The 60,948-nt window shown below is 42.8% G+C and overlaps 3 protein-coding genes and 1 long non-coding RNA gene across 4 annotated transcripts in view; 2 read left to right on the top strand and 2 right to left on the bottom strand.

The window, feature by feature from the left end:
• Positions 1-6,768, bottom strand: part of LOC115168219 (von Willebrand factor A domain-containing protein 1) — a 10,958-nt gene extending 4,190 nt beyond the window's left edge. The window contains exons 1-3 of the mRNA XM_029723276.1: positions 6,309-6,768; positions 3,446-4,003; positions 2,226-2,558 (exon numbers count right to left, since the gene is read on the bottom strand). Of these exons, the coding sequence (XP_029579136.1) occupies positions 2,226-2,558; positions 3,446-4,003; positions 6,309-6,393 (976 nt within the window). The 5' untranslated portion in view covers positions 6,394-6,768. The remainder of the gene's footprint in view (positions 1-2,225; positions 2,559-3,445; positions 4,004-6,308) is intronic.
• A 6,790-nt stretch (positions 6,769-13,558) lies between these two features.
• On the top strand, positions 13,559-14,827 carry LOC115168827 (uncharacterized). The gene is made up of 3 exons (XR_003870756.1): positions 13,559-13,900; positions 13,994-14,105; positions 14,437-14,827. It is a non-coding gene; the product is annotated as an uncharacterized LOC115168827 (long non-coding RNA).
• Positions 14,828-43,007: 28,180 nt separating this feature from the next.
• On the bottom strand, positions 43,008-50,711 carry LOC115168876 (5-hydroxytryptamine receptor 6-like). The gene is made up of 4 exons (XM_029724403.1): positions 50,146-50,711; positions 49,752-50,055; positions 45,622-45,756; positions 43,008-43,654 (listed from the first exon to the last, which is right to left on the bottom strand). The coding sequence occupies exons 1-4, from the start codon at positions 50,709-50,711 to the stop codon at positions 43,301-43,303; spliced, it is 1,359 nt and encodes a 452-aa protein (XP_029580263.1). The 3' UTR covers positions 43,008-43,300.
• A 5,995-nt stretch (positions 50,712-56,706) lies between these two features.
• Positions 56,707-58,815, top strand: LOC115168220 (MICOS complex subunit MIC10). Its single transcript, XM_029723277.1, has 4 exons — positions 56,707-56,858; positions 57,489-57,536; positions 58,322-58,428; positions 58,595-58,815. Exons 1-4 carry the CDS (start codon positions 56,795-56,797, stop codon positions 58,601-58,603), a joined length of 228 nt encoding a protein of 75 aa, XP_029579137.1. The 5' UTR covers positions 56,707-56,794; the 3' UTR covers positions 58,604-58,815.
• The last annotated feature ends 2,133 nt before the right edge of the window (positions 58,816-60,948 follow it).

A 60,948-nucleotide genomic window follows, 5' to 3' on the forward strand; every position in this document is an offset into this window, starting at 1 on the left:
CCCACTGGAATTGTGATACAGTGAATTATAAGTGAAATAATCTGTCTGTAAACAATTGTTGGAAAAATGACGTGTGTCATGCACAAAGTAGATGTCCTAATGGACTTGACAAAACTATAGTTTGTTGACAAGAAATTTGTGGAGTGGTTGAAAAACTACACTGCTCAAAAAAATAAAGGGAACACTTAAACAACACAATGTAACTCCAAGTCAATCACACTTCTGTGAAATCAAACTGTCCACTTAGGAAGCAACACTGATTGACAATAAATTTCACATGCTGTTGTGCAAATGGAATAGACAACAGGTGGAAATTATAGGCAATTAGCAAGACACCCCCAATAAAGGAGTGGTTCTGCAGGTGGTGACCACAGACCACTTCTCAGTTCCTATGCTTCCTGGCTGATGTTTTGGTCACTTTTGAATGCTGGCGGTGCTTTCACTCTAGTGGTAGCATGAGACGGAGTCTACAACCCACACAAGTGGCTCAGGTAGTGCAGCTCATCCAGGATGGCACATCAATGCGAGCTGTGGCAAGAAGGTTTGCTGTGTCTGTCAGCGTAGTGTCCAGAGCATGGAGGCGCTACCAGGAGACAGGCCAGTACATCAGGAGACGTGGAGGAGGCCGTAGGAGGGCAACAACCCAGCAGCAGGACCGCTACCTCCGCCTTTGTGCAAGGAGGAGCAGAAGGAGCACTGCCAGAGCCCTGCAAAATGACCTCCAGCAGGCCACAAATGTGCATGTGTCTGCTCAAACGGTCAGAAACAGACTCCATGAGGGTGGTATGAGGGCCCGACGTCCACAGGTGGGGGTTGTGCTTACAGCCCAACACCATGCAGGACGTTTGGCATTTGCCAGAGAACACCAAGATTGGCAAATTCGCCACTGGCGCCCTGTGCTCTTCACAGATGAAAGCAGGTTCACACTGAGCACATGTGACAGACGTGACAGAGTCTGGAGACGCCATGGAGAACGTTCTGCTGCCTGCAACATCCTCCAACATGACCGGTTTGGCGGTGGGTCAGTGGTGTGGGGTGGCATTTCTTTGGGGGGGCCGCACAGCCCTCCATGTGCTCGCCAGAGGTAGCCTGACTGCCATTAGGTACCGAGATGAGATCCTCAGACCCCTTGTGAGACCATATGCTGGTGCGGTTGGCCCTGGGTTCCTCCTAATGCAAGACAATGCTAGACCTCATGTGGCTGGAGTGTGTCAGCAGTTCCTGCAAGAGGAAGGCATTGATACTATGGACTGGCCCGCCCGTTCCCCAGACCTGAATCCAATTGAGCACATCTGGGACATCATGTCTCGCTCCATCCACCAACGCCACGTTGCACCACAGACTGTCCAGGAGTTGGCGGATGCTTTAGTCCAGGTCTGGGAGGAGATCCCTCAGGAGACCATCTGCCACCTCATCAGAAGCATGCCCAGGCATTGGAGGGAGGTCATACAGGCACGTGGAGGCCACACACACTACTGAGCCTAATTTTGACTTGTTTTAAGGACATTACATCAAAGTTGGATCAGCCTGTAGTGTGGTTTTCCACTTTAATTTTGAATGTGACGCGAAATCCAGACCTCTATGGGTTGATAAATTGGATTTCCATTGATTATTTTTGTGTGATTTTGTTGTCAGCACATTCAACTATGTAAAGAAAAAAGTATTTAATAAGATTATTTCTTTCATTCAGATCTAGGATGTGTTGTTTAAGTGTTCCCTTTTTTTTGAGCAGTATAGTTTTAATGACTCCAACCTAAGTGCATGTAAACTTCCGACTTCAACTGTATATAATAATATAATATTAAAATATATATAATATGGTGATTTACAATGTGATTTTATTCTAAAGTGGAAGTGAAAGCTGGAATCCTTAACGGTGGAACTGCCACATCCGTTTCTGATATTACAACAACAAAGAAGATACTATAAACGAACAGTTTTTTTCCGTCTGACATCATTGCAAGTGCGATAGAACAGCAGCACATGTACTAATTTTACCACGAGGCACAAGCTTCCCCAGCTCGACTTTGTCAACAAAACAAAAACAATAACAACGGTCGTGCGTCGGACAGTGGTGCCGTTCCCCTACTGCGGATTCCATCTTCAAGAATTTTCGATATACAGTGTCAGGCCCATGCTGGACACAACCCTGAAGACATCACACTCCAAGTCAACATTGTTAATTGTAACAATGTAAATGTTGTAAATGTGCCACCTCCTCTTACCTGGCTTAGTGGTGAAGGTGACAGAGAGGGGGTTGAGCACCTGTAGGTTGGACTTCGGAGTCAGTGTGGCCATGTATGTGGTGTCTGGTTTCAGGCCCATCAGCCTGGCCGTGCTGGAGTCCCCTGGCCGGGTCAGTCGTTGGTACTGACTACCACTGGTACTGGAGCTGGTACCAGGCCCCCCTGCTACTCTTTCGCTCACTCCTAGACTGGGAGCCGGTCCAAACCGGATCTCATAGTAACCGGTCAAACCGGCCAGAACCGGTCGCCACTGCAGCATGGCGCTGTCTGTGGACACGTCTCGCACCTGGAGCCGTTCAGCCCGGAGGATCTCTGTTAGAGAAGAGACAGACTGAGACCAAAGGACTGAACCACTGGTGCAATATACACCTCCAGTGGAGACTCGTTTCACTTTAAATCAGAGGATGTGCTCATTGTAATGGCTGGAATGGAATGAATGGAAATGTATATTGGAACGATGGTGGTACCATACCATATTATCACAGTGTGCAGATTCCTTTCTCTCACTGGTAAACATTCATACTTGGATAACCAGAACAAGATGGCAAAAAAGAGAGGGAGGAAAGGGATAAGGAATGGAGGACACGCCAGTAAGAGAGAGGAGCTCAGACAGACAGACAGACAAACTGTGGGTTCTCCAATGCATTCACAACTTGTGCCATAAAAACCCACGAAATAGACAAACCAGTTCTGGAGGATACCACTGTAACAAATAGCAAACCAGTATTCAGGTTTCAGTATCAGCGGACAGGAACCTCAGGCACTTGCTAAAGGGACCCTGGATTCTCCTTCTGTGTCGTAAACAAACTGTATTTACACTCTGCGTCCGCCCATCACTATGCATCATGTCTTAGAGCTACATATGTTTACTGGAAGTGCCTATGTGTCGATATGACTGTTACCCTATCTGACCAGAAAAATACCGTCTTGTCTATATATATATCTGTCTGGCACCGTAGGGGGGCACGGTAGAGGGGGCTGGGTTGAATAATGTCTTTATTAATAGTCCCCCCTCTCTCATTACAGTCTAAAAAACACTGTCTCTAGGAGTGGGTATGTGATAAAGGAGTAGCACAGAGACATGGACTTGTACAGCAGCGCAGTTTATAGTTGAGCTCAAAAGAAGGTGTCAGGTCCATGTTAGTTGCAGTCAATTGTGGAATCAAATTGGACACACACAGAACCCCACACGCACTCACCAATAATGGCATCCCTCAGGTCCTCAGTGATGATACTCATATCGTCGATGTCCACAAAGTACAGGTGTGACTCCACAGGAGGGGTGACCACCTGCCGCAGCACCTGGTAGTTCCCGTGGCCCGTGGAGATCACCAGAACGGCCACGCCCTCCTCTCTCAGCTTCTCCATTGGTCCAATCACATCACCCGGCTTTACCCCATCCGTCAGCCACACTAGAACTCTGGGGAGTTCTTCCCTGGCCCCCGCACTACCCCCGGGCTTCAGCACCCAGTCCTTGGCCATCCTGAGGGCCTCCTCTGTGTTGGTGTCGCCCCTCAGAGGCTTGGTGTTCCCCAGCGCCCCCTGTAGGCCAGTTTGGCTATTGTAGCTGTCAAAACCAAACTCAAGGCGGGGTTGGGTGCCCACCTGCAGAAGGCTCACTCTCACCTGGTCCTCGCCCAATGAGAAGGGAAGGAGGAGCTCGGACAGAAAGCCCAGCATGCGGGAGTAGTCATAGGATGAGACGCTGCCCGAGGAGTCCAATAGGAAGAGGACATCACCCTCACAGCAGTTCAACACTGAGAGGAGAGGAGGTTACAGGTGGTGGACACACATTCAGTAGATTTTTACAGCTATAGAAGAATATGGATATGCTATGGCTACAGATTATCATGCTAATAATATGTGAAAATGAATGAGAATTATATGCACCCAGAGTTTAAATGTAGCAATATTTACACCTTCTCAGTCTGTCTCTTCCCCCCACTTCATGGTGGGTGAATTTCTATAAGCATAGTGCTTATAATAAGTGTATGTGGGAAACAGGGAAACATAGTGCTATAGTTAGTTAACCCACAAACTTCCCATAGAGAAGTGGCAAACTCATAGCCACACACATTTACAGGGATATGTACAGTACAATCCTAGAGCAAACTGAGACGGTGTGGAGCATCTGTGGAAAAACCCACTACCAATTCCAACTTTCTCTCTCTTTTCTCTCTCCCTCTGATTCCTTCTCCCTCCCTTAACTTTTTCCAGTGGTCCCTCCCTGTTCAGTGTGAGTGTGCATGCATGCATGCATGCATACACACACACTCACAAATTAGTGGAGGAGTGAGAAACAAGTAATTACAGAAATTAGACCAGATCAAAACAAACAAAAAATAGGGATGAAGTGAGATAGATCAGAGTAGGGCGGATGAAGGACGGATGAAAGATGCTGTCACAACATTTAGGAAGACTAGGCAAAATATTCCAGATTTTGCCAATTTTCCATATTTCGTAACAGTAGCACGAAGCATGGCTTCTCATTTAAGGGAGCGGGGGTTAGGGGGAGAACAGTAGGAGCTACTGGGTATTGGTGGTATAAGGAGGGGTTAGGTTGGAGGTGGGGATAGAGAGAGAGAGAGAGAGAGAGAGAGAGACAGAAAGAAAGAAGAGAGAGTGGGTAAGGGGAGGTGTGTTTTTGCAGTTCCATTTGAGAGAAGAGGAAGAATGTGCAGTAGTAGCATATGTGCTCAGAGCAGAAAGAGTGAGGGAGAGAGAAAGAGAGAGAAAGAGAGAGAGAAAGAAAGAGATAGACATGCTAAGTTCGTTGTCCAGCTATGTGTACTTTTGAAATGCACGATTTTCTTTGGGCCCTTAAAAGTGAATTTCTTCAAGCTTTAATTTGACGCTCGATCTGTGGCGGTTGTACTGACAAGAGTGTAGTGTTGAAGGACAAATTGCAGTGAATGAAAACACTCTGCCTTTCTCTCTTTCACTCTTTTGCTTCCTAAAGAATTCTCTACATCGGTCTTCTTGTTTGGACTTTGTACTCCTCCAGCTGCCTTAGTGGCCTCCAGGTTAAAGCTCCTGTAAACTGTACTTATGTATGTATGTGTCTCTCTGGTCATGCCTATTTATTGTAAACAAAATATTTGCTTTGTACAGTATTAGCTTTATCGCAGTATTAGGTTTACAGTACACCATGAACAAGTTTGACTAATATATTAATGGTTACACACTGAATGTAATTATGAAGCCCCAGAACCTTGATGAGCATGGGAGTAACTGACTAACGCTTTAGACCTTTTTCACACATGCATGGAAGCTCTCACACACACACACACACACACAGGTGTGTACTTCAGATTGACAGCCCAGATGTGATAGAAAAGGCCTCATCCGCAGCTCTTCTTGATTCTAAAACATGATGTGGTTATATCACCAGGCTGTATCACAACCGGCCATGATTGGGAGTCCAATAGGGCGGCGCACAATTGGCCCAGCGTTGTCCGGGTTAGGGTTTGGCCGGGGTAGGCGGTCATTTTAAATACGAATTTGTTCTTAACTGACTTGTCTAGTTAAATAAAGGTTAAATAAATAAAAATGAAAAAACATCAGTATGTAGGATCAAAATAAATCATAACAGGAGATTAAACCTGAATAAAATGTGCTTCTCAGCCAGTCCTTAGAATTAAAAGCATTTCTATGTTTGAGTGCGATGCATAGAAAGTAATTAGACTATCTTAGTCAAAGCATGTCTATAAATGGAAGAGGGTGTGAGAAGTGTAATGTTCTGTACATTGTATCCTTACACTGAGTCATAAAAACAGACCACTGACAGATTGAATTGACTCACCACCAAGTTCAGTTTTCACCACTATGGTTATGAGCTCTAGCTAACACATGCATGGTTGTAACAATCATTCAGTAATTATTATGGTGTTATAATCGATTAGATGTTGTGTTATAATCGATCAAATTATTGTGCCAATCTAATAACACCATTTGGAGATACTCTGACTGTACCTCTCCTCCCTAGTCTGTCAGTCATGTAGAACTAGGCTATAACATCCACCCACCACACCTCACCACCAGACCATCACCTGCAAAGCTCACCTGCTTCTGGTGCAGAGTTTTGACCGCTGGACGACCACAGGAACACGCAAACCAGCATGCAAGTAAATAAAATCCGACCTTTCATTGCAAGGGTTAATTGCGATCAATTCCAGTATAAAGAATTATGACGATATCGAAAGGGCTTCCTCCAAAAAAGTGTCCATTGCCTGGACCGTCGCTCCAAGTGAAATGGTAATCAGCCTTACATTCGAGCTACTAATAGACTATAAAAAGATTGGAACTTCACAAATCCTCACTTTCACTCAGACTTTTCCAGTTTGTTTCTGTTTTTCTGGAACATTTTATTCTCGTGAGTTTGTGAGGTAAAAGGCGCCTTGAGCGAACTAGGGCGTGAGTGTTCAAGTCGGTTCTTCGCCCTGACTCCAGTCCCGTGTCCAGGTCCTCCCTTTCCAGTGTTCAATCGTCTTTCTTTCCAGTCTTTCAAGAGACTTCGAATAGCAAGAAGCTCAAGAGAGCTCTCGCCAAACGTCATTGCTCTGGAAAGGTGCCCATTTTCTCATAAAGGTTATCTTTACATTTTATGGCGAGTAGTCAATCATGCAAAAAGTGAAGAGTCTTGAAAATGTAAAACAACATAAATAAGAATGTTATGTTACTTAAATAAGAATTGTAACTTTACGTTTTGAAATTAACCGACGGTTAATTATCTGGATTCTGTACACTTATCCTATTATAACTACGAATTTCAGTTATGACCCGTTGTAATTATGGATACTTTTATTACCAAAGGGCCACTGACTTTCAGCACCAAAATCATTTTAATGAGAGTGCCTCCTCAAGATGACAGGCCTACATCTAGGCTATATTCTATTTAATGTGTATGTGCATGCTTAGTTAAATATGATACTATAAGATCATGTAAAATATTTTCTAAATATAGAATTACAGTATGCTGACAAACTGTTCACTGACTGGTGGACAAAAATAATGGGGTCAAGCTCTTGGACTTTAGCATAAACTTTAAATAAATTCCATGAAATATTATTTTTAATTGAATTGCATCAGCCTATATTGCCTCAGGGGAGACTTGGAGAATGTAATATTGGGATGGGGTCTATATGAGAGTGAAAAGCAGGCAGCTTTTGTATGGAGAGAGGTGAGGAGGAGTAGGAATAGGATAGAAGACGAAAGTGGGAATTAAGAGAAGGAACAACCCACTTGGCAAAAACTTGTTGAATCAACATTGTTTCCACGTCATTTCAACAAAATAACTTAATGTGAAGAAGTTGAATCAACGTGAAAAACTGATTGGATTTGCTAAAAGTTATCAACATAAGGGAATTTTGTATTTATTAATTGCTATATTGTAATTACTTCGCCACCATGGCCTATTCATTGCCTTAACTCCCTTATCTTACCTCATTTGCACTCACTGTATATAGACTTTTTGTTTTCTTTTGTTCTACTGTATTATTGACTGTATGTTTTGTTTATTCCATGTGTAAATCTGTGTTGTTGTGTGTCGAATTGCTACGCTTTATCTTGGCCAGGTCGCAGTTGCAAATGAGAACTTGTTCTCAACTAGCCTACCTGGTTAAATAGGTGAAATTAAATTAAATTAAAATAAAAAAAATGTAACCACATTTTTACCTTAATCCAGTGACATGATGAAATGTTTTGTTGATTTCGCATTGAATTCACATTAGTTGACAACTCAACCAGGTGTCAACTGAAATCAAAACTAGAGGTTGAAATTACTTCTGTGCCCAGTGGGAAAGGTCTGATGTCTAGAGACCTCGGTGACACCACATTACCCAAGCTTATTTCGATTGTTCCATTGTAACAGAACACTCCACCACACACCTAGTAACTAAACACTGAGTCTGTTCAAAACAGTAAAAGATAGGGGCTGCTCTATGAATGATAAGGAGTTTACCCTTTCCAAAAAGAATACTGTTTTGTTTGACCAGCCTGGTCTCAGACTAAACGTAACATAGTAAATGTAAATCTGGGACACTGAAATTAGTATGAAATGTTACTTTTGATATGGTTACAGAAGACAGATGGTTACTTAATGCAAAAAAACGAAAGGGGGGTGGTCGGTTGGGGTGGATGGATGGGCATAGAGCGCGAATGTCTAGAAACCCAAAGGTTGCGAATTTGAATCTCATCATGGACAACTTTAGTATTTTAGCTAATTAGCTACTTTTTAACTACTTACTACTTTTTAACAACTTAGCATGTTAGCTAACCCTTCCCCTTAACCCTAACCCGTTTAGCTAACCTTTCCCCTAACCTTAAACTAACTCCTAAACTTAACCCTAACCCCTAGCCTAGCTAACGTTAGCCAGCTAGTTAACGTTAGCAACCTAGCCACCTAGCTAGAATTTGTAATATATCATACGTTTTGCAAATTCAAAACATAACATGCACTCACTGCTATTTCAGTTTGTCCCAAGTCATTGACTTCCAGTAATAGGTTCCCACTTCAAAATGGACACGGATAATTCATTTATCTTATATTGAGTGGATGTTTTGAATAGTCTTTCCCACAGACCAAACTTGCTGTAGCATGCAGTGTTGTGGAGTAGTGAACTACATGTAGTTCAACAAGCAGTTTAACTATTTTTGCAGTAGCTTGGTGGTAGTCAAACTTTTTTTCAGTAGTTAATTGCTTTTTTTGCCATGTAGTGGTGTAGATAACTACTGGAACTTAACAACTGTTTTGCAAAAAAAAGTAGGCAATATTTACCTTTCTTGTTTTGGCATCAGACCTGCCTAATTCTCACTTGAAACATATTTTTTTGTGTTTAATAGGCTAAATTACACTTTTTGTTAACATACAGTATGATCCTAAAGTGATATGTATTGCAATTTGTAGTCTATGATAATTTTTCACTTTTGGTAAACTACACTGAACAAAAATATAAATGCAACATGTAAAGTGTTGGTTCCATGTTTCATGTGCTGAAATAAAAGATCCCAGAAATGTTCCATATGCACAAAAAGCTTATTTCTCTCAAATTTTGTGCACAAATTTGTTTACATCCCTGCTGGTGAGCATTTCTCCTTTGCCAAAATAATCCATCCACCTGACAGGTGTGGCATATCAATACGCTGATTAAACAGCATGATCATTACACATGTGCACCTTGTGCCGAGGACAATAAAAAGCCACTCTAAAATGTGCAGTTTTGTCATACAACACAATGCCACAGATGCCTCAAGTTTTGAGTGAGTGTGCAATTGGCATGCTGACTGCAGGAATGTCCACCAGAGCTGTTGGCAGAGAAGTGAATGTTCATTTCTCTACCAACGTCGTTTTATAAAATTTGTCAGTACGTCCAACCGACCTTAAAACTGCAGACCATGTGTATGGCGTCGTGTGGATGAGCAGTTTGCTGATGTCAACATTGTGAACAGAGTCCCCATGGTGGCGGTGGGGTTATGGTATAGGCAGGCATGAGATGCATTTTATCGATTGTCAATTTGAATGCACAAAAATACAATGACTAGATCCTGAGGGCCATTGTGAGGCCCATTTTTTTTTAAGGTATCTGTAAACCAAAATATGCATATCTGTATTCCCCAACATGTGAAATCCATAGATTAGGGCCTAATGAATTGATTTCAACTGACTGATTTCCTCATATGAACTGTATCTCAGTAAAACCATTGAAATTGTTGCATGTTGCGTTTATATTTTATACCCCCCCCCCAGTGATCCACTGTTTATCTCTCTGCACTGTTTATCTCAGCAGCTCTTTGCACTGTCCAGTAAGCAGTAAATCAGTTAGAAATACCCACCTGGAATAACTTTGTATTGGTATGTGTTTACTGTATGTGTGTATATGTGTATGTGTGTGCGCGTGTGCGCATATGTGCATGCGTGTATCTATGGCATGCATGTTTTGACTAATGGATCAGGTGAGTGTCTGTGCTGTATGCAATTCACATCACATGTTGTTACAGGGGGACCAGAGTAAGGGAAATCATTTCAATCCCACACCAGTTCATGTTGACACATTTCTATCTTCTCTCAGTAAGCATAGGTTATGCAACCAAACTGGTTATCTGTTTTCACTTATTTGCACATACCCTAGCAATCTCTGTGGAAGAGTAGTTATGCTCCTCTGAGATTCACATGTCTTTCTGGAACAGTGTCATTGAAAGCGATTGGGCAAAGCTGCAAAGAGAGGTTAGTTGACAATTTTTGGCAGTGGACAAAGCAATAGGAATAAGGGAGGAAGGGAGGTGAAAGAGTAAAGGAGGTGGAGACGGACAAATGAATGACAAGTCTCATACTGTATGACACCGCCATCGCCCAACCCTCACAGTGTGACAACATGGAAACACAGACACACAGCATTTCGTGAGTGGAGGGACCTATTTTGTTCAATTCGGAACACTTGAAGTTTACACAACTACGCACCATTTGTAATTGGGGATTATACAATCTCTTAACACTTTGTCAGCGCTCCTGCTGTTATTTACCATTAAAACGTTGGCTCCAGTGCTTCTGGCATCACATCACAATGGAAACACAATTTCAGTAGCAAAGACAATTCTCCACGTCACTCCTTGCCAGTTTTTGCACCTTCCTTGGCGAGTTTGAGAAATTTTACGTTTATGTGTGTGCCATGTTTTGCAGAGTTGTAAAAATTAAGAGGTGGAGTGTTGACTTTCTCCAGACCTTTCTAGGTGAAACAAACGGCAGCGCAAAGATAGGAGACAGGCGATGAATGAGAGGAGAGATTGAGCACCTATCTGATCGGGAGGAGTAAGAGGGAAAGTGGGTCAAAAGGAGATAAAATATGAGAACGAAGAACAGGGCGATCTGATAGGCAACAAAATAGACCAATTATTAATCCCCCAATCTGCTTGATGTCAGAAGCCCAAAGCATTCACACTCACAGCCCATGCATGCCAGGCCTAGGACACTCATATGTAAGCTCATGCGCTATTTTTGATTTGGACACCAGACATAAATAAATGTATAAATAAGTTAGGAGGGGGAAGTCAGAGGGGTTTCCCATCACTGGGCTATGTTGAACTTAATTGACCAAATGTCCAGTGTCTTCCTGACACGCTGTGATCCTTACTCTCCTGCGTCACTGGAACTTCCTGCTCTTCATGGGGTGTGCATCCTGCCCATTGCTCATCATGCAAACTTTGTTACCACATAGACGACTGTTTTATGGGGGCTTCTAAATAAGCTTGGCTGACCAAGTGCAGGATTTTCTACCATGCTTTGAGAGCCAGACAGCCAAACTGCATCGAGCTCAAAAGGAAATTATTCATCATAAGACCTCCAAAACAAATGACAAGTTACATTAAACACAACATACACATTGCATGGTACTTTTGACTTAGATCATGGATATGTCAAACATCATGTATGTTGAACTTAGGGAGAAAAACATAGTGCACAGATGAGTGTAGTGTCTTCATGTGAATTAATGATTCAACTAGCAAGGATACACATCTGTTTTGCTCTTTTCCCAAATTCTAGGGGCCAACACCCTCTGTGTAACATTTAAAGTTTCCATAGTGAAATATTACAGTTTCCCATATTGCCAAGATCGACTCATGGAAGTTCTCTCTAAAGCTGTGCTGGCTTCTCCAGAGGACTGGTCTGAAAATAGCCTTATTGTGACAGGGAATGGTGGACTGTCATTAGAGTTGGTGTTCAATGGGGTCATCGTGATGAATGGCTTATTTGGAGAAAAAAACTTATTGGGGTAAGTTTTGCACAATTTACACTGTGCCTTTGGAAAGTATTCAGACCCCTTGACTTTTTCCACATTTTGTTACGTTACAGCCTTATTCTAAAACTAATTACATTTGTTTTTTCCTCATCAATCTACACACAACACCCCATAATTATAAAGCAAAAACAGGTTGAAAATGAGAATTCAGCCCCTTTAATCAGTACTTTGTTAAAGCACCTTTGGCAGTGATTACAGCCTTGAGTCTTCTTGGGTATGACGCTACAAGCTTGGCACACTTGTATTTGGGGAGTTTCTTCCATTCTTCTCTGCAGAGCCTCTCAAGCTCTGTCAGGTTGGATGGGGAGCTTCGCTGCACAGCTATTTTCAGGTCTCTCCTGAGATGTTCGATCGGGTTCAGGTCTGGGCTCTGGCTGGGCCACTCAAGGACACTCAGAGACTTGTCCCGATGCCACCTCTGCGTTGTCTTGTTGTCCTATTGGAAGGTGAACCTTTGCCACAGTCTGAGGTCCTGAGCAGGTTTTCGTCAAGGATCTCTCTGTACTTTGCTCCGTTCATCTTTCCCCCGATCCTGACTAGTCTCCCAGTCCCTGCCGCTAAAAACATCCCAACAGCATGATGCTGCCACCACCATCGTGCTTCACCGTAGGGATGGTGCCAGGTTTCCTCCAGACGTGACGCTTGGCATTCAGGCCATAGAGTTCAATCTTGGTTTCATCAGACCAATTAATCTTGTTTCTCATGGTCTGAGAGTCCTTTAGGTGCCTTTTGGCAAACACCATTTTGGAATAAGGCTGTAACATAACAAAATGTGGAAAAAGTCAAGGTGTCTTAATACGTTCCGAATGCACTGTATCTACTTTAAATAACCAGTTCAAGAGTTATGACAACTGCTTTGTAATACATTTTTCACAGATGTGATTACAATACTAATGCTATTCTATAATTTTATGTATAAACAGAAAATCGCAATGATTTCTGTACAACACTTTTAAAACTAACTTTCTTAATAACATTTAATAGGAAGTTCATCAGCCAAATGCCATTTTTTATTGTATAGTGACTTGAACTTCCATTCAGTAGTTTGTCCTTGGGTAAAATAAACAGTATTTTGTTCATTAAAATGTGGAATACTAAAGCCCAGTTATTCAGTAACCATGGACCAAGGTCAGTGTCATTTTTGTATTATTTATTTATTTAACCTTAAACTCTTGGAGATGTGGAGTTGTGGGTACATCCGCAGTGGAATCTGTTAGCGCAAGTTCAGAGAGGGAGTTGGAGAACTTGGCAACCAATCAAAGGTATCATAAAGCAAACCCACCCTTTCTTGCATCCGCTCAATCCAGAAACTCACAAACACATATAGTTTACCCCCCCCCCCCCCCAGCTACTGCACCTGAATCAGGAGAACACAATGGACAACTCAGACTACCTTAGCAGATCTTTGCTTAGGTGACTAGCGAGTACATAGGTCCCACGGATGTAATGGAAACTAAAATTTGCGCATATGTGAATTGTGTGTGTTTGGGTATTGATGAGTGTTACTCAGGGTGGAAGGCAGCTGTGAAACAAAGGGAGTGTGTGGGGTATGAAGAGTAAACTCATGATATCACAAAGGGAGGAAGGAATGGAGAATGCAGCTGCATTCGACCAAGGCCAAGACGTGCTGGGAAATACACTGAGAGAAAGAGAGAACAGGGTCACATAAAAAGACATAAAATAAGAGAAACTCACACAGTATGGTTGGAAGATGGTCCAAGAAAATGAAGAATTGAGAGAGTTAAGGGAAATGACCACAGTGGTGTTTGAGAAGAAAATAGAAAATGAAGGATAGAGGTGGGCCTAGGTGGAGGAAAAGAGAGTGGCCCCACGGCCAGCTCGAGATGAGGAATCCTTTTTAATGTAAACAGTGATATAAACACTTCTGCACCGAGATAAGGGGTTTGTGAGCGCTTGTGCTGTGTTACAATTTAATGTTGCATTCTTTTCCTCCAGATTGTATGATAGAACCTGGGAGTAAGGGCTTGGAGAACTCTGTCTCTGAAATTGGATGACTCGTTGGGCCAGTAACCAAAAGGTTGCTGGATCGAATCCCCGAGCTGACAAGGTAAAAATCTGTCGTGCCCCGGTAGGCCATTATTGTAAATAAGAATTTGTTCTTAACTGACTTGCCTAGTTTAATTAATGCAACAGTAGTGTGACCTCATTGACTGTGTGTGTGTGTGTTTGTGTTTCCCTCTTGTGGAGACATACAGCAGTGCAAACCTGTACTCATAGCTCTCACCATAAGTTAAAGCACTTCTTAATGACAGGGAGATGACAGTTGATGTGCCCAGTTCATCCTGCCTGTTAACAGTCACTTATTATTAATGTTTTCCTCTTATTCTACTCATTTATCTTCTCCCTTTTCTTTCTCCCTCCCTTCCTCTGTGCCGTAGGGTCAGTTGGTGAAGCTGCCTGCCTTATTTTCACTTGTCAATGAACCAGAGGGATGGGAAAAGAGTCATCACATAGTCTGTCAGTGATACGGTACCAGGGGGTTGTGTTTGAACTTGTCTGCATGAACACTGCTTTCTACCGGTCAATGCTTCATGTAGCTCAGACGCATGGGAGAATTGATGTTTTACCTGGGGGTATAGATAAAGGAGACAGAGTCAGTAGTGTTCCAAGGTTAAGGGGTTGTTTCCAACAAAATCAAGATGGGATCAGTGGGACGTACTGTGTGTCAAGGAATATAATTAATTGGCAAAAACTGTTATAGTATATAATGCTAAAGTTGTTTCGCAAACACAAACTTGATACATAGGCTACATATACTGTAACTGTCACGTCCTGACCAGTAATAAGATTATTTGCTATTGTAGTTTGGTCAGGACGTGGCAGAGGGTATTTTGTTTATGTGTTTCGGGGTGATGGTTAATGTAGTAGGGTGTTTGATTTATTATTTCCGGGTTTTTTGGTCACTGCTCTATGTTAGTCTATTTCTATGTTCTTTCTAGTTAGTCTGTTTCTTGTTTAGCTGTCTATGCCTGACAAGACTGTCTTTTCGTCGTTCATCATTGTTGTTATTTTTGTATACGTGTTTGTTTGGTTTGCCTTCTTTCGCCTATTAAAAGAAGATGAGTATACAACCCGTTGCGTTTTGGTCCTTTCCAGACGACAACCGTTACAGAACCTCCCACCACAAATGGACCAAGCAGCGGAGTAAGGAGCAAGGGGAATTCAATATGAACTGGCGGGAGAAATGGACGTGGGAGCAGATTCTGGCCGGAGAGGGCTCATGGAGGAAGTCTGGTGAGGACCGGGAACGCTACCGGGGAACACGACTGGCATTTAAGCCCGAGAGGCAGCCCCAATCATTTTTTGGGGGGGGGGCACGTGGGTAGTTTGGCTGGGCGAGGTTTGAGCCCCAGGCCAAATCCCCGTACCTTTTCTGGGCAACCAGTGAATGGACAGGTCCCGTGCTTCGGGGTAATGGGTACTGTGGCGAGGCCAAGTATTTTTAGGCCGGTACGCGCAATACCAGCGCCACGCATTTGCCAGGAGGAGGTGGGCATCCAGCCAGTTAGAGCGATGCCAGTTCTGCCCTCGAGACCGCCAGTACGCCTCTACGGTCCAGTGCGTCAGCCCAGTCCGACTCGTCCTGTTCCCACTCCCCGCACTAGCCCTGAGGTGCGTGTTCCCAGGCTGATACCTCCAGTACCAGCACCACGCATCAGGCTTCTAGTGTGTCAACCCAGTCCGACTCGGCCTGTTCCCGCTCCCCACACTAGCCCTGAGGTGCGTGTTCCCAGGCTGATACCTCCAGTACCAGCACCACGCATTAGGCTTCCAGTGCGTCAGCCCAGTCCGACTCGTCCTGTTCCCGCTCCCCGCACTAGCCCTGAGGTGCGTGTTCCCAGGCTGATACCTCCAGTACCAGCACCACGCATCAGGCTTCTAGTGCGTCAACCCAGTCCGACTCGGCCTGTTCCCGCTCCCCGCACTAGCCCTGAGGTGCGTGTCCCCAGACTGGCACATCCAGTACCAGTACCACGCATCAGGCTTCCAGTGCGTCAGCCCAGCCTCGAGAGTTCGGCAATAGTGTGCAGTCCAGAGTATCCGGCAACAGTATGCGGTCCAGAGTATCCGGCAACAGTGTGCGGTCCAGAGTATCCGGCAACAGTGTGCGGTCCAGAGTATCCGGCAACAGTGTGCAGTCCAGAGTATCCGGCAACAGTGTGCAGTCCAGAGTATCCGGCAACAGTGTGCAGTCCAGAGTATCCGGCAACAGTGTCTAGTCCGGAACCGAGGGAGACTGCCTGTGATCCGGAACCGAGGGAGTTTGCCTGCGACCCGGAACCGAGGGAGTCTGCCTGCGACCCGGAACCGAGGGAGTCTGCCTGCGACCCGGAACCGAGGGAGTTTGCCTGCGACCCGGAACCGAGGGAGCTTGCCTGCGACCCGGAACCGTGGGAGTCTGCCTGCGACCCGGAGCCGAGGGAGTCTGCCTGCGACCTAGAACCGAAGGGGTCTGCCTGTGACCCAGAACCGAGTGAGTCTGCCTGTGACCCGGAACCAAGGGAGTCTATCAGCAACCTGGAACTGAGTAAGTCTTACGATTCGGAACTAGATATGATTAACTGTATGAATGAGTCTGCCTTCAGTATGGAACGGAAGAGGTCTGCCGATGATCCGGAACGAGGGGAGTCTGCCTACGGCCCGAAACTGATCAAGTCTGTCTGCATTCTGGAGGACAGTAGGCCGGAGCCAGAATCACCTCCGGTATAGGTGGGTTGGGGAGGGGGGGTGTAGCACAGGTGCCGTCGTTGACGGCAGCCACCCTCGCTTCCCTCCCTTTAGTTTATGGGGAATTTTTCTTTTTGTTGTTGTTTTTAAAAAAAATAAAAAATTTATGAGGTGCATCCGGGGTCTGCACCTTTGGGGGGGGTACTGTCACGTCCTGACCAGTAATAAGATTATTTGCTATTGTAGTTTGGTCAGGACGTGGCAGAGGGTATTTTGTTTATGTGTTTCGGTGTGATGGTTTATGTAGTAGGGTGTTTGATTTATTATTTCCAGGTTTTTTGGTCACTACTCTATGTTAGTCTATTTCTATGTTCTTTCTAGTTAGTCTGTTTCTTGTTTAGCTGTCTATGCCTGACAAGACTGTCTTTTCGTCGTTCATCATTGTTGTTATTTTTGTATACGTGTTTGTTTGGTTTGCCTTCTTTCGCCTATTAAAAGAAGATGAGTATACAACGCGCTGCGTTTTGGTCCTTTCCTGATGACAACCGTTACAGTAACAATCACTTATAACAGTGATTAGAACTTTAATTCACTGTGTTGTATGGCTTTCAGATTTTCCTTTTAGCCACCAAGTAAACACACCTTTTTTTCCAACACCTAAAAGTACATGGGCCTCGACCCACCAGTGGGTCCTTTGGGAAACACTGACTTCATAATGTCACCAGTGAACCACATCAGAACATTTCTATTTGCGGCCACATATTGTAAGTCAATATAATCTATTTTTCCAGAGTGAAAGGGAGAATTTGTGAACAGGGCTATTTGAACAATTGCCAAATAGAAGCATTTATTTTACTCAAAGCTGCCGTTTTTCCCTTTTATTCCTTTCAACATCAGCTGCAGCTTGATGGCCCTTCTATACAGCTAGCATGGGACGCTGTGGAGAAAGTCTAACTAAAGGTCACGGTCAATGTCTGACAACAGCTGTGTCTGACATAATGAAACAGGCCCTTGATGTTTGCCAGTGTGCCGTCTTGTCCCATCGACTGTCCTATAGAAAACTACACAATGATTACCTGTCCAACACAATGCATGGGCAGATACATGAAGATTCAATTGAATGCTGCACTGCATATAATTGCAGGGCAAACATGACATTTCTTGCTCCACAACTTCTTTTCACCGACTACAGAAATTCTAACCTTATCCCCAGGCTCAATTGCTACCGCATATGGGAGCAGGCTGGGTGGACGAGATTACAGCAATTCTAGTCGGATTCACTAGAAAACATTTCACATGCCCCTTATTCTTATTTGTTCTACTTACTTAATTACTTCACTTGTATACTAATGATTTGTGTCTACTAAATTAAGAAGTGTTTATGATACAAGAGACTCAAGACTGGAAAGACAGTAAACAGGATGCCTTTCAGATAGACAATATGCTGCATCCCAAATTTCATCCTATTCCCTATTTAGTGCACTACTTTTGACCAAAGGCCTATGGGCCCTGGTCAAAAGTAGTGCACCAAATAGGGAAAAGGGTGCGTTTTAGGGTGTACACTTAATATGCAGTACTTAGGCTGTGGATTCCACTCTGACAGGATATTATCTTGACAGAGTACACAGGTTGTAACAGTTTCACCACATGAAGGCCTTGCTCTTAATCCACCCACACGTACTTTCCTGTCTTTCCGTTGTTATTATACACATCAGATGCACTCAAGATGTGCCTGGCCCACAGACAGTGCCAGGCATGAATTGGTGAGAGAGAGAGATCAAATCAAATTTGATTTGTCACATGTGCCGAATACAACAGGTGTAGACTTTACTGTGAAATGCATACCTACAAGGCCTTTCCCAACAATGCGGAGTTTATATAGTAAAAAAAATAAGAAAATAAAAATAAATAGTAACAATAAAACAACAATGAGGCTATATACAAGGACTGGCGAAAAGAGTATCTAGCCAACATCGCCATCAGGCAGCGCTGGCACACCTCAACGAGAAACCGATAAATCGGTGACATAGTGATAAGAGACGATGGTCTAGAAATGAGAAATGAGTGGTGGTTAGGTAGAGTTTCAGAGACTACTGTTGATAAAGATGGACTAGTAAGGAGAGTCAAAATATGTGTTGGTGATCGGAAGTTAGACAAGACAAGCAAGCGTCTCACCAAGCTGTCAGTGTTCAAATGCCCTGTTCAGTCGCTGGTCTTGTTAAGATAGATGCCCCCCAAATTTCTTTACATCCTATATCTAACTGTGATCGCTTGTACTTTTGAATGGTTGGTGCTACGATTCCATACCCTATTTCTGGTCATAGGTCATTTAAAGTACAGAAATAATTTGTGCATACCAATACTTTGTTCACTCATGATTTGGTGCCAGTGTAAATTAACCCCTAAAAACAAGTGTCAGATCACAATGTCTGCTCTATATTTGGACTTTTATTTTCTTTGTACGACCTTTCAATCCTCACTGTACATTTGACAGTGTGACTTATTGTGACAGCAGGTTTTTTTGCCTTCTCTGCTCATTGGGTATATGGGAAACGGGCGTGAGAGAAAAAGGAAAATAACTAAGATTGTTCAAGTGTCCAAGAAACAACGTCAAACTTAGCACCTAGCTGGAAAGGAACAAGGTATTTACTGTCTTTCAATATTGGTCTTGTTTCAGAAATCTTTCTAGTTGTTTTGAACGTGTACTGAACAGATGTGTGGTAATTTTACCACCATGGCCTATTTATTGCCTTAACTTACCTCATTTGCGCTCACTGTATATAGACTTTTTGTTTTCTTTTGTTCTACTGTATTATTGACTGTATGTTTTGTTTATTCCATGTGTAACTCTGTGTTGTTGTATGTGTCGAATTGCTACGCTTTATCTTGGCCAGATCGCAGTTGCAAATGAGAACTTGTTCTCAACTAGCCTACCTGATTAAATAAAAGGTGAAATAAAATATAAAACAATTATGTTCTGAAGTCTGCTAGCATTATGACGTTATTAGCTGTAGCCTAGCTCCACTGTGTGCTGGCTAATATTAGTTAATCTTGCGCCACATTAGCAAACTGTTAGCACGTACTCAACTATTTGGGTAGAAGTTCTCGTGCATAGATATGCATTTGATGTATGAAGCACGCTAATGTAAAGTTGTGTAAAAGTATTGTTTGTGGACTGTATTGTAAGAGCATTTTTGGTTTGTTTCTCTATCAGCTCTTATGGTGTGTTTATGGAAATGGTACCGCATTAAACTTTCATCAACCATCAGTTTGAGAGTTCAACTGGGGATGCTACACTCACGGCCACAACAGCTTCAATCTGACGTTTCACGAAAGTCGTTTTCTAAATTTGCCCTCTTATGTTGTCCTTGGGAAAGATGTGAATCATTACCTCTAAAATGGATGGCACAGAATGGCAAATGGCAATTACTTCAACTTTGTCAGCTCTAGACACCTGGCTGAGAGAGAGAATTCAGTGGGCTGTCCATCAGGTGAATGTCACCGAAAGCATAGGGGAAAAAACCTATAAAATAACCTTTTAATTTGTATATAAAAACACCAATGTATCCCAAGGGCCAAGCTCAAGACATAGCACTAGCAGTCAAGAACTTTCAAATGTAGGTCAATAGCCAACTAATGCTTATTTTAAAGATTATCTGGATTGAAAACCAACATCTTGGGGATTAGGAAAGCATCAATGTACCAGAATCACTGTAGGCCTAAACACACATGTAACATTAACATCTTCCATGACATAACAAACAATGTAGGTCATACATTTTTGGGGGGGTTATGATAAGGTAAGACAATTGTCATGTTACAGATATAATTGTACAGACTTTGGGTGACAAATAGACAGAATTCCATATTTGTGATATAAAAAAAATATCCTCTTTGCTTGTTCTCTTTCATTTTCTTCCCTAAATTCTGACTTCAACAAATGGGAGCGAAAAAAAAGGATTATTCAAGAAATCCTTGTCCTCCTTGATCTTCTGAAATATTCACTGAAGCATGTTAGAATGTGCTAAAGCTCTCACCCTTTTTTAATCTTGCAGTGATGGTGAAATGAAATAAGTTATCAGGAAAAAAAATGTATGCTTGACAGGGAACCCATTAATCTTCACTGTTCTAAATTAATCCAATCTTTATCTGATACCTTTACATTTTAACTTCGTTATCAAGATCCAAAAGGTGCAAACACTATTCCTCAGAAGGGCTCAAATGGAATAGAATGAGCATGATAACTTGTCCATGAACAACTTTATCCATACATTTTCTAAAATCATTCCCCCCCATCTATTTGCTATTTCTGAATGAACGAGATGTTTCAGATCGCTGCATATGACTGTACAGGTTGGGACGCAACGTTACGATCTTGAACACGACCCTGCTTGGTCAAGAGGTGGACGCGTCAGCTCTTTTGATCATGGAATCATTAAAGGCTCTGCATGATCAATCTGATGTCTGCAGTAGCCGTACAGCGTTTACTGTGATACGGCCTCCGCAGAAGTCAGGACATTCATACTTCTTGTGCTTCGCGGAGCAGAGCTGTTGTCAAGGAAATGAGTTTGTGTTTATACAGGACCTCCCGCCCCCACCTACCGTCAACCAATCATGTCAATCCGGAAGGCTCCACATAGCTGACGGTAGGTGGGGGAGGAAGGTCCTGTATAAACACAAACCTACTTCCTTGACAGCTTCTCTGTATGAATTATGAATGCCCTGAATGATGCCTTATCACAGTAAATGCTGTAAGGCCACTGCAGATGTCAGATTGACAATGCAGAAAATTTTGTCCAAACAGTTGCAAAGCAGAACGTTATAAAGGCCAGAATATTTCCAAAATAATGGCCTGACTAGCATTTTTATACATGACCCGAAGCATGATGGGATGTTAATTGCTTAGTAAACTCAGGAACCACACCTATGTGGAAGCACCTGTTTTCGATACACTTTGTAGCCCTCATTTACTCAAGTGTTTCCATTATTTTGGCAGTAAAATAATGGGCAGGACACAGCCTACCAAAATGATGATTGTTAAGTTGCAACTGTCAGTGAAAGTAGAGGCCCAGCCAGGAATATTGCAATATTTCAAAATACAATTGCGCAAAAACAGTTTGGAAAGCAAATGGCTGTTGTTGTAAAGAGAAGACAATGAAAATACTAATTTAATCAGTCTTTTAGTTATCAAAATTCTCAACATAACTGACCAAACTATATGGCCTATCTTATTGGCACCAGCCATATCCTCGGTGACTGTGCGTATTCACTCTATCATTGTTTGGTCAGTGCCACTTGGATAATTTCTTCCTCCAGTTTAGATGGACGTCATATTCTATTTGTCTCCCCTTCTTGTAGGCCTATTATATGGACAACATTTGTTTTTATTGATATGTTTATCAGTGTCAGGAGAGTAGGCTACCCTGTCATTTTTGTTGTATTAAAAAATATTCTGTTAAATGTCTCCAGTAAAATATAGTGTAGTAGAATTTAATGAAATGTGTTCATAAAAGGCCACATTTTCCTCTGCAAAGAAAGGAGAAGAAACATATCTGATATAATAGCTTAGGCCTACTACGTTAATTGCATGGCTGATTGTGGCCTTTTTTGCCAACAGTGCTTGAGTTATCATAACTATCCAATCTATTCATCACATTAGGAAATCTTACATAAGTCTGCAAATGCAATGATGCATGGAATGCTTTATTATAAAGGTGCATTTTTATGGTGAAAATTAGCTTACGCAAACTTAACTCACAGCGCTTCTTATGTTGAATGGATAAGTGAGAGTGAGATTCTGTCACTTGGATGATTTTGTTAGGGATGCAAAAGATGTATACAGCATTATGTTTTTATTAATTGGTCCATGTACCAGTCAGAGGGGAATGGCTCCTGGGATACGTGTACAGGGATTTGTCGGCATAGCTGTCTGTCACAGGGCTTCAGACAATCAGCTTGAATGATTGCTGCATATTCAACGTGGTTCTATCTTCTGTGGTGAGTTACACTATTGTACAAATTAAGTGATAGCTAGCTACATTTTTAAGTAGATGCACCAACATTACATGACTCACTAGGTTCGAGCCTGACCAAAATGTTGCCATATGCTTAGTCGGTTTGCTTTCTATCCAACACCAGCACTAACTGATGCTGCTTAACAAAATAATTACCTCGAGGTCAATGACTACCAGGTGTGAGCAGACGGAGAATTCACACATCACTGTGCAGTACCAACTCGCATCGTGATGCATTCATCCTCCAAACCTCTATTGTAGCTTCACAATGCAACAGGCCTTAATCACTTCACGGCCTTGGGAATGGAGTTAGAGGCCAATCTATTGAAATCTGGAGACGGTTATTATTGAGCTGCCGGGATGCATTGATTGCTCGAGTTTATCAGCAGACTAAAGTGTTTTGAAGGATGAGATGGCTACTAGCTGCGTTTTAGTTGGTGTCAGGCTTTCTAGTACTTTCTCTGTTTTTGACAATACAGTCTCTAAAGCCTTTATTACTACACCATAATAGACATGGAGTCATACAATTTATTTAAAGTTGAAGAAAAACTTAACTGCAGGTTGCATTGTCAGTTCACAGCCAGGTAGAGTTGAGTGACTTCAACCCTTGTCCTATTGTGATATGTGATGGTATCGCACCCTATTGGCCAATCAATATATTTTGGGGTGAAGAAAAAAAACCTGCTAAAAACCATGGTTGGGCTATATAGCACAAAATTACATGTTACAACTGGAAAAATCATGATGAAAGATAATGTTGAAAGCCTGGACAGAGGCTAAGTGTAGGCAAATCTTTTTGAATATTTCTTTCTGGTGGTGCTTTAGCATGGAACAGGTTTGTATCTTTGTGGCGTAGGGCTGTCCCCGACTAAAAAACACATCTTGGCCGAGTCTGTACTTTCGGCCAATTGATTGGTTGAAATTTGAAAACTATTTTCCCCATAGAGACACCCTATGTGCTTTAATAAAATCAACTAGAGAATATGCACTGAGCTTGTCTGACACTTTAAGCGCACTCTTTGATGAAATAATTAAGACACAAATGACTCAAGAGGGAGCCAGAGATCAAGATAACCAGAAGAAAATAAATCTATTCCCGACCCTCCTCCTCCCAGTGCTGCTGGCCTTCGCCGATTCTTCCGTTAGGCTCCTGAAGTTGCTGATAATAGGATATATATATATGAGAAGGCCAAGTACAAAAGGAGAATTAGGTTTTTTAACCTGCAAACCAGCAGAGTGCACCAATTCAACAGCGCACTAAAGATTGTTTCAGAACCGCGGACAGCAATGGCTATCCAATGTGGGAGAAAGCGCCCGCTGAAAATTCAGTTCAGCACCTTGGAGAGTGCCACTGCAACATCCTCTGTCAAACATAAAACCTGTCAATGTTTTGGCATGAAACTAGAAAAACAAAGTTGTCCAATATACTGTTTTCAAGTAGTATGTTATATTTGTTGTCGAATGATGGTAAGCAAACCGCTGTTTGCGTTCCACTTTTTGGCATCATCCTTTAGTACAATGAAGTGATACCATACTGCAGACATTGTCTTAAGTAGGCCTAATAAAAGTATCAAGTAACCAATGTATGTACTGGTAGTTAAGTCTTAGGGCTACATTGTTCAAATCAAATTTATTTATATAGCCCTTCTTACATCAGCTGATATCACAAAGTGCTGTACAGAAACCCAGCCTAAAACCCCAAACAGCACAGGTGTAGAAGCACGGTGGCTAGGAAAAACTCCCTAGAAAGGCCAGAACCTAGGAAGAAACCTAGAGAGGAACCAGGCTATGAGGGGTGGCCAGTCCTCTTCTGGCTGTGCCGGGTGGAGATTATAACAGCACATGGCCTAGATGTTCAAATGTTCATAAATGACCAGCATTGTCAAATAATAATAATCATAGTAGTTGTCGAGGGTGCAACAAGTCAGTAACACAAGAGTAAGTGTCAGTTGGCTTTTTCATAGACGATTTTTGAGAGTATCTCTACCGCTCCTGCTGTCTCTAGAGAGAGTTGAAAACAGCAGGTCTGGGACAGGTAGCACGTCCGGTGAAAAGGTCAGGGTTCCATAGCTGCAGGCAGAACAGTTGGAACTGGAGCAGCAGCACGGCCAGGTGAACTGGGGACAGCAAGGAGTCATCAAGCCAGGTAGTCCTGAGGCATGGTCCTAGGGCGCAGGTCCTCCGAGAGAGAGAAAGAAAGAAAGAGAAAGACAGAATTAGAGAGAGCATATTTAAATTCACACAGGACACCGGAAAAGACAAGAGAAATACTCCAGATGTGACAGACTGACCCTAGCCCCCCCGACACAAACTACTGCAGCATAAATACTGGAGGCTGAGACAGGAGGGGTCAGGAGACACTGTGGCCCCATCCGATGAAACCCCCAGACAGGGCCAAACAGGTAGGATATAACCCCACCCACTTTGCCAAAGCACAGCCTCCACACCACTGGATGGATATCTCCAACCACCAACATACCATCCCGGGACAAGACCGAGTATAGCCCACAAAGATCTCTGCCATGGCACAGACCAAGGGGGGGGGCGCCAACCCAGACAGGAAGACCACCATTGTTCTTACATAGAACCATATACAATTTCAGTAGAACATATAGGTCTTTCCATAAATAAAGGGGCCAATGTGAGACATCAGGGTCAACATTTCTAAATGGTTTGATACACATTTAAATATGATTTTCTTGCAGCGTCACATGTGTCGTTACAGGAATAATAGTCTAAATAGGCACAACGAGAGCATAACACCTAGCAACAACAAAACATCTACATGCCATTCATAATATTACATGAAACATGGACACTGCATGTTTCTTTGTCATTCTTAGTAGCCAGGTCTGTTTGTGCTTTGGGCAACTTCTGTCATGTATAGCCATGCTAAACATTCCAGAAGAATGAAGATGATAAAACAGTGTTTCTATATTTGTTTATAGTTGATATAATAATTTAACACAATAATATAATACAATGGTTCTGTCAACAAAATCATTGACAATAACCAATAATGAAATTATAATCACTAAACTCTTCAAACAGTGGGTGGGTGCATGTGAAAACTAGACATCACCTTATTCCTGTCCTGGTTTCCTCCACTACTTGCCTCTCCTTGAAAGTGCATTGGAGCCCCAGGGGAGGAACCTTCTCTCCTCTCCCCTAATGTGCTTTGATAAGGAGGTGAGGAATGGAGGAGACAAGGGGAGAATCTCAATTGCATTTCCTTCATTCCTCACATCCTCTGAGAGGGATTTATGGGTGGTGACATGGTGAGAGTTCCACCTTACCCTCTGATAGGCTTGGTAGAATTTTGGCAATACTACTTACACCTGTCCAATTCTCTCAGATCTCCACAAGTGTATAGAGGTAGGGGTTGTTTCTGAACTTCACAACCTTCCAGGTGTGTGGTGGACCTACTGTAACGGCTGTCGTAGAGAGGGGACCAAAGCGCAGCGTGTTGATTGCTCATGATGAATAACACTAAAGAAAAAATAACAAAGAGAAAACGAAAGCGCACAGTTCTGTCAGGTAACTAAACAGAAGACAACTACCCACCAACACAGGTGGAAGAAAAAAAAAAACCCTACTTAAGTAAGTATGATCTCCACTTAGAGACAACGAGGACCAGCTGCCTCTAATTGGAGATCATCACAAAAAACCCAACATAGAAATAGAAAAACTAGAACCTAAACATAGATATACAAAACATAGAAACACAAAACACCCCCTGTCACGCCCTGACCTAGTCTACCATAGAAAATAACATCTTACTACGGTCAGGACGTGACACCTACAGCACGACACTTGAGGCATTGGTTGGATGTTTACATCCATTGCTATAAACACACAGGTGTACGCTGGACACACCCACGGTACCCTATCAGGCTGATCAGACAGGACTGGGTAGCTGGAGACCTGCTGTAAATAGTGAAAGGATAAATTTACATGTCTACCATTCACACCTTTGCTTCATTCCAGCTAGTTAGATGTGCAATCACTGACTTACTATAGCTAGGGCATATCTCTAGTCTAGGAATAGATACTGTTGTTTTGGCTGTATAGCATCATTTAATAAGATTACCAATGGTTAGCTAGGTAGCTAGGATATATCAGCTAACCATTTACAGTAACAGCAGTTGATTAATAAGTCAATATACACTAAATCTTTTGCAGAAATTGAGATCTTACCTTATCTTGGCATTGAGGCACTGTATGGGCAGCTATTAATCAAATAATTAGACAGTAGATTCATAGAATGGAGTTAGAAGGGTGACCTCCTACTTTGAAAGGACAGGAAGTGTTGGCTGTACACTTGACCAGACATTCCAGATTTAACCCCAGCCACATTTGAACATCGAAATATCAATTTGTGTTTTGGTTTTATATGCAAAGGGGAAAAAAGCAATTTTTTTATTCTATTAAAAAATTAAACAAGCCGTTTTAACATTCCCTATTACTTAGTTTTAACTCTGGAAAACTAATGATCAAAACATACACTGACTAATCTTACCTCAGAAATCTTGATTTAATGTTGTCCACTAAGTAGGCTAATTATCTTGCCATAACAGACAACAAAATGTTCTGTCAATCGTCAAGCTCAACATTAATTCCCGCACTTTGGCTATTGTTAAATCGCGTGCAGTTTCACACAAGCTCTTTAATCGCTTGACTGTCATTCAGAAAACCTTTCTTGAATTGCTGATGTTCCACGATTATGTCCCCACCTAACTAAACAAGCATCAAACAATAATGCGTAATTATTGAAGAACCCCATTAATGACGGTTTCAATTTGTTTTTAATTTATCATATTAAAGTCACTCTTTCTGTTTGAGCATTGGATTTCGCAAGCACATACATTATTTTGGATATGTGTGCCCATGAAAACTGTTTCCACACCCTAACTTAGGGAGATAGGTTACAGTACACTTCCGAGACCGCTATACAAAAAAAAAAAGAAGTCCAACAGCAATATCCAGGAATTTCACAGGATCAAGATGTAATTAAATTGTTAAATGCTTAGTATATATACTGCTCAAAAAAATAAAGGGAACACTTAAACAACACATCCTAGATCTGAATGAAAGAAATAATCGTATTAAATACTTTTTTCTTCACATAGTTGAATGTGCTGACAACAAAAATCACACAAAAATAATCAATGGAAATCCAATTTATCAACCCATGGAGGTCTGGATTTGGAGTCACACTCAAAATTAAAGTGGAAACCACACTACAGGCTGATCCAACTTTGATGTAATGTCCTTAAAACAAGTCAAAATTAGGCTCAGTAGTGTGTGTGGCCACGTGCCTGTATGACCTCCCTACAACGCCTGGGCATGCTCCTGATGAGCTGGCGAATGGTCTCCTGAGGGATCTCCTCCCAGACCTGGACTAAAGCATCCGCCAACTCCTGGACAGTCTGTGGTGCAATGTGGCATTGGTGGAGGATTATTATTATTTGACAATGCCGGTCATTTATGAACATTTGAACATATAGGCCATGTGCTGTTATAATCTCCACCCGGCACAGCCAGAAGAGGACTGGCCACCCCTCATAGCCTGGTTCCTCTCTAGGTTTCTTCCTAGGTTTTGGCCTTTCTAGGGAGTTTTCCTAGCCACCGTGCTTCTACACCTGCATTGCTTGCTGTTTGGGGTTTTAGGCTGGGTTTCTGTACAGCACTTTGTGATATCAGCTGATGTAAGAAGGGCTATATAAATAAATTTGATTTGGATGGAGCGAGACATGATGTCCCAGATGTGCTCAATTGGATTCAGGTTTGGGGAACGGGCGGGCCAGTCCATAGCATCAATGCCTTCCTCTTGCAGGAACTGCTGACACACTCCAGCCACATGAGGTCTAGCATTGTCTTGCATTAGGAGGAACCCAGGGCCAACCGCACCAGCATATGGTCTCACAAGGGGTCTGAGGATCTCATCTTGGTACCTAATGGCAGTCAGGCTACCTCTGGCGAGCACATGGAGGGCTGTGTGGCCCCCCAAAGAAATGCCACCCCACACCATGACTGACCCACCGCCAAACTGGTCATGCTGGATGTAACGGCGGTCGTCAGGAATGGACCAAGGCGCAGCGGGTTGAGTGCTCATAATTAACTTTAATGAAAACACTTATGCAAACAAAACAAAACGATGGACGACGAGTACAGACTTGAAGGCTAAAGACAGCAATTCAAGAGACAACCTCCCACAAATCACAAACACACCCTAATATATAGGACTCTCAATCAAAGGCAACTAGACAACCCCTGCCTTCAATTGAGAGTCCACACCCATATTAACTACACATAGAAACAGACTAACTAGAAAGAACATAGAAATAGACTAACATATAGCAGTGACCAAAAAACCCGGAAATAATAAATCAAAACACCCCACTACATAAACCATCACCCCGACACACATAAACAAAATACCCTCTGCCACGTCCTGACCAAACTACAATAGCAAATAATCTTATTACTGGTCAGGACGTGACACTGGAGGATGTTGCAGGCAGCAGAACGTTCTCCATGGCGTCTCCAGACTCTGTCACGTCTGTCACATGTGCTCAGTGTGAACCTGCTTTCATCTGTGAAGAGCACAGGGCGCCAGTGGCGAATTTGCCAATCTTGGTAATCTCTGGCAAATGCCAAACGTCCTGCACGGTATTGGGCTGTAAGCACAACCCCCACCTGTGGACGTCGGGCCCTCATACCACCCTCATGGAGTCTGTTTCTGACCGTTTGAGCAGACACATGCACATTTGTGGCCTGTTGGAGGTCATTTTGCAGGGCTCTGGCAGTGCTCCTCCTGCTCCTCCTTGCACAAAGGCGGAGGTAGCGGTCCTGCTGCTGGGTTGTTGCCCTCCTACGGCCTCCTCCACATCTCCTGATGTACTGGCCTGTCTTCTGGTAGCGCCTCCATGCTCTGGACACTACGCTGACAGACACAGCAAACCTTCTTGCCACAGCTCGCATTGATGTGCCATCCTGGATGAGCTGCACTACCTGAGCCACTTGTGTGGGTTGTAGACTCCGTCTCATGCTACCACTAGAGTGAAAGCACCGCCAGCATTCAAAAGTGACCAAAACATCAGCCAGGAAGCATAGGAACTGAGAAGTGGTCACCACCTGCAGAACCACTCCTTTATTGGGGGTGTCTTGCTAATTGCCTATAATTTCCACCTGTTGTCTATTCCATTTGCACAACAGCATGTGAAATTTATTGTCAATCACTGTTGCTTCCTAAGTGGACAGTTTGATTTCACAGAAGTGTGATTGACTTGGAGTTACATTGTGTTGTTTAAGTGTTCCCTTTATTTTTTTGAGCAGTGTATATATACTAAGCATTTAACAATTTCATACTGTTTGAGATATATATATATATATATATATATATATATATATATATATATATATATATATATAAATATATATATATATAAATAACAAACAGTATCATTAATGTAAGGAAAGAAAGGTAATGTTTTATGGCACACGATTGTTGCCAAATCTGTGAAGATCCCAAGCATGAGAGAGGGTTTAAACATAGTAGATACATTCAATATAATGAGCTGAATCAACCTATGTATCCCCCTTTATATCTTAATGTATTCACATGAAGATAAAAAAAATTGCACATTTTATTAATGACTTTGTAACAGCTCCAAACAGTTGTCCACTACAAGAAATGCTCACTGGTACCCTAGTTTATAGAAAGACCCGTCTTTCAGGGAAGGTGGGGCAGAGCCCACCTGTTTTGAGTCCCACCTATTTTACATGTCATTTTGGCATTAATATGTGGCACATATCAGTTTGCAAACTTGATTTATGCTTTCATGAGTAAGGCAGCTCCAAAATGTCGGTGTTTCAGCCTAGCTGAAAGCGAGCATAGAAGTAATTTAGCTCATCTGGTAGGCTGTCACTGGGCAGCTCGCAGCTGTGCTTCCCTTTGTAGTCTGTAATAGTTTGCAAGCCCTGCCACATCCGACAAACGTCAGAGCCGGTGTTGTACGATTCAATCTTAGTCCTGAATTGATGTTGCCTGTTTGATGGTCCATCAAATCAAAGTTTGTCACGTGTGCCGAATACAACAGGTGCAGACCTTACAGTGAAATGCTTACTTACAGGCTCTAACCAATAGTGCAAAAAAGGTATTGGTGAACAATAGGTTAGTAAAGTAATAAAAACAGTAAAAAAACGGTGAAAAATAAACAGTAGCGAGGCTATATATAGTAACAAGGCTATAAAAGTAGCGAGTCTACATAGACACCGGTTAGTCGGGCTGATTGAGGTAGTATGTACATGTACCGTAATTTCCGGACTATTAAGCGCACCTGAATATAAGCCGCACCCACTGAATTTTAAAAAATATATTATTTTGAACATAAATAAGCCGCACATGTCTATAAGCCGCAGGTGCCTACCGGTACATTGAAACAAATGAATTTTACACAGGCTTTAACGAAACACGGCTTTTAACAAAAATAAATAGGCTTTAACGAAACACGGCTTGTAACAAAAAATAAGAAATTAGCAGTAAACAATAGCCCACCAAGAAAGACATTGGTCACCATCTTCCTCCTCCTGTGCACTGAAACCATCTCCTTCGGTTTCGGAGTTGAATAGCCTCAGAATTGTTTCATCCGATATTGGATCGTTTTCATTATCGCTTTCGTCACTTTCATCCGGAGGCAAATCCCCCGCTGAGCCCTCTTCAACACGCAGCAGTCCAGCATTTCGAAACCCGTTGATGATAGTGGATTTTTTGACAATGCTCCACGTTGTCAGAACCCACAAATTTGAAAGCGGGAAAAATCCATATATTAGCCGCGTCATTGTTTAAGCCGCGAAGTTCAAAGTGTGGGAAAAAAGTTGCGGCTTATAGTCCGGAATTTACGGTAGGTATGGTTAAAGTGACTATGCATATACGATGAACAGAGAGTAGCGTAAAAGAGGGGTTGGCGGGTGGTGGGCCAATTGAGGTAGTATGTACATGAATGTATAGTTAAAGTGACTATGCATTTATGATAAAACAGAGAGTAGCAGCAGCGTAAAAGGGGGGGGGGCACACAATGCAAATAGTCCAGGTAGCCATTTGATTACCTGTTCAGGAGTCTTATGGCTTGGGGGTAAAAACTGTTAAGAATCCTTTTTGTCCTAGACTTGGCACTCCGGTACCGCTTGCCATGCTGTAGTAGAGAGAGCAGTCTATGACTGGGGTGGCTGGGGTCTTTGACAATTTTTAGGGCCTTCCTCTGACACCGCCTGGTGTAGAGGTCCTGGATGGCAGGCAGCTTAGCCCCAGTGATGTACTGGCCGTACGCGCTACCCTCTGTAGTGCCTTATGGTCGGAGCAATTGCCGTACCGAGCAATTGCCGTACCAGGCAGTGATGCAAACAGTCAGGATGCTCTCGATGTTGCAGCTGTAGAACCTTTTGAGGATCTGAGGACCCATGCCAAATCTTTAGTTTCCTGAGGGGGAATAGGCTTTGTCGTGCCCTCTTCACGACTGTCTTGGGCTGTTTGGACCATTCTAGTTTGTTGGTGATGTGGACACCAAGGAACTTGAAGCTCTCAACCTGCTCCACTACAGCCCCGTTGATGAGAATGGGGGTGTTGCTCGGTCCTCCTTTTCCTGTAGTCCACAATCATCTCCTGAACCAAGACTATGTTGAGGGATAGGTTGTTATTCGGGCACCACCCGGCCAGGTCTCTGACCTCCTTATAGGCTGTCTCGTCATTATTGGTGAGCAGGCCTACCACTGTTGTCAGAGGGCATAGCAGGATTTCTTATAAGCATCTGGGTTAGAGTCCCGCTCCTCTACCCTTTAGCTCAGTGCAGATGTTGCCTGTAATCCATGGCTTCTGGTTGGGGTATGTAATTACAATCACTGTGGGGAGAACGTCATCAATGCACTTATTGTTGAAGCCGGTGACTGATGTGGTGTACTCCTCAATGCCATCGGAAGAATCCCAGTCTGTGTTAGCAAAACAGTCCTGTAGCTTAGCATCTGCGTCATCTGACCACTTCCATATTGAGCAAGTCACTAATACCTCCTCCTTTAGTTTTTGCTTGTAAGCAGGAATCAGGATGATAGAGTTATGGACATATTTGCCAAATGGAGGGCGAGGGAAAGAGCTTTGTTCGAGTCTTTGTGTGTGGAGTAAAGGTGGTCTAGATTTTCTTCCCCTCTGGTTGCACATATAACATGTGGTAGAAATTAGGTAAAACTGATTTAAGTTTCCCTGTATTAAAGTCCCCGGCCACAAGGAGCGCCGCCTCTGGATTAGCATTTTCTTGTTTGTTTATGGTCTTATACGGCTCGTTGAGTGTGGTCTTAATGCCAACATCGGTTTGTGGTGGTAAATAGACAGCTACAAAAAAATAGATGGAAACTCTTGGTAAATAGTGTGGTCTACAGCTTATCATGAGATACTCTACCTCAGGCAAGCGAAGCCTCGAAACTTGATTAATATTAGATTTCGTGCACCAGCTGTTATTTACAAATAGACACAGACCGCCACTCCTTGTCTTACCGGAGGCAGCTGTTCTGTCGATGCACAGAAAACCCAGCCAAGTGTATGTTATCCATGTTGTCGTTCAGCCATGACTCAGTGAAAAAAAAGATTACCGTTTTAATGTCCCGTTGCTGGATAGTCTTGATCGGAGCTCATCCACTTTATTATCCAATGATTGCACGTTGGCTAATAGGACTGATGGTAGAGGCGGCTTACCTAATCACCGTCGGATTCTTACAATGCACCTCGACTCGTTAAAGAAAAGAAATCTGAGTCCAGTCTGAGGTGAGTAATCGCTGGCCTGATATCCAGAAGCTCTTTTTGGTCATAAGAGACGGTGGCAGAAACATTATGTACAAAAGTTAGCCACATCAGCTATGTTTTTTAAAAAGGCAGTAAATTACATTGAATTAATTGTTTCGCTGCCAGACAAGGCTCCGCTGATAGCCAGGTGTAGCAGTGGTAAGTATTCCATCCTAATTTCGTCCACCTTGTTGTTGTCACGTCCTGACCAGCAGAGGGAGTAGTTGTTTAGTATTTTTGGTCAGGACGTGGCAGAAGTACTGTGTTGTATGTGTTTTTCTGGTATTTCTGTTTCTATGTTGGTCTGTGTGGCTCCCGATCAGGGACAGCTGGTTATCGTTGTTCCTGATTGGTCATATATTAGGAGTGTGTTTGTCACCTGGTTTTTGTGGGTTGTTTTATTTCGCACTGCTACGTATAGTTATAGCCTGTGAAACTGTCTCCTGTCGTTCTAGTTTATTGTTTTTCCGTGTGCATCAAACTTAATAAAATTATGTGGAACACGCAACCCACTGCGTATTGGTCTGACAGTGATTTCTCCTTATCGTCAGACGACGAAGTTTGTGACAGTTGTCTAGAGACTGGACATTGGCGAGTAATATACTCGGAAGTGGTGGGTGGTGTTCACCCCTTCGATCGGTCATCGCTCATCCATATTCCATCCCTTTAGATTTGTGTGTATTAGGTAGTTGTGGAATTGTTATATTACTGCACTGTCGGAACTAGAAGCATAAGCATTTTGCTACACTCGCATTAACATCTGCTAACCATGTGTATTTCACCTATAAAATGTGATTTGATTTGAATCCATGGTGCTGAAAAGAAGCTCTGATGTTGGGATAGTTTTATGTAGGCCCTAACAGTTTGTGGTCACCGTTATAGTGTAATTAATGTATTGTTTAGTGTTGTGTAGTGGCTTGCTGGCATGCATAAAATTAAAATTTGTCCCACCAAGATTTACATGCTAAAATCACCACTGCTTAGAGTGATGGACTGTGCCATCCACGTGGCCTTAGCAACTGAGACAGGCGTGAGTCAGACAGGTGTCTTGTGTGCCATGAAAAATATATATTTGCGCCTACTAGACGAAAAGAAAAAAATCTGTCGACCAACAACCCATCAACCAGTCGACTAAATGGGGTCAGCCCTAGGGGATCGTGCACATAACAGAGCAAAGTCAGTTAGGATAAATCATGGGCTGGATAGAAGCAAAGTTTACCATCCTCAGGACCTGATAATAATTGCCTCATCCTCTTAATATTGTTTGTTCAATCTCTCAACTTTAGGACAACACCTTCTTAGGCTGTTAGAATATTTGGTAAATAGGCTATGGTTCGTATCTAACTTGTCTTATAGCTTTTATGATAGGTCTAGTAGGAGGGTTGGCCATTTGGTTTTCAACTTTGCATGGAGAGACTTTATTTGTTAATAAATTTTAACTTGTCATAAAAAGTTTCTATTTGCTATTCATAATGTCCTTCAGCTCCACTCAACCCCTCCCTTCTATCTCTGAACACCATCCAGTTGATTTCCATATTGATATAGTTTGTTCTCTCTCATTGTTCCCCTGGCTACCTTACATTTTTAGGCAATTCAAAAAACTTTGAGATGGAACTCTGTTACATGTATTAATTGTTTGATCGGGAGAAAGCTATGCATGAATCAAGCAATGAAAGGCCAAAGTCATATTCATAACCTATGGTATGGAGAGAGAAGGGAACACAGCCTAGGTTTTTTAAATGGCTAGGCAAGATAGTTAAGGAGTGTATGTTACCTTCTATGGGCTAACATACAACTATTTTACACCATTTTAAAGATACACGTCTCCTTGATGTAACCACATTGTCCAATTTCAAAAAGGCTTTACATCGAAAGCCAAACATTAGATTATGTTAGGAGAGTACATAGACAAAAATAATCACACAGCCATTTTCCAAGCAAGGACGTGTCAATAAAACCCAAAACAAAGCTAAATGAAGCACTAACCTTTGACGATCTTCATCAGATGACACTCCTAGGACATTATGTTACACAATACATGTATGTTTTGTTCGATAAAGTTCATATTTATATCCAAAAACAGCATTTTACATTGGCGTGTGATGTTCAGAAAATGTATTCCCACCAAAACCTCCAGTGACTGTGCACATCAATTTACAAAAATACTCATCATAAACGTTGACAAAATATATAACAATTATTTAAAGAATTATAGATAGACTACTCCTGGATGCAACCGCTGTGTCAGATTTTAAAATAGCTTTACGGAGAAAGCACATTTTTCAATATTCTGAGTACATAGCTCACCATCACAGCAAGCTATACAGACAACCTAAACTCAGAATTAGTATTAGAAATATTGTCTTACCTTTGCTGATCTTCGTCAGAGTGCACTCCCAGGACTGCTACTTCCACAAGAAATTTTGTTTTTGTTCGAAATAATCCATATTTCTGTCCAAATACCTTCGTTTTGTTTGTGCGTACAGATCACTTATCCAAAGGCATAACGCGCGAGCGTGGTACCAGAGACGAAAAGTCAAAATGTTCCATTACCGTACTTAGAAGCATGTCAAACGCTGTTTAAAATCAATCTTTATGGTATTTTTAACGTAAAATTGCAATAATATTCCAACCGGACAATAGCATATTCATTCAAGAAGAAAAAGAAGGAACGGTGCACTCGTGGGACCGCGCATATCCAATCCCTTTGTCCACAGGCAGTCCACTGATTGACTGAGCTCCTATTATCTGCCCAGTGACAGGAGAATGCTGAAATAACTTTCTGAAGGCTGTTGACAGCCAATGGAAGCCTTGGGAAGTGCAACGTGACCCCACAGAAACTGTAGTTTCGAAAGGGACTAGAAAGAAGAACTACAATTGTCAGATCCTCCACTTCCTGGTTGAATTTCTCAGGTTTTTGCCTGCCATATGAGTTCTGTTTTACTCACAGACACCATTCAAACAGTTTTATAAACGTTAGTGTTTTCTATCCAAATTTACTAATAATATGCATATTCTAGTTTCTGGGCGAGTAGTAACCAGTTTAATTTGGGTACGTTTTTCATCCGGCCGTGAAAATACTGCCCCCTACACCCCAACAGGTTAAATACTAGGTATTTCCAAACTGGGGCAATGCCAGCGGGGGTACACCAAATAAAAATGTGATTCACATTTTTTTTTTAAATATTCAAATACACACAGTTGAAGTCAGAAGTTTAGATACTTATGTTGGATTCATAAAAAACGAGTTTTTCCACCACTCCACAAATTTCTTGTTAACAAACTATAGTTTTAGCAAGTCGGTTAGGACATCTACTTTGTGCATGACACAAGTAATTTTTCCAACAATTGTTTACAGACAGATTATTTCACAATTCCAGTGGGTCAGAAGTTTACATACACTAAGTTGACAGTGCCTTTAAACAGCTTGGAAAATTATGTTATGGCTTTAGAAGCTTCTGATAAGCTAATTGACATCATTTGAGTCAATTGGAGGTGTACCTGTGGATGTAACTCAGTGCCTCTTTGCTTGACATTGTGGGAAAAAGAAGTCAGCCAAGACCTCAGAAAAACAATTGTAGACCTCCACAAGTCTGGTTCATCCTTGGGAGCAATTTCCAAACACCTGAAGGTACAACATTCATCTGTAAAAACAATAGTACACAAGTATAAACACTATGGGACCACGCAGCCGTCATACCGCTCATGAAGGAGACGCATTCTGTCTCCTAGAGATGAAAGTACTTTGGTGTGAAAAGTGAAAATCAATCCCAGAACAACAGCAAAGGACCTTGTGAAGATGCTGGAGGAAATAGGTACAAAAGTATCTCTATCCACAGTTAAAAAAAATAGAAAAGAAAAGACAAAAAAGAAACAAAAAAAAAACCCCTGACCTGTGTGGCGAGCTCCTTGGTCTTCATGGTGCGCTTGCTTAGTGGTGTTGCAGACTTTGGGGTCTTTCATAACAGGTGTATATATCCTGAGATCATGTGACAGATCATGTGACACTTAGATTGCACACAGCTGGACGTTATTTACCTAATTATGTGACTTCTGAAGGTAATTGGTTGCACCAGATCTTAATTAGGGGCTTCATAGTAAAGGGGGTGAATACATATGCATGCACCACATTTATGTAGTTTTTTTTTAATTACATTTTTTTAAACAACTTCTTTTTTTCATTTCACTTCACTAATTTGGACTGTTTTGTCTATGTCCATTACATGAAATCCAAATAAAAATCTATTTAAATTACAGGTTGTACTACAACAAAATAGGAAAAACGCCAAGGGGGATGAATACTGTGAACCATCAGATCCTCCTCTCCACCCTCTCCGAGTTGGCCATCTCCGGCGCGGCTCACTCTTGGATTGCATCCTACCTGACAGGTCGCTCCTACCAGGTGGCGTGGCGAGAATCCGTCTCCGCACCACGTGCTCTCACCACTGGTGTCCCCCAGGGCTCAGTTCTAGGCCCTCTCCTATTCTCGCTATACACCAAGTCACTTGGCTCTGTCATATCCTCACATGGTCTCTCCTATCATTGCTACGCAGACGACACACAATTAATCTTCTCCTTTCCCCATTCTGATAACCAGGTGGCGAATCGCATCTCTGCATATCTGGCAGACATATCAGTGTGGATGACAGATCACCACCTCAAGCTGAACCTCGGCAAGACGGAGCTGCTCTTCCTCCCGGGGAAGGACTGCCCGTTCCATGATCTCGCCATCACGGTTGACAACTCCATTGTGTCCTCCTCCCAGAGTGCTAAGAGCCTTGGCGTGACCCTGGACAACACCCTGTCGTTCTCCGCTAACATCAAGGCGGTGACCCGATCCTGTAGGTTCATGCTCTACAACATTCGCAGAGTACGACCCTGCCTTACACAGGAAGCGGCGCAGGTCCTAATCCAGGCACTTGTCATCTCCCGTCTGGATTACTGCAACTCGCTGCTGGCGGGGCTCCCTGCCTGTGCCATTAAACCCCTACAACTCATCCAGAACGCCGCAGCCCATCTGGTGTTCAACCTTCCCAAGTTATCTCACGTCACCCCGCTCCTCCGCACACTCCACTGGCTTCCAGTTGAAGCTCGCATCTGCTACAAGACCATGGTGCTTGCCTACGGAGCTGAGGGGAACGGCACCTCCGTACCTTCAGGCTCTGATCAGTCCCTACACCCAAACAAGGGCACTGCGTTCATCCACCTTTGGCCTGCTCGCCTCCCTACCTCTGCGGAAGCACAGTTCCCACTCAGCCCAGTCAAAACTGTTCGCTGCTCTGGCACCCCAATGGTGGAACAAGCTCCCTCACGACGCCAGGACAGCGGAGTCAATCCCCACCTTCCGGAGACACCTGAAACCCCACCTCTTTAAGGAATACCTGGGATAGGATGAAGTAATCCTCTAACCCCCCCCCCCCCCAAAAAAAAGATGTAGATGTACTATTGTAAAGTGGTTGTTCCAATGGATATCATAAGGTGAATGCACCAATTTGTAAGACGCTCTGGATAAGAGCGTCTGCTAAATGACATAAATGTAAATGTAAATGAATACTTTTGCAAGGCACTGTATACACACTACATTTCAAAAGTTTGGGGTCACTTAGAAATGTCCTTGTTTTTGAAAGAAAAGTACATTTCTTGTCCATTAAAATAACATAAAATTGATCAGAAATACAGTGTAGACATTATTTATGTTGTAAATGACTATTGTAGCTGGAAACGGCAAATTGTTTATGGAATATCTATCTACATACAGTGAGGGAAAAAAATATTTGATCCCCTGCTGATTTTGTACGTTTGCCCACTGACAAAGAAATGATCAGTCTATAATTTTAATGGTAGGTTTATTTGAACAGTGAGAGACAGAATAACAACAACAAAAATCCAGAAAAACGCATGTCAAAAATTTTATGAATTGATTTGCATTTTAATGAGGGAAATAAGTATTTGACCCCTCTGCAAAACATGACTTAGTACTTGGTGGCAAAACCCTTGTTGGCAATCACAGAGGTCAGACGTTTCTTGTAGTTGGCCACCAGGTTTGCACACATCTCAGGAGGGATTTTGTCCCACTCCTCTTTGCAGATCTTCTCCAAGTCATTAAGGTTTCGAGGCTGACGTTTGGCAACTCGAACCTTCAGCTCCCTCCACAGATTTTCTATGGGATTAAAGTCTGGAGACAGGCTAGGCCACTCGAGGACCTTAATGTACTTCTTCTTGAGCCACTCCTTTGTTGCCTTGGCCGTGTGTTTTGGGTCATTGTCATGCTGGAATACCCATCCACGACCCAGTTTCAATGCCCTGGCTGAGGGAAGGAGGTTCTCACCCAAGATTTGATGGTACATGGCCCCGTCCATCGTCCCTTTGATGCGGGGAAGTTGTCCTGTCCTGTTAGCAGAAAAACACCCCCAAAGCATAATGTTTCCACCTCCATGTTTGACGGTGGGGATGGTGCTCCTGGGGTCATAGTCAGCCTTCCTCCTCCTCCAAACACGGCGAGTTGATTTGATGCCAAAGAGCTCCATTTTGGTCTCATCTGACCACAACACTTTCACCCAGTTGTCCTCTGAATCATTCAGATGTTCATTGGCAAACGTCAGACGGGCATGTGTATGTGCTTTCTTGAGCAGGGGGACCTTGCGGGCGCTGCAGGATTTCAGTCCTTCACGGCGTAGTGTGTTACCAATTGTTTTCTTGGTGACTATGGTCCCAGCTGCCTTGAGATCATTGACAAGATCCTCCCGTGTAGTTCTGGGCTGATTCCTCACTGTTCTCATGATCATTGCAACTCCACGAGGTGAGATCTTGCATGTAGCCCCAGGCAGAGGGAGATTGACAGTTCTTTTGTGTTTCTTCCATTTGCGAATAATCACACCAACTGTTGTCACCTTCTCACCAAGCTGCTTGGCGATGGTCTTGTAGCCCATTCCAGCCTTGTGTAGGTCTACAATCTTGTCCCTGACATCCTTGGAGAGCTCTTTGGTCTTGGCCATGGTGTAGAGTTTGGAATCTGATTGATTGCTTCTGTGGACAGGTGTCTTTTATACAGGTAACAAACTGAGATTAGGAGCACTCCCTTTAAGAGCGTGCTCCTAATCTCAGCTCGTTACCTGTATAAAAGACACCTAGGAGCCAGAGATCTTTCTGATTGAGAGGGGGTCAAATACGTATTTCCCTCATTAAAATGTAAATCAATTTATAACATTTTTGACATGCGTTTTTCTGGATTTTTTTGTTGTTCTTCTGTCTCTCACTGTTCAAATAAACCTACCATTAAAATTATAGACTGATAATTTCTTTGTCAGTGGGCAAACGTACAAAATCAGCAGGGGATCAAATACTTTTTTCGCTCACTGTAGGCGTACAGAGGCTCATTATCAGCAACCATCACTCCTGTGTTCCAATGGCATGCTGTGTTAGCTAATCCAAGTTTATCATTTTAAAAGGCTAATTGATCATTAGAAAGCCCTTTTGCAATTATGTTAGCACAGCTGAAAACTGTTGTTCTGATTAAAGAAGCAATAAACCTGGCTTTCTTTAGACTAGTTGAGTATCTGGAGCATCAGCATTTGTGGGTTCGATTACAGGCTCAAAATGGCCAGGAACAAAGACTTTCTTCTGAAACTTGTCAGTCTATTCTTGTTCTGAGACATGAAGGCTATTCCATGCGAGAAATTGCCAAGAAACTGAAGATCTTGTACAACGCGGTGTACTACTCCTTTCACAGATCCGCGCAAACTGGCTCTAACCAGAATAGAAAGAGGAGTGGGAGGCCCCGGTGCACAACTGAGCAAGATGACAAGTACATTAGTGTCTAGTTTGAGAAACAGACGCCTCACAAGTCCTCAACTGGCAGCTTCATTAAATAGTACCCGCAAAACACCAGTCTCAACGTCAACAGTGAAGAGGCGACTCCGGGATGCTGGCCTTCTAGGCAGAGGTGCAAAGAAAAAGCCATATCTCAGACTGACCAGTAAAAATAAAAGATTAAGATGGGAAAAAAAACACAGACACTGGACAGAGGAACTCTGCCTAGAAGGCCAGCATCCTGGAGTCGCCTCTTCGCTGCCAGTTGAGGACTTGTGAGACGTCTGTTTCTCAAACTAGACACTCTAATGTACTTGTCCTCTTACTCAAACATTTTTGATGAACAAATAAGTTTTTTTATGTAAGATGGCTAAATAAAGTGCAAAATTATTGATTATTATTATTTGTGCCCTGTTCCTATAAAAGCTCTTTGTCACTTCCCACAAGCCCGGTTGTGACAAAAACTCACATTCATTCTTATGTTTAATAAATGTATTGTATAGTGTGTGTGTGGCAGGCTTACAATGATGTCAAAAAACAACATTTGAGAGTGCGCTGACCCTGGTGCTAGTGGGGGTACACAGCTGGAGGTTGAAAGTTTGAAGGGGACTATAAAAAGTTTGGGAACTACTGTTAGAGTATATATTTTAAAAAATGAATAGATTTAGGCTATAAGGCCCATGCATCCGACAGAGAGAAACAATATTTTCTGACTGGACATTTTGCACTGCTTTGGTGGAGTTCTCCACTCTGTCTAGCCTACCTTTCTCTCTTGCGGTTTGTATATAACATTTATTGAAATAGGCTATAGCAAATAGGAATAGGGAAATATCTCGGAATGTCACTCGTGCCCGACTCTCGTGCGCGGCACCAGTCAAGTTCAAATAAGCTAAACCGTCGTCTGTCACATCACGATGTCGTCACCGTCAACGATGGCTGCAGTATATAAAGCATAATTTAGCAACATGGTGTTTTTATTCACAACAAAACTTCAGTTACACAACGTGAAATCTATAAAGTGTCAAATAATGTCCAGTTATTACAACAAGTCCACAGTATACATATTTCATTTCCATCTACGAAGGGTTGAAAATATGTCCAGAAATCCCACTTTTCCTTCTCCGAAAATATAGTGTTCAGGGTAACCGGCAACATAGTTCTGAGGAGAATGCCACCCATAAGGACAACGGTGCAGCTTCCCATCTCGAGTTTGAGGGATCACATCAACACATGGGACCAAACAGGCGAACATAGGAGGTTATAGGACGAAATGCAGTTCTTCTGCCTCTTCTCAACATGAATTACCAACAACATCACAGTTGTGTGTGGAAAGACCTCCTTTAGCTTCTCAGCACACTCAGGTGCCAGAACACTCAGTGAAGACATCAGTGGACAGAAATGGCAACTTCCAGTGAAAAACATCTTAATTGAACTAATCATGAACATGTGAACCCCTTAGGGCTTTTAGATGTATTTAACTATGGCAGCCTAATAATTGATGAATAATGTATGCACTGTATAGTGTGTTAAAGTAAGGTAATTTTAATGTAGAGAGGATGTTAATTAAAAACATTTAATTACAATACTATTTATAGACATCCTCCCACTTTTGTGGATATGAAGACAATGTAGCATGAATGAGTCCCTGGCATTTTTTATAATGGTTATCACAGTGATGTCATCTAATGCAGACACCCAGTGATTCTCAGCAGCTAGCTCACTCTCATCCACTCCTGCCCTGTATGCTCACTAAATTGCACAGTCTAGATTCTTTTTCCATCTTGCTACCACCCACAAGTGCCGCTTTGATGAGTTTAACATTACACCTTCCTCCAACCTTTCCCCTCAGCCAAGTTCCCCTTGGTGGTAATAAGTTACAGTATGTAACATCTCTTCACACTATACTCTCCATCCTCCTCTTCAGTCCAGCGTGTCCACCTGATTGGGCAACAGCAAGGGCAGCTCAATCCCAGCGTGGTCGTCGTCAAACAGGTTGACGGCGTCTGTGGCGGTGGCGGGGGGCTGTGGGGGGTCGGAGGCCAGGGAGGGGGGCTCCGTGGGCAGGTTGGGCTCGCCAGAGTTGCGGAGGGAGAGGGAGAGCGCCAGTGAGGGTCTGCGGGGCGAGTGAGTGGAGCAGCAGGGCAGCAGCCTCCCCAGGGCCCGTTTGAAGTCACGCATGAACAGCGGGTAGATGATGGGGTTCATGGTGCTGTTACAGTAGCCCAGCCAGGTGATGGCGTCAAAGAGCGCTGGGGGAACACACTCGCATACCGCCTGATGAGAGAGAGAGAGAGAGAGCAAAAGGCAGGCACCGGGGCTGTGTTCAGTATGTACGTAGCATGAAGATGTTATGAATTTTTTTTTTAATGAAAATTATTCTTATAAGAAATATGTAGCCAGTAAGAGGTAAAACAGAAAATAATATTGTAAAGGATCTTTTCATTAGCGTACAGAACCTAAGTAGAACATACATATACATACACACACACATATTAACACATACTTTACATATACACATACACATATATACATATATATATATATATATATATATATATATATATATATATACTGCTTATACATACAGGGACATAACCCATAGAAGGGTGAAAGACTGGCTCACTATGGCATATCAGAGAGAAAGGGAGAAGACTGCTGTTGGAGTGTCCTATATTATGAAGATGAATGAGGGAGGCAGTGAGTGAGAAGCTGAAAAAAGGGAGGGGGGTGTTCACATACCACATTGCATGTGAAAGGAAGGCAGACACTTGAGCCCTCTGTCTGCTATATTCTGGAGGAGTGAAGTGAGGGACACAGATGGGAAATGAAATGACTGGATCATTGAAAGCCTGAAAGCAGGACAACGATAAGTATCAATTTAGATTAAATCCTTTTATGTCACACACTTAATCCTGAAGATTAACATGCTCCCCTTGATTTTCGATAATGAGCAAATGGTGAAGGGGGGTACATTTTATGTTTGGCTTCTTTCATCTAATCAAGCATCTTATCATTTTTCTCCCTAAAATTCTACAACCCAAAAAGACCATGGTATTTACACATTCTTGGGATGAGCTCCACCCCCCCAATTGTATTTCACACATTGCTTTTATGCTGAACCACATGTGGCAAAACTCCAGCAATGATAAACCTGGGTGATGGAACAGTAAAAACACCCAATCGAGTCACTGAGGCGAATGAAATATGGAGCTCAGATGAAGACCACAGACCTGAATTGAAAGAAATAGGATTCCAAAATGTTAGTTTTTCACTGTGAATGAAGATATACTCTACATGTGAGACATCCTACAATAATATTACAATATAAAAATTTGTTTTGGCAAAAGTAAAATAAAAAAGTTTGTCTGTCTCCTAGAATTTGTAACTAAATTCAAGAAGGATGAGTGAACATCAAATATACAGTATGTTCCAGTAGATAAGGGAACATTTTCAAGCAAAATTCCTGTCTTTAATTTTCTACTGCTTATTATTCCACTTGACCGGCATCGATTTCTATTCATACAACAAATCTATTTAGTATCCACTTGACCCCACCCCCCCACCCCGTTTTGGTGCACGTTTTGGTGCACGTTTTGGTATTTTCTTAGCACTACACAGCTAGTTCAAATAACCGAGTTTGGGAAACCCTGTTCTAGCTGACACCTTTCCCACAGGAATAAGGCAACCTCAGAGCACACAAAGCAAACTTAATTGCCATAAGATGGAACGTCACACATGGAATGGATGTGGTCCAGGTTCTGTAATACAGGGAATAATTGGCAATGAATAGGAAGGGTCTACACAAACATAATGATAACAGATGTGCTATACAATATACTGTGTGCATGTGGTTTGCAAGTTTCGACCCTGAGAAGATAAGCTTCAACCAATTTAAAGATTTCTATTCATCTCCGCTCAGAGCAGCTAGCTGATCCCCTAGTGTTGAGCTGATAATTTTTTTTAAAGCCCTCGATTGAAATGTGCTTTGAATCCCAGAGTTTACTGCAAGCGCTGCAAGAAGAAACAATATCATTGATATCGAAGAGAAATAATGACCAGATTAAATTGTGCATTTTATAGGCCAGTTTCTTTATTAATGTGGAGGTAAAGTGAACGTTTGGAAATTGAGATTTCACTAGGATTTCAGGAGAACATGTATACTCTTCTATGCTTGACATTAATGGAATAGTTTGTTTAAATCACTCTTTAATAAAGAGGCCGATGAGGTTTGAGTCACTGACCTGGGCCATGTTGGTGATGAAGAAGGGCAGCCAGGCGCTGAAGAAGAGGCCCAGTAGGATTCCCAGGGTCAGACTGGCCTTCACTGCCCTCCGTCCCTGCCGGTGGGCCAGCCGCCGCTCGCTGTTCACCGACAACTGAGGACAGAGGGACAGACAGGGCTGTCAGAGACAAGGGCCGTGTCCGAATACCTACACTTGCATCCTAAATAGGCCGTTTGAGTATGCAAAAAAAAAAAACGGTTTAATAGTATGCGACATTTCAAAAATCAAGTATACTTTAAATGCCCGGATGTCATACTCATTTCGGTTTGACAACAGCTGGTTAATTAGATATGGAGATGCGCTACCGAAATAGCGGGAAACAACGCAATAATGTATTCTCAGTATGCGAAAATAGGTTTTATAGAATGTGAATTTTCAAAAATCTAGAATGGTTCAAAATGCCATGATGTGATGGACTATTCATTTCAGTTCTTCATCTAGTATAATTTGATGCACAGTTTTCCACAATGCATTGGAAGAGGTGTGCTGCGAGTGATAGGCCCTGGTTGTCTTCAAGTAGCCAGACAAAAAAACTAGGCTGCTTAATTGGGAAGATGCTGAATAGCGGATTTCTGTTTTCTCATTGAAAAGTGTTTGTTCTCTTTTAAACTAAACTGAACAAAAATATAAACACAACATGTAAAGTGTTGGTCCCATGTTTCATGAGCTGAAATAAATGATCCCAGAAATGCACAAAAAGATTTTCTCTAAAATGTTTGTTTACATTCCTGTTCATGAGCATTTCTCCTTTGTCAAGATAATCCATCCACCTGACAGGTGTGGCATATCAAGAAGCTGATTAAAGAGCATGATCATTCACAGGTGCACCTTGTGCTGGGGACAATAAAAAGCAACTATAAAATGTGCAGATTTGTCATGCAACACAATGCCACAGATTTCTCAAGTTTTGAGGGAGAGTGCAATTGGCATACTGACTGCAGGAATGTCCACTGTGTAACTATGCCAGCCCAGGACCACTTCCGGCTTCTTCACCTGCGGGATTGTCTGAGAACAGTTGATGAAACTGTGGGTTTGCACAACTAAATAATTTCTGCACAAACTGTCAGAAACCATCTCAGGGAAGCTCATCTGCCTGCTCGTCGTCCTCACCAGGGTCTTGATCTGACTGTAGTTCGATATCGTAACTAACTTCAGTTGGTAAATACTCACCTTCGATGGCCACTGGCTTGCTGGAGAAGTGTGCTCTTCACGAATGAATCCTGGTTTCAACTTTACCGGGCAGATGGCAGACAACGTGTATGGCATTGTTGGGGCAAGTGGTTTGCTGATGTCAACATGTGAACAGAGTGCCCCATGGTGGTGGTGGGGTTATGGTATGGGCAGGCTTAAGCTACGAACAACAAACACAATTGCATTTTATCGATGAAAATTTGAATGCATAGAGATACCGTGACGAGATCCTGAGGCCCATTGTTGTGCCATTCATCTGCTGCCATCACCTCATGTTTCAGCATGATATTGCACGGCCTCATGTCGCAAGGATCTGTACACAATGTCTCGAAGTTGAAAATGTCCCAGTTCTTCCATGGCCTGCATACTCACCAAACATGTCACCCACTGACCATATTTGGGATGCTCTGTATCGACATGTACGACAGTGTGTTTCAGTTCCCGCCAACATCCAGCAACTTCGCACAGCCATTGAAGATGAGTGGGACAACATCCACAGGCCACAATCAACAGCCTGACCAACTTTATGCAAAGGAAATGTATCATGCTGCATGAGACAAATGGTGGTCACTGGTTTTCTGATCCATGCCCCTACTTTTTTTTTTTTAAGTGTCTGTGACCAACTGATGCATATATGTATTCTCAGTCATGTGAAATCCATAGATAAGGGACTAATTAATTTATTTCAATTCACTGATTTCCTTATATGAACTGTAACTCAATAAAATCTTTGAAGTTGTTGCATGTTGCGTTGATATTTTTTTTGCGTTGATATCTTTTGATTTCTGAATTTGTCGGCACCGTGGATCTCGGGATGTGGCTGCGTTATTGAAATCACATCAGTCATTTATGGATCAAGCCTTAGCAGTCATTTTGATCTCGGTCCCACTGATCACTGCTTTAGTTTATGTTGCTGTCCAGCGGTTCCAGGTTTTTCTGTGCAATAGCCTTTTGATGTGAACATTTGAAAAGTTTTGGTGTGCCTACTAGGCTATTTGATTTAATTGATATGTTACAAGACTTTAGTTTCACTAATGCATTTGTTTAAATGGAACCAAATTATCTGTTTCTGTCTTCAGTCTTTTTTAAATAGGATAGATGGATTATACGGGCTACAGTGTAGGTCAAATGTGATAGTCTGCATATAACCAGCCTGAGTAAGCCCATAACTCCATTACTATTCTATCTAGAGTTTAGAGAAATTAATCTAATTTGAAATGAAATATTATCATGCTGGTTAATGTGATGCATGTCTGAATTTGAAAAATCCACCCATCCAGTCAGGAGCTGCTACTGCGTTGTGGCTGTGGCATGCTGTATAGCCTACTTTTTAATAAACGGTACGTGCTAAATAGTAGGCTATGCGACAATGAGTACATAGTATGCAGTTTAAGTATGTAGTATACTAGTATAGGTATTCGGACACGGGCAAGGACTGCATCTCAATGTATCCAAAAACCTAGATATTTATTTAATTTTACAAGGTAGCTACAGGTCCACATTGTTACATGATTCTTAAAACATTTTACAGACACTCTTATCCAGAGTGATTTACAGGACAAATTAGGGTTAAGGACTTTGCTCAAGGGCGCATCGGCACATTTTTCACCTAGTTGGCTCGGGGATAAGAATAACGCTCTTAACCTCTAGGCTACCTGCCACCCTAAAACTGTTTTACCTGTTCGCGGCATGCACAATTTCAAGGATTTGCTAATGAACTTAAATTAAAACAATGAAGTGGAATTAAAACAATATTTCCAGGGTGAGCACAAATCTAATGCATAGAAGGTTAATTGTGTACAAACAGCAAACCGGTATAAATAGCTTTAAGCACCTATGTAACAATGTGCACTTACACAAAAGCTAACATTTATAGCTGGAGTAGCAAAAGAAAATAAATTATAGCTTCCAACACATTGCTTTCAGGAGAAGAGACAAGAAGATGTCACTTTAGATGCATCCTTGGCCTGATATGTCGAGGAGTCTCAGAAAAAAGGAAAGGTATGTAGGCCTAACTCTTGCATTTAACAAGATGTAATGCTCACATTGAAAGAGATGTGAAGTGTTGTTGAACACATTGAAAAGTCCGTGTGGAATAACATTGTTATGAATTACTTTCCAAGGCCCTCAATCTCAGGAGTGTAGGCACAGGTCATTGACTACAAAAATACAATGCAATGTTTGTGCCATTTCTTCTAACTAGCAACCACTTCTCCATCAACAGGCGCCATTGCCCCTCCTCCCCCTTTGTATCTTTCAGAGGATTTGTTATTGACCATGAATTTCTGTTGGGCAGAACATAATCTGAAACACAACCAAAACAAACTGCAAATGCATTCAACAAATTTGTAAAGTCACAAGCTTGATGTAATCATTGTGTGCTAGTAATATGGGATAAAACACTAAACTTTTGACTAAATTGAATACACTTTAAGTGAATTTCAAATGGGGGGATTAGATACCAAAAGTGCATTCATTTCTAAACGGTAAAACAGATATGCATGAAAACACTCATAAACGGTGACATTCTGTACTGTTGCCTCATATATATATATATATTATGCTGGAGTATAGACCCAAATTGAAAGTTTTAGCTTCACTGTCCAAATAAATACGTAGGGGAGTGTACACACACCTAATCAGCCCACAACACCTTCGTAATCTCAAATTCTTGAATCCATCTCCCAAGTCAATGGCCGTGTCCTAATTATTTTAGCTAGATCCCCACATTTGTTTTCCTTCATGACAACTAATCTGAGAGGACATGAGAGGTGGAGAAGGCACCATGGTGGAAACCTATCCAGGCACACAGTGATCATGCAGGGACGGATTATACAGCATTGGGATGTAGCCTCATTGTATCCCCCTTCATCTCCTCTACCACCCCACGCTCTCACCGGCACGTGGCGTGACACAGGGCGCTCCTGATGACTGTAGTCATCTCCTTCGAGGTGAGCATGTCCGGCGGCGCCCCCACCTGGTGACGGAGGGTGAGAAGGCTCCCCAGGCGAATGGTGCGGGTACGGCGGTTGACTTAGCGCCGCCACCCGCCTCGCCTGTCTCCGCGCCGCCAGGAGAATCTGACAGTAGGTGAAGCAGATGGCACTGGATGGCAGGAAGAAGGTGAGGACGGACGCCACCAGGGCAAAAGGAAAGGTAACCCGCAGACAACACTGGAAGGACAGGCCACCGGAGGGCGACAGCTGGAAGTAGGAGGCGTGGTACCACAAGCTCAGCTCTGGGTATGTGCTGACGTTGGCACTGCCAGCCCCATGCATTGGGGAATGGCCACTCCCATGACCCAAGCTGTGCCAGTTCATCTTGATGGGCAAGAAGGAGGTGAGGGCGGCCAGACCCCAGGCCCCTCCCACCAGAAGCAGGGCCCGGGGAGGGGTCATCCTCTGCTTGTAGCGCAGCGGCGAGATGATGAGGAGGTAGCGGTCCAGGCTGATCACACACAGGTTGAGAATGGAGGCACTACAGCACATGACGTCGAAGCAGAGCCACACGGGGCAGAAGCCCGGCCACAACACCCAGGCACCGTACAGCACATTGAGCATTGCCGGCGGCATCACCACCAGAGCCACCATCAGGTCAGACAGGAAGAGAGACACCAGGAAACAGTTGGAGGTGTTGCGTAAGGAGCGTTGGGCAAACACCAGAGCGATCAACAGAGTGTTGCCACAAGCCGTCATCAGGATGATGAGGGTTAACATGCACGCCAACAGCCACGGTCCACTGCCACTGATGCCCCAGGCACTGGTTTCGGACAAGCTGCCATTGGAGCTCCCTAAAGGGTTAACAGCATCCACACTTGCAGTTGCTGCCTCTAAGCCAGGTAAGGTGGAGTTGCCCATAGCGGTGGTTGACATTGGTCAATGTGAGAGCTTCCCTGTTCTTCTCCCAGTCTGTGAATGCCAACAATTCCTGTGAAGCACAAAATGTATGTGACCTCTGGTGCTTGATAGTGCTGATAAAGCTTTCCTGACACTTGAGGAGAATAAAGAGAAGCCACTGAGGTCTTGTTTTGATAATCCGTTCACCACATTCTTCACAAGGTTAACAGAGGGGCCCATCAGTCATTTCTGTGAAAACCTCTTATTGGCTCCTGTTGCAGTTGTGATAAGAAGTGTCGGCACTGATTCCATCTCTTCGTCGTGCCCAATAGTCCTGCTTTCCTCAGCGTTGGAGCCAGAGTGAGAAATTCTGTGGCTGTGTGTTTCAAAGCTGCGTGTCATGATGACACTCGCTGGGGGGAGGGCAAATTGAGAGGTGGGCTACATCGTGCGAGAGCAAAGGCAGCTTGAGTGGAATGGCAAGAAGAGGGAAAAACAACAAATTCTCCAAGTTATTCTTTACTACACACACACACAAGGTTAATGCTATTGCTCCTGTTGGTGTTTGGTTGTTTGTGTGAGAGAGAGCTGTGTGAAGTCTATTTGCTACTCCTTGTGGATATGTGAATCTCAAGTCTTTGTGTTGAATAGAACATACTCCACCGTGAGGGTGTCATTTGAAAGCAAGGCTCTGGCCACAAGTGCTCTACAGGTATCATGGTTTTTGTCGTGTTCCCTCCTGCTAATCCCCGTGCCAGCCACTCCAGCTCACCTCCCAGCCAGAGCGCTCCGCTCCCGGAGAAGGAGCGTGTCTGAGCCTTGAGCTGCTAATACATGCCGGTGCACATTCACAGCTAGGTGATGCAAATTCTATCACAGCAAGGAGGCAGTGTGGGACATCTGTTGTACAATTTAATTTAATAGCCTGTGATTCTGACATTCATGCATTATTAAAAAAATGATTGACTCCGTTTCTTCGTAGAGCGTGACATCAGTTTATGGTATATATCAGGGGTACTCACGTACTATTTGGAAAGGACCCGTCACACACATTTCCTAGGTGGCAAAGGTCCGGATGGATAGTCATTTATCGGCATAGTAACAAACCCCACCTCGCAACCCATGCAACCCCAAACTGTTCACACCCCTCTTGTTGGCGGAGAGAAAGCACATTTTTCATTTTGCATGGGGCAGATATTTTACACAACTCTACACATTTTTCCATGTCTTATGTGTTTATATGACCAAGGGTCGAAGCCAGACTAAGATTTTTTACAATTTTTTTGGCATTCAGGACCCACGGTCCGTATTGATCCTGTTCTGGATATGGACCCTGGTGCGCCAGTTGAGTATGGGGAATATATATAATTGGTCAATTGTGTTTATTTAATTCTGTGGGTATACAGTGCCTTCAGAAAGTATTCAGACCCATTGACTTCTTCCACATTTTGTTAGGTTACAGACTTATTCAACAACACAAAAAAATCCTCATCAATACCCCGTAATGACAAAGCAAAAACAGTTTTTTCGAAATTTTAGCAATTTGTTTTATTTTTTATGTAACTGAAATATGACATTTACATAAGTATTCGGACCCTTTACGCAGTACTTTGTTGAAGCACCTTTGGAAGCGATTTCAGCCTCGAGTCTTCTTGGGTATGACGCAACAAGCTTGGCACACCTGTATTTGGGGAGTTTCTCCCATTCTTCTCAGCAGATCCTCTCAAGCTCTGTCAGGTTGGATGGGGAGTGTTGCTGCACAGCTAATTTCAGGTGTCTCCAGAGATGTTCGATCGGGTTCAAGTCCGGGCTCTGGTTGTGCCACTCAAGAACATTCAGAGACTTGTCCCGAAGCCACTCCACTGTCTTGGCTGTGTGCTTAGGGTCATTGTCCTGTTGGAAGGTGAACCTTCGTCTCAGTCTGTGGTCCTGAATGCTCTGGAGCAGATTTTCATCAAGGATCTCTCTGTACTTTGCTCAGTCCATCTTTGCTGATTAGTCTCCCAGCCCTGCCGCTGCAAAACATCCCCACAGCATGATGCTGCCATGATCATGCTTCACCGAAGGCATGGTGCTAGGTTTCCTCCAGACGTGATGCTTGGCATTCAGGCCAAAGAGTTCAATCTTGGTTTCATCAGACCAGAGAATCTTGTTTCGGGTCCAAGTGCCCCTGCCGAAGCAACCGGGGATGCCTCAGCTGGCTCATCAGGCTTCCATGCCTCAGCTGGTTTGACAGGTTCTCAAGACTTGGTTGGTTCGGCAGGCTCCACGCGCCTCAGCCGGCTTGTCAGGCTCCCGGGCCTCAGCCGGCTCGTCAGGCCCCCGCGCCTCAGCTGAGGCAGCCGGCATGGTCCCCGGGACCGTCCCTCTGGTTGACGTCCTGCGTCTGGAGCCACGCGCCTGGGAGGGGGTACTGTCACATTTACTCCCACTCCCTCTTTCAGGTGCTCATTGTCTCATGATTACGGACACCTGCCACTATCGTTACACGCCCTGCGCCTCATGAGACTCACCTGGACTCCTCCTCCCTGATTACCTTCCCTATATCTGTCACTCCTCTTGTTTTTTCCCTCAGGCATTATTGCCTCTGTTTCGGTTTCATGTCTGTTCGCTTTCGTGTTTCTTGTTTTGTATTTTGTATGTTCTATTTATTAAATTATTCACTCCCTGTACTTGCTTCCTGACTCCCAGCGTACACGTTGCACTTAACCCTTACCTTAACCATGTTAAATTTCTACTTCAATGGGGTAAGAACATACCAAGGATCCCGGAGAGATCGGACCTACTCAAAATGGCGCCACACAGCTTCCAGAAAACTAGGGATTTTGTGACTAATTGAGGTAGAACAGTAATTTTGCTCATAGATTATACATGTTTATGCAACGGTGGGTCTAATCCTGAATGCTGATTGGTTAAAACCATATTCCAGCCTGTGTCTATTCCAAAAGTTGCCACCGGCTAAATCGATGACATTAAAATGCCTATTTACTCTGTTCCATCTGACTGCGCAATGCACTGTCTCATCAGCCCAGCCAGGCAATTTATAAACTTGATCTCCACTATAAAAAGCATCTAGACATTATCTCACATTTCTTTTAGACTAACATTTTGTTTTCAACAGCGGAGATTTGTATAAACCTCTCCGACATTTCCAACATTGTTTCAATATTCAAATTTGACCTCCAGCTTTCCCATAGTAATGAAAGTGTTGGAAGGAGAGGTTGGACAGACAGTGAGCGTTTCTCAGCCAGTCGAAATCATGAATCAGCTGGCATCATTTTTATGGATTTAAATATACAAAGAAATGTCAATTGAAAAAGGTAAAACTTAACAAAGTGCAGCTAATTTGCAGTCTTTCTAGCTTCAGTTTGAAGTGATTGTGTTAGCTGTGTTGGCTAGATCCTCTGAACAACAGTGTCCTGACGAGTGAGCACATTTTCTATGCCAGGCAAAATTGCGGCTCATTGTTATGTATGAATCAAAATAAATGTCACTACAAAATATCACTGCACTTTCTGACGTGACTGAGTTAGCCATAGTTGGCTGGCTAGCAAGCAAGGGATAAAAATGTTGCCAGCCAGTATGGCAATGGAACATTTAGAACAAATGACTGGGTCGCAACCATAGATACAGAACAAAAAGACTGAAGGACTGGGTCGCGTCTCTGGCAAGCAACCGAACCGATAGAACGTATGACCAACTGCACCGAACCCTAGATTTGTGTAGAGGTAAAGACAGTTTCAGGTTGGATATTTGACGGATATTTGCACTTTCAAACCTCATTAGCTTTCAAACCACTTGAGCCACAGACCAAGTAAGTGTCATGATGTTGGAAAAATTGCGCACAACATTGCACAGGTCTTATTTTCACGATTTGGACATGAATTCGCTTTCCAAAGCTAATAAACATGTGGAAATGTGAGCAGCATTTTGTATTCCTAGTTGAATTAGTTAGGGAGCGTAAACAAAGTACAAACTTTTTTACATTCGAATTTCAATAGCTCCTTGGTCATGTGACCTACTTGACTCAAACAAGGTTCAGAATGTACAGTCAGTGGGCCTATACATTGCACACCCTTTAGTTTATCCATTTTCATCTTGCACGTTTTTACATGAATTTGTTTACATTTAAAATGTCAATAGCTCCTTGGTCATGTGACCTACTGACTTCAAACAAGGTTCAGAATGTACACTGACTACCCTTCTATATTGCACACCCTTTAGTTTGTCCATTTTCATCTCACACAATTCTACATGTATTTGACCAAATTTAACATTTCAATTGCTCCTTGGTCATGTGACCTACTGACCTCAAACTACTTTCAGAATGTCCACGGTATAAGGGCACAAGGCGAGACCTAAATGCAGACACAGGAGGCAAATGGATGAGCTCCGATATTTATTATAACAAAGGGAGTAGGCGTAGGCAGTTTGTAAGACAGAATGTCAGACTGATGTCTAGTTTGTAAGACAGAAAAACCTCTGATACCACCGGGCGTTACTCAGGGGCTGGGGGCAGCACTCAGGCTGTGGAGGTTGGGTTGGGGACTTAGTCTCTGAGCGGATAAAAGCGTGCGGGTCACCAGGTGCACAGAGCTTGTTTCAGGTTACCAGGTGCACAAGGAGGCCTCCATCAAGGCAGGGGGCACTCCGAGTCCAAGCATGGGCGGCCGGACTCGTGGGGTGGGGGCAGCACTCAGGCCATTGAGGTTGGAATGGGGACTTAGTTTCTGAGCAGAAAAAAGTGGGCGGGTCACCAGGAGCACAGAGCCTGTTTCGGTTCACCAGGTGCACAGAGCCTGTTGCGGGTTACCAGGTGCACGTGGTTCCTAACAGCGGGACTATAGACATTTTAGTAATTCCAGGGAGTCAGCTATACTCTAAGGCCAAGGGAGAGGGGTGTTGACCGGGTAGGGAGAGTAGGTGTGGAGGCCAGGTCAATAGGGGCCTGCCTGGAGGTCAGGAAGGCCCCAGGGCGAAGGCCCAAGTGAATAGGTGTGTGAGTGACACTGTCCTTCAGGGGGTAGAGCAGGCAAATTAATGTAAAATTGTGTGAGATTAAATGGACAAACTAAAGGGTGTGCAATACAGAAGGGTAGTCAGTGGCCATTCTGAACCTTGTTTGAGGTCAGTAGGTCACATGACCAAGGAGCTATTGAAATGTTAAAGTTTGAAAAATTGATGTATAAACATGTGAGATGAAAATTAACAATCTAAAGGGTGTGCAATGTGTAGGCCCACTGAGTGTACATTCTGAACCTTGTTTGAAGTCAGTAGGTCACATGACCAAAGAGCTATTGAAATTAAAAAATGTAAATAAATAATTTCAAATAGTGTGAGATGTAAATCGACAAAAAAATGTGTGTGCAATGTGTGTCTATGCCATCGGGTTAGCTAGAACCAGTTTTGAATATTTTAGGACTAATTGAAATTTGAACATTTTTATTTGTCACTATGTTGATGGTCCCTAACTGCTGTTGGTGGACGTAAGGAAAACTACATGCGAATATCCGTTGAATATCCAACCTGAAACTGTCTTTACCTCAGGGATTTGTGTTGGGACTAGATCTTGTGGAAGGATCACTTAAATTAATTCCGGATTGGCACATCCAGCCCAAAGCAGGAGTTAAAAAAAAAATACTTCTGTAGTGGCCAAAGTTCCAGAACTTCTCTTTAACAAGTACATTTGATTTGAGGCTCTTTTTTATGTTTTATTTGACAATGTAATCTCATAAAACTGTCTTGTCATTATTGCAAAAAGGGAGCTGTAATTTCTTCAATGCGTTGATAAGCAAATGTATTACTGTTTAATAAATAGTAATCAAATGCCTCAAACTGTTTATTTTACAGCAAAAGGAAACGCTGACATTGCAAGATATGGACCACCTGCTTGATGGATAGATTTGGTGAAAATGTCCCTTTACTCGGGATGCCGCTAATACTCTTCCAGTCTTGGCTATAAAATGATCTTGGAATTTCCCAGTTCAATCGCTAGATGGAGTATTATGTTCCTCTTCAAGTAAAACGAGCTATCGCGAGATCTAGATTACGGCTCCGAAATCCAAGGACTGCGTTTGACATTTTTAGCAAGCAAAAAGCTAAACATGTCTGAAAAGGAACTGGGGAAAAAGCTGGATCAATGCCTCGCAGATAGCGCCGTTAAACTTGGTAAATAACTCCATTTGTCCCAGAACGTTAGCTACAGTCTGCTTTGCCAGATAATACAACTAAAAGCAACATGTCAGTATTAGCTAGCTATCACTTACTGCTAGCTACCGAGCTAGTTAGAAGGTCTGCTAAGGACGAGTAGTAGTAGGTGGTGGTGGTGGTGGTGGTAGCAGCAGCAGCTAGCTAGCTAGCCATCCATCCATCCCATTCTCGTAATATAGCTAACTGTTACAGTATCAGTTAGTAATTTACAATCACTGTCAGTCCAGCTAGTCACATAACTAGCGTGCAAGATGTGAATAACAACATATTTTGGTAGCCAGCAAACATTGTTGCTGCTACTACATAGTTATAACCTGTCAGTGTTTGTCCAAAGGGGTGTAGGGCCTAGAGGCATACGAGTAGCCTATTATGTCTCAAGCCATTGGATATTCGTTTACATTTTCTAGGTAAATGTGTTAAAGTTATCATACTTTGGCATTATACAATGCTTTCATCGTGTATCCTTTTTGATGTGCATTGGTGGAGACAAGATGGCTAGCTACATCTCTGCCAGTACAGGTTCTGGCCCCATATTTCCTGTCTCAGTTGTGTTACCTGAACATTTCTCCCTATGTTACTCCTTTTAAGGTGCTGGTCTTGGCTTAGGAATCGTGTTTTCTGTGGTATTCTTCAAACGTGAGTACTTTAACTGTTCACAGGATTATTAACATTGGCCAGAGATAAACATTCTTTATGGGGTGCAGACTGATGATGCAAAATGTGGAATACTTGCAGTGGAGCAGCCATTGTGGCCTTGACTATTTCACACTACTGACCTGAACCGAACCAAGCCAAGCTAGGTTGCATTGCGCTGGCCTGTTTGTGCATCAACCACCATTCCTGGAACTCTGCTGGAAAGGGGCATACTCAGCCCTGACCAGATGCATGTTAGTTACATAGCTAGCACATAGAATTTGCATCTAGGGAGGCTCTTTTGATGTTGTGAACACATTAAGTCATTAATGAGTGAGGCCGTGCTTTTACATTTGGTTGGTTCTCTGTGTGTTTGGTCTCAGTTACTCAAATGCACACAAACACTCACACACACAGCCCCCCAAGTGCCATCCCCCTTGATTTACAACAGATGTTTTCAAATTAAACAGTGTGAGGTCATCTCAGCACGCTGGAGTGGTTAACCAGTCAGCGGGACATACAATTAGTGCGATAGCCCAAAACTGTGTGCATTCAGTCAATTAACATGGGACTCAACGGGAGTTAAAAAATATTGTGGCCAGACCATTTGGAACATAAGCTCTCACTGGACCACGTGGTCTTAGTTCCCAGTCTAGGAAAGGACCATGTGAAAAGAAAATATCTGCACACAGTATGGTTTAGGTCAGCATGGTAGTGTGACTCAGACATTCCTGTGAGTAAATGTATATACAAGAGAAAATAGATTGGACAAATTTTGCTTTCCACAGGACACACCTGGCCAGTTGCCTTTGGCTTAGGAATGGGGCTTGGCATGGCATACACAAACTGCCAGAATGATTTGAGAGCACCATATCTAATTCAGAGAAACATTAAGGTCAGTATAAGAGTCCATGCACATTTCGTATTGAGGATGTGTTACTAATGCATAGTATGTTGGACCAACATTCAGCACAATATCGTACATTGTTCTTGCATAATGTACGGAGATGTAAATCCAAATGAAAATTGACTCCCTTTTATCTTCACTATTTTCCTCACAGGAGCAGTAGCCAAACATCAGTGAAGGACTGTCTGTCACGTTTTTGTGATGCCCTGCATTTTGCACTGACCTCCAGCCAGACTAATTTCCTTCTGTGGGTTGACCCTTCCATATGTATTCGTATAATTTATATGTGCCTGAACAGGACAGTCTGTCTTTATTTAGATAAAATAATCATAAAATAAAGGCAATTGAGATTGTGTGTGTGTTTTTAAAACAGCAGATTAGATGTGTAGTGTTTTATCTTCCATTTCACTCTTTGATACAGTTGAAGTCAGAAGTTTACATACACCTTAGCCAAATACATTTAAACTCAGTTTTTCACAATTCCTGACATTTAATCCTAATAACAATTCCCTGTTTTAGGTCAGTTAGGACCCCCATTTTATTTTAAGAATGTGAAATGTCAGAATAATAGTAGTGTGATTTATTTCAGCTTTTATTTCTATCACATTCCCAGTGGGTAAGAAGTTTACATACACTCAATTAGTATTTGGTAGCATTGCCTTTAAATTGTTTAACTTGGGTCAATCATTAAGGGTAGCCTTCCACAAGCTTCCCACAATAAGTTGGGTGAATTTTGGCCCATTCCTCCTGACAGAGCTGGTGTAACTGAGTCAGGTTTTTAGGCCAACTTGCTCGCACACACTTTTTCAGTTCTGCCCACAAATAGGATTGATGTCAGGGCTTTGTGATGGCCACTCCAATACCTTGACTTTGTTGTCCTTAAGCCATTTTGCCACAACATTGGAAGTGTGCTTGGGGTCATTGTCCATTTGGAAGACCCATTTGTGACCAAGCTTTAACTTCCTGACTGATGTCTTGAGATGTTGCTTCAATATATCCACATTATTTTCCTTCCTCTGATGCCATCTATTTTGTGAGGTGCACCAGTCCCTCCTGCAGCAAAGCACCCCCACAACATGATGCTGCCACCCCCGTGCTTCACGGTTGGGATGGTGTTCTTCGGCTTGCAAGCATCCCCCTTTTTCCTCCAAACTTAATGATGGTCATTATAGCCAAACAGTTCTATTTTTGTTTCATCAGACCAGAGGACATTTTTCCAAAAGTACAATATTTGTCCCATGTGCAGTTGTAAATCGTAGTCTGGCTTTTTTATGGCGGTTTTGGAGCAGTGGCTTCTTCCATGCTGAGCAGCCTTTCAGGTTATGTCTATATAAGACTCGGTTTACTGTGGATATAGATACTTTTGTACCCGTTTCCTCCAGCATCTTCACAAGGTCCTTTGCTCTTGTTCTGGGATTGATTTGCACTTTTCTCACCAAAGTACGTTCATATCTAGGAGACAAAACGCGTCTCCTTCCTGAACGGTATGACGGCTGCATGGTCCCATAGTGTTTATACTAGCGTACTATTGTTTGTACAGATGAACGTGGTACCTTCAGGCGTTTGGAAATTGCTCGCAAGGATGAACCAGACTTGTGGAGGTCTACAATTGTTTTTCTGAGGTCTTGGCTGATTTCTTTTGATTATCCCATGATGTCAAGCAAAGAGGCACTGAGTTTGAAGGTAGGCCTTGAAGTACATCCACAGGTACACCTCCAATTGACTGAAATTATGTCAATTAGCCTATCAGAAGCTTCTAAAGCCATGACATAATTTTCTTGAATTTTCCAAGCTGTTTAAAGGCACAGTCAACTTAGTGTATGTAAACTTCTGACCCACTGGAATTGTGATAGGGTGAAATAATCTGTCTGTAAACAATTGTTGGTAAAATAACTTGTGTCATGCACAAAGTAGATGTCCTAACGGACCTGACAAAACTAATAGTTTGTTGACAAGAAATTTGTGGAGTGGTTGAAAAACTAGTTTTAATGACTCCAACCTAAGTGTATGTAAACTTCTGACTTCAACTGTATATCTAACAATGCGAAACTGGCATTAATTTGTATAAACACTTCCATGGAAACAATTTGCCCTGGTTAATGGAGGAGGCAAGTCGCAATGGGAGGAGGCAGGGAACTAGTCTGTCTGCCCAATATAAAAGATCAAAACTGGCAGGGGAATAATAATAGCATAAATAAGAAACTATACAGTTGAAGTTGGAAATGTACATACACTTAGGTTGGAGTCATTAAAACTCGTTTTTCAACCACTCCACAAATTTCTTGTTAACAAACTGTAGTTTTGGCAAGTCGGTAAGGACATCTTTGTGCATGACACAAGTCATTTTTCCAACAATTGTTTACAGACAGATTATTTCACTTATAATTCACTGTATCACAATTCCAGTGGGTCAGAAGTTTACATACACTAAGTTGACTGAGCCTTTAAACAGCTTGGAAAATTCTAGAAAATTATGTCATGGCTTTAGGCTAATTGACATCATTTGAG

This window comes from Salmo trutta, chromosome 30, assembly GCF_901001165.1.
Source record: "Salmo trutta chromosome 30, fSalTru1.1, whole genome shotgun sequence".
NCBI lineage: Eukaryota > Metazoa > Chordata > Actinopteri > Salmoniformes > Salmonidae > Salmo > Salmo trutta.

Bases quoted from the DNA above. Each gene is read 5' to 3' on its own strand.
- LOC115168876 (XM_029724403.1), bottom strand. From the start codon at position 50,711: ATGGGCAACTCCACCTTACCTGGCTTAGAGGCAGCAACTGCAAGTGTG. The intron at 50,056-50,145 runs TGGCCATTCCCC...CTACTTCCAGCT, and splicing joins CACAGCTTGGGTCATGGGAG to GTCGCCCTCCGGTGGCCTGT. The intron at 45,757-49,751 runs GTGAGAGCGTGG...CTCTGTCCTCAG, and splicing joins CTGTGTCACGCCACGTGCCG to TTGTCGGTGAACAGCGAGCG.
- LOC115168220 (XM_029723277.1), top strand. From the start codon at position 56,795: ATGTCTGAAAAGGAACTGGGGAAAAAGCTGGATCAATGCCTCGCAGAT. The intron at 56,859-57,488 runs GTAAATAACTCC...ACTCCTTTTAAG, and splicing joins AGATAGCGCCGTTAAACTTG to GTGCTGGTCTTGGCTTAGGA. The intron at 57,537-58,321 runs GTGAGTACTTTA...TGCTTTCCACAG, and splicing joins TTCTGTGGTATTCTTCAAAC to GACACACCTGGCCAGTTGCC.